Here is a 72,089-nt window from a genome sequence, read left to right as displayed (position 1 = left end):
TCCGATGCATCAGTGGTGGTTTACAGTAACCTTTGCAACTTCTCATTGACGATGGAACACAAAACATAGGTCGCGAAACAATACTACAGTGATCATGACGACTATAGACCAAGAGAGGAACACGGCTTGGTTACAACATGTAACTATTGCTGGTAGTCTTGAAGCTTCTATCCGACGCACCAGTGCTTATTTACTGTAACCACTGCACCCTCTCATTGTCTATGCAACACAAAAAATGCGTCGTGGTAGAGTACCAGCGGATACATTACGACTTTCGTCCAATAGAAGAATCCTGCTACTTTACAGCATGGAAACACTAAGGGCAGTCCAGTAGGTAGTATCCGATGCATCAGTGGTGGTTTACAGTAACCTTTGCAACTCCTCATTGACGATGGAACACAAAAAATACGTCGCGAAGCAATACTACAGTGTTCATGATGACTATAGACCAAGAGAGGAACACGGCGTGGTTACAACATGTAACAATTCTGGTAGTCCTCAAGCTTCTATCCGACGCACCAGTGCTTATTTACTGTAACCATTGCATCCTCTCATTGTCTATGCAACACAAAAAAGCGTCGTGGTACGGTACCAGCGGATACATGACGACTTTCGACCAATAGAGGAATCCCGCTACTTTACAGTTTTGAACTTCTAAAGGGAGTCCTGTAGCTACTATCCGATGCATCAGTGGTGGTTTACAATAACCTTTGCAACTTCTCACTGACGATGGAAGACAAAAAATACGTCGCGAAGCAATACTACAGTGTTCATGACGACTATAGACCAAGAGAGGAACACGGCTTGGTTACAAGATGTAACTATTACTGGTAATTCTGAAGCTTCTATCCGACGCACCAGTGCTTATTTACTGTAATCACTGCACCCTCTCATTGTCTATGCAACACAAAAAATGCGTCTTGGTACAGTACCAGCGGATACATGACGACTTTCGACCAATAGAGGAATCCTTCTACTTTACAGCATGGAAACTCTAAACGCAGTCCAGTAGCTAGCATCCGATGCATCTGTGGTGGTTTACAGTAACTTTTGCAACTTCTCATTGACGATGGCACACAAAAATTAGGTCGCGAAGCAATACTACCGTGTTCATTACGACTTTCTACCAATAGAGGAATCCTGCTACTTTACAGCTTTGAACTTCTAAAGGCAGTCCAGTAGCTACTATCCGATGCATCAGTGGTGGTTTACAGTAACCTTTGCAACTTCTCATTGACGATGGAACACAAAAAATAGGTCGCGAAGCAATACTACAGTGTTCATGACGACTACAGGCCAAGAGAGGAACACGGCTTCGTTACAAGATGTAACTATTGCTGGTAATTCTGAAGCTTCTATCCGACGCACCAGTGCTTATTTACTGTAATCACTGCACCCTCTCATTGTCTATGCAACACAAAAAATGCGTCTTGGTACAGTACCAGCGGATACATGACGACTTTCGACCAATAGAGGAATCCTTCTACTTTGCAGCATGGAAACTCTAAACGCAGTCCAGTAGCTAGCATCCGATGCATCTGTGGTGGTTTACAGTAACTTTTGCAACTTCTCATTGACGATGCAACACAAAAAATAGGTCGCGAAGCAATACTACAGTGTTCATGACGACTATAGACCAAGAGAGGAACATGGCTTGGTTACTACATGTAACTATTGCTTGTAGTCCTGAAGCTTCTATCCGACGCACCAGTGCTTATTTACTGTAACCACTGCACCCTCTCATTGTCTATGCAACACAAAAAATTCGTCGTGGTACAGTACCAGTGGATACATGGCGACTTTTAACGAATAGGGGAATCCTGCTACTTTACAGTTTTGAACTTCTAAAGGCAGTCCAGTAGCTACTATCCGATGCATCAGTGGTGGTTTATAGTAACCACTGCAACATCTCATTGACGATGGAACACAAAATGAAGGTCGCGAAGCAATACTACAGTGTTCATGACGACTATAGACCAAGAGAGGAACACGGCTTGGTTACAACATGTAACTATTGCTGGTAGTCCTGAAGCTTCTAACCGACGCACCAGTGCTTATTTACTGTAACCACTGCACCCTCTGATTGTCTATGCAACACAAAAAATGCGTCGTGGTACAGTACCAGCGGATACATGACGACTTTCGACCAATAGAGGAATCCTACTACTTTACAGCATGGAAACTCTAAAGGCAGTCCAGTAGCTACTATCCGATGCATCAGTGGTGGTTTACAGTAACCTTTGCTACTTCTCATTGACGATGGAACACAAAACATAGGTCGCGAAACAATACTACAGTGATCATGACGACTATAGACCAAGAGAGGAACACGGCTTGGTTACAACATGTAACTATTGCTGGTAGTCTTGAAGCTTCTATCCGACGCACCAGTGCTTATTTAGTGTAACCACTGCACCCTCTCATTGTCTATGCAACACAAAAAATGCGTCGTGGTAGAGTACCAGCGGATACATTACGACTTTCGTCCAATAGAAGAATCCTGCTACTTTACAGCATGGAAACACTAAGGGCAGTCCAGTAGGTAGTATCCGATGCATCAGTGGTGGTTTACAGTAACCTTTGCAACTCCTCATTGACGATGGAACACAAAAAATACGTCGCGAAGCAATACTACAGTGTTCATGATGACTATAGACCAAGAGAGGAACACGGCGTGGTTACAACATGTAACAATTCTGGTAGTCCTCAAGCTTCTATCCGACGCACCAGTGCTTATTTACTGTAACCATTGCATCCTCTCATTGTCTATGCAACACAAAAAAGCGTCGTGGTACGGTACCAGCGGATACATGACGACTTTCGACCAATAGAGGAATCCCGCTACTTTACAGTTTTGAACTTCTAAAGGGAGTCCTGTAGCTACTATCCGATGCATCAGTGGTGGTTTAAAATAACCCTTGCAACTTCTCACTGACGATGGAAGACAAAAAATACGTCGCGAAGCAATACTACAGTGTTCATGACGACTATAGACCAAGAGAGGAACACGGCTTGGTTACAAGATGTAACTATTACTGGTAATTCTGAAGCTTCTATCCGACGCACCAGTGCTTATTTACTGTAATCACTGCACCCTCTCATTGTCTATGCAACACAAAAAATGCGTCTTGGTACAGTACCAGCGGATACATGACGACTTTCGACCAATAGACGAATCCTTCTACTTTACAGCATGGAAACTCTAAACGCAGTCCAGTAGCTAGCATCCGATGCATCTGTGGTGGTTTACAGTAACTTTTGCAACTTCTCATTGACGATGGCACACAAAAATTAGGTCGCGAAGCAATACTACCGTGTTCATTACGACTTTCTACCAATAGAGGAATCCTGCTACTTTACAGCTTTGAACTTCTAAAGGCAGTCCAGTAGCTACTATCCGATGCATCAGTGGTGGTTTACAGTAACCTTTGCAACTTCTCATTGACGATGGAACACAAAAAATAGGTCGCGAAGCAATACTACAGTGTTCATGACGACTACAGGCCAAGAGAGGAACACGGCTTCGTTACAAGATGTAACTATTGCTGGTAATTCTGAAGCTTCTATCCGACGCACCAGTGCTTATTTACTGTAATCACTGCACCCTCTCATTGTCTATGCAACACAAAAAATGCGTCTTGGTACAGTACCAGCGGATACATGACGACTTTCGACCAATAGAGGAATCCTTCTACTTTGCAGCATGGAAACTCTAAACGCAGTCCAGTAGCTAGCATCCGATGCATCTGTGGTGGTTTACAGTAACTTTTGCAACTTCTCATTGACGATGCAACACAAAAAATAGGTCGCGAAGCAATACTACAGTGTTCATGACGACTATAGACCAAGAGAGGAACATGGCTTGGTTACTACATGTAACTATTGCTTGTAGTCCTGAAGCTTCTATCCGACGCACCAGTGCTTATTTACTGTAACCACTGCACCCTCTCATTGTCTATGCAACACAAAAAATTCGTCGTGGTACAGTACCAGTGGATACATGGCGACTTTTAACGAATAGGGGAATCCTGCTACTTTACAGTTTTGAACTTCTAAAGGCAGTCCAGTAGCTACTATCCGATGCATCAGTGGTGGTTTATAGTAACCACTGCAACATCTCATTGACGATGGAACACAAAATGAAGGTCGCGAAGCAATACTACAGTGTTCATGACGACTATAGACCAAGAGAGGAACACGGCTTGGTTACAACATGTAACTATTGCTGGTAGTCCTGAAGCTTCTAACCGACGCACCAGTGCTTATTTACTGTAACCACTGCACCCTCTCATTGTCTATGCAACACAAAAAATGCGTCGTGGTACAGTACCAGCGGATACATGACGACTTTCGACCAATAGAGGAATCCTACTACTTTACAGCATGGAAACTCTAAAGGCAGTCCAGTAGCTACTATCCGATGCATCAGTGGTGGTTTACAGTAACCTTTGCTACTTCTCATTGACGATGGAACACAAAAAATAGGTCGCGATGCAATACTACCGTGTTCATGACGACTATAGGCCAAGAGAGGAACACGGCTTGGTTACTACAATTAACTATTTCTGGTAGACCTGAAGCTTCTATCCGACGCACCAGTGCTTATTTACTGTAACCACTGCTCCCTCTCATTGTCTATGCAACACAAAATATGCGTCGTTGTACAGTACCAGAGGATACATGACGACTTTCGACCAATAGAGGAATGCTGCTAGTTTACAGCATGAAAAGTCTAAGGGCAGTCCAGTAGGTAGTATCCGATGCATCAGTGGTGGTTTACAGTAACCTTTGCAACTTCTCACTGATGATGGAACACAAAAAATACGTCGCGAAGCAATACTACAGTGTTCATGACGACTATAGACCAAGAGAGGAACACGGCTTGTTTATAAGGTGTAAGTATTGCTGGTAGTCCTGAAGCTTCTATCCAACGCACCAGTGCTTATTTACTGTAACCACTGCACGCTCTCATTGTCTATGCAACACAAAAAAAGCGTTGTGGTACATTACCAGCGGATACATGACGACTTTCAACCGATAGGGGAATCCCGCTACTTTACAGAATGGAAACTCTAAATGCCGTCCAGTAGCTGGTATTCGATGCATCAGTGGTGGTTTACAGTAACCTTTGCAACTTCTCATTGCCGATGGAACCCCAAAAAATTAGTCGCGAAGCAATACTACAGTGTTCATGACGACTATAGACCAAGAGAGGAACACGGCTTGGTTACAAGATGTAACTATTGCTGGTAGTCCTCAAGCTCCTATTCGACGCACCAGTGCTTATTTACTGTAACCACTGCACCCTCTGATTGTCTATGCAACACAAAATATGCGTCGTTGTACAGTACCAGAGGATACATGACGACTTTCGACCAATAGAGGAATCCTGCTACTTTACAGCATGTAACCTCTTAAGGCAGTCCAGTAGTTAGTATCCGATGCATCAGTGCTGGTTTAGAGTAGCCTTTGCACCTTCTCATTGACGATGGAACAGAAAAAATACGTCAGCGAAGCAATACTACAGTGTTCATGACGACTGTAGACCAAGAGAGGAACACGGCTTGTTTACAACATGTACTATTGCAGGTAGTTCAGTAGTTTGTATCCGACGCACTGGTGTTTATTTAGTGTCACCGCTGCACCCTCTCATTGTCGATGCTACACAACAAGTGCGAGATGGTACAGTACCAGAGGATACATGATGATATTCGACCAATAGAGGAATCCTGCTACATTACAGCATGTAACCCATAAGGCAGTCCAGTAGATAGTATCCGATGCATCAGTGGTGGTTTACAGTAACCTCTGCACCTTATCATTGACGATGGAACACAAAAAATACGTCGCGAAGCAATACTACAGTGTTCATGACAACTATAAACCATGAGAGGAACACGGCTTGGTTACAACATGTACTATTGCTGGTAGTCAAGTACCTTGTATCCGTTGCTCTGGCGATTATTTACTGTATTCCACTGCACCCTCTGATTGTCGATGCAACAGAGAAAATGCGTCGTGGTACAGTACCAGAGGATACATGACGACTTTCGACCAATAGAGGAATCCTGATACTTTACAGCTTTGAACTTCTAAAGGCAGTCCAGTAGCTACTATCCGATGCATCAGTGGTGGTTTACAGTAACCTTTGCAACTTCTCATTGACGATGGAACACAAAAAATAGGTCGCGAAGAAATACTACAGTGTTCATGACGACTATAGACCAAGAGAGGAACACGGCTTGGTTACAACATGTAACTATTGCTGGTAGTCCTCAAGCTCCTATCCGACGCACCAGTGCTTATTTACTGTAACCACTGCACCCTCTCATTGTCTATGCAACACAAAAAATGCGTCGTGGTACAGTACCAGCGGATACATGACCACTTTCGACCAATAGAGGAATCCTGCTACTTTACAGCATGGAAACTCTAAAGGCAGTCTAGTAGCTACTATCCGATGCATCAGTGGTGGTTTACAGTAACCTTTGCAACTTCTCATTGACGATGGAACACAAAAAATAGGTCGCGGAGCAATACTACAGTGTTCATGACGACTATACACCAAGAGAGGAACACGGCTTGGTTACAACATGTATCTATTGCTGGTAGTCCTGAAGCTTCTATCCGAGGCACCGGTGCTTATTTATTGTAACCACTGCACCCTCTCATTGTCAATGCAACACAAAAAGTGCGTCCTGCTACATTACCAGCGGATACATGACGACTTTCGACCAATAGAAGAATCCTGCTACTTTACAGCATGGTAACTCTAAAAGGCAGTCCAGTAGCTACTATACCATGCATCAGTGGTGGTTTACAGTAACCTTTGCAACTTCTCATTGACGATGGAACACAAAACATAGGTCGCGAAACAATACTACAGTGATCATGACGACTATAGACCAAGAGAGGAACACGGCTTGGTTACAACATGTAACTATTGCTGGTAGTCTTGAAGCTTCTATCCGACGCACCAGTGCTTATTTAGTGTAACCACTGCACCCTCTCATTGTCTATGCAACACAAAAAATGCGTCGTGGTAGAGTACCAGCGGATACATTACGACTTTCGTCCAATAGAAGAATCCTGCCACTTTACAGCATGGAAACACTAAGGGCAGTCCAGTAGGTAGTATCCGATGCATCAGTGGTGGTTTACAGTAACCTTTGCAACTCCTCATTGACGATGGAACACAAAAAATACGTCGCGAAGCAATACTACAGTGTTCATGATGACTATAGACCAAGAGAGGAACACGGCGTGGTTACAACATGTAACAATTCTGGTAGTCCTCAAGCTTCTATCCGACGCACCAGTGCTTATTTACTGTAACCATTGCATCCTCTCATTGTCTATGCAACACAAAAAAGCGTCGTGGTACGGTACCAGCGGATACATGACGACTTTCGACCAATAGAGGAATCCCGCTACTTTACAGTTTTGAACTTCTAAAGGGAGTCCTGTAGCTACTATCCGATGCATCAGTGGTGGTTTACAATAACCTTTGCAACTTCTCACTGACGATGGAAGACAAAAAATACGTCGCGAAGCAATACTACAGTGTTCATGACGACTATAGACCAAGAGAGGAACACGGCTTGTTTATAAGATTTAACTATTGCTGGTAGTCCTAAAGCTTCTATCCGACGCACCAGTGCTTATTTACTGTAACCACTGCACCCTCTCATTGTCTATGCAACACAAAAAATGCGTCGTGGTACAGTACCAGCGGATACATGACGACTTTCGACCAATAGAGGAATCCTGCTACTTTACAGCATGGAAACTCTAAGGCTAGTCTAGTAGCTAGTATCCGATGCATCAGTGGTGGTTTACAGTAACCTTTGCAACTTCTCATTGACGATGGCACACAAAAATTAGGTCGCGAAGCAATACTACCGTGTTCGTTACGACTTTCTACCAATAGAGGAATCCTGCTACTTTACAGCTTTGAACTTCTAAAGGCAGTCCTGTAGCTACTATCCGATGCATCAGTGGTGGTTTACAGTAACCTTTGCAACTTCTCATTGACGATGGAACACAAAAAATAGGTCGCGAAGCAATACTACAGTGTTCATGACGACTATAGTCCAAGAGAGGATCACGGCTTGGTTACAAGATGTAACTATTGCTGGTAGTCCTGAAGCTTCTATCCCACGCACCAGTGCTTATTTACTGTAACCACTGCACCTTCTCATTGTCTATGCAACACAAAAAATGCGTCGTGGTACATTACCAGCAGATACATGACGACTTTCGACCAATAGAGGAATCCTGCTTGTTTAAAGCATGAAAAGCCTAAGGGCAGTCCAGTAGGTAGTATCCGATGCATCAGTGGTGTTTTACAGTAACCTTTGCAACTTCTCATTGACGATGGAACACAGAAAATAGGTCGCGAAACAATACTACAGTGGTCATGACGTCTATAGACCAAGAGTGGAACACGGCTTGGTTACAACATGTAACTATTGCTGGTAGTGCTCAAGCTTCTATCCGACGCACCAGTGCTTATTTACTGTAACCACTGCACGCTCTCATTGTCTATGCAACACAAAAAAAGCGTCGTGGTACATTACCAGCGGATACATGACGACATTCGACCTATAGAGGATCCTGCTACTTTACAGCTTTGAACTTCTAAAGGCAGTCCAGTAGCTACTATCCGATGCATCAGTGGTGGTTTACAGTAACCTTTGCAACTTCTCATTGATGATGGAACACAAAAAATAGGTCGCGAAGCAATACTACAGTGTTCATGACGACTACAGGCCAAGAGAGGAACACGGATTCGTTACAAGATGTAACTATTGCTGGTAGTCCTGAAGCTTCTATCCGACGCACCAGTGCTTATTTACTGTAACCACTGCACCCTCTCATTGTCTATGCAACACAAAAAATGCGTCGTGGTACAGTACCAGCGGATACATGACGACTTTCGACCAATAGAGGAATCCTGCTACTTTACAGCTTTGAACTTCTAATGGCAGTCCAGTAGCTACTATCCGATGCATCAGTGGTGGTTTACAGTAACATTTGCAACTTCTCATTGACGATGGAACACAAAAAATAGGTCGCGAAAAAATACTACAGTGTTCATGACGACTATAGACCAAGAGAGGATCACGGCTTGGTTACAAGATGTAACTATTGCTGGTAGTGCTCAAGCTTCTATCCGACGCACCAGTGCTTATTTACTGTAACCACTGCACGCTCTCATTGTCTATGCAACACAAAAAAAGCGTCGTGGTACATTACCAGCGGATACATGACGACATTCGACCAATAGAGGAATCCTGCTACTTTACAGCTTTGAACTTCTAAAGGCAGTCCAGTAGCTACTATCCGATGCATCAGTGGTGGTTTACAGTAACCTTTGCAACTTCTCATTGATGATGGAACACAAAAAATAGGTCGCGAAGCAATACCACAGTGTTCATGACGACTAGAGGCCAAGAGAGGAACACGGCTTCGTTACAAGATGTAACTATTGCTGGTAATTCTGAAGCTTCTATCCGACGCACCAGTGCTTATTTACTGTAATCACTGCACCCTCTCATTGTCTATGCAACACAAAAAATGCGTCTTGGTACAGTACCAGCGGATACATGACGACTTTCGACCAATAGAGGAATCCTTCTACTTTACAGCATGGAAACTCTAAACGCAGTCCAGTAGCTAGTATCCGATGCATCTGTGGTGGTTTACAGTAACTTTTGCAACTTCTCATTGACGATGCAACACAAAAAATAGGTCGCGAAGCAATACTACAGTGTTCATGACGACTATAGACCAAGAGAGGAACATGGCTTGGTTACTACATGTAACTATTGCTTGTAATCCTGAAGCTTCTATCCGACGCACCAGTGCTTATTTACTGTAACCACTGCACCCTCTCATTGTCTATGCAACACAAAAAATTCTTCGTGGTACAGTACCAGTGGATACATGGCGACTTTTAACGAATAGGGGAATCCTGCTACTTTACAGTTTTGAACTTCTAAAGGCAGTCCAGTAGCTACTATCCGATGCATCAGTGGTGGTTTATAGTAACCACTGCAACATCTCATTGACGATGGAACACAAAATGAAGGTCGCGAAGCAATACTACAGTGTTCATGACGTCTATAGACCAAGAGAGGAACACGGCTTGGTTACAACATGTAACTATTGCTGGTAGTCCTGAAGCTTCTATCCAACGCACCAGTCTTATTTACTGTAACCACTGCACGCTCTCATTGTCTATGCAACACAAAAAAGCGTTGTGGTACATTACCAGCGGATACATGACGACTTTCGACCAATAGAGAAATCCCGTTACTTTACAGCTTTGAACTTCTAAAGGCAGTCCTGTAGCTACTCTCCTATGCATCAGTGGTGGTTTACAGTAACCTTTGCAACTTCTCACTGATGATGGAACACAAAAAATACGTCGCGAAGCAATACTACAGTGTTCATGATGACTATAGACCAAGAGAGGAACACGGCTTGTTTATAAGATGTAACTATTGCTGGTAGTCCTGAAGCTTCTATCCAACGCGCCAGTGCTTATTTACTGTAACCACTGCACGCTCTCATTGTCTATGCAACACAAAAAAAGCGTTGTGGTACATTACCAGCGGATACATGACGACTTTCGACCAATAGAGGAATCCTGCTACTTTACAGCTTTGAACTTCTAAAGGCAGTCCAGTAGCTACTATCCGATGCATCAGTGGTGGTTTACAGTAACCTTTGCAATTTCTCATTGACGATGGAACACAAAAAATAGGTCGCGAAGCAATACTACAGTGTTCATGACGACTACAGGCCAAGAGAGGAACACGGCTTCGTTACAAGATGTAACTATTGCTGGTAATTCTGAAGCTTCTATCCGACGCACCAGTGCTTATTTACTGTAATCACTGCACCCTCTCATTGTCTATGCAACACAAAAAATGCGTCGTGGTGCAGAACCAGCGGATAAATGACGACTTTCGACCAATTGAGGAATCCCGCTACTTTACAGCATGGAAACTCTAAAGGCAGTCCTGTAGCTACTCTCCGATGCATCAGTGGTGGTTTACAGTAACCTTTGCAACTTCTCACTGATGATGGAACACAAAAAATAGGTCGCGAAGCAATACTACAGTGTTCATGACGACTATAGACCAAGAGAGGAACACGGCTTGTTTATAAGATGTAACTATTGCTGGTAGTCCTGAAGCTTTTATCCGACGCACCAGTGCTTATTTACTGTAACCACTGCACCCTCTCATTGTCTATGCAACACAAAACAGGCGTGGTGGTACAGTACCAGCGGATACATGTCGACTTTCGACCAATAGAGAAATCCCATTACTTTACAGCTTTGAACTTCTAAAGGCAGTCCTGTAGCTACTCTCCGATGCATCAGTGGTGGTTTACAGTAACCTTTGCAACTTCTCACTGATAATGCAATACAAAAAATACGTCGCGAAGCAATACTACAGTGTTCATGACGACTATAGACCAAGATAGGAACACGGCTTGTTTATAAGATGTAACTATTGCTGGTAGTCCTGAAGCTTCTATCCGACGCACCAGTGCTTATTTACTGTAACCACTGCACCCTCTCATTTTCTATGCAACACAAAAAATGCGTCGTGGTACAGTACCAGCGGATACATGACGACTTTCGACCAATAGGGGTATCCTGCTACTTTACAGCATGGAAACTCTAAAGGCAGTCCAGTAGCTAGTATCCGATGCATCAGTGGTGGTTTACAGTAACCTTTGCAACTCCTCATTGACGATGGAACACAAAAAATAGGTCGCGAAGCAATACTACAGTGTTCATGACGACTACAGGCCAAGAGAGGAACACGGCTTCGTTACAAGATGTAACTATTGCTGGTAATTCTGAAGCTTCTATCCGACGCACCAGTGCTTATTTACTGTAATCACTGCACCCTCTCATTGTCTATGCAACACAAAAAATGCGTCGTGGTGCAGAACCAGCGGATAAATGACGACTTTCGACCAATTGAGGAATCCCGCTACTTTACAGCATGGAAACTCTAAAGGCAGTCCTGTAGCTACTCTCCGATGCATCAGTGGTGGTTTACAGTAACCTTTGCAACTTCTCACTGATGATGGAACACAAAAAATAGGTCGCGAAGCAATACTACAGTGTTCATGACGACTATAGACCAAGAGAGGAACACGGCTTGTTTATAAGATGTAACTATTGCTGGTAGTCCTGAAGCTTTTATCCGACGCACCAGTGCTTATTTACTGTAACCACTGCACCCTCTCATTGTCTATGCAACACAAAACAGGCGTGGTGGTACAGTACCAGCGGATACATGTCGACTTTCGACCAATAGAGAAATCCCATTACTTTACAGCTTTGAACTTCTAAAGGCAGTCCTGTAGCTACTCTCCGATGCATCAGTGGTGGTTTACAGTAACCTTTGCAACTTCTCACTGATAATGCAATACAAAAAATACGTCGCGAAGCAATACTACAGTGTTCATGACGACTATAGACCAAGATAGGAACACGGCTTGTTTATAAGATGTAACTATTGCTGGTAGTCCTGAAGCTTCTATCCGACGCACCAGTGCTTATTTACTGTAACCACTGCACCCTCTCATTTTCTATGCAACACAAAAAATGCGTCGTGGTACAGTACCAGCGGATACATGACGACTTTCGACCAATAGGGGTATCCTGCTACTTTACAGCATGGAAACTCTAAAGGCAGTCCAGTAGCTAGTATCCGATGCATCAGTGGTGGTTTACAGTAACCTTTGCAACTCCTCATTGACGATGGAACACAAAAAATACGTCGCGAAGCAATACTACAGTGTTCATGATGACTATGGACCAAGAGAGGAACACGGCGTGGTTACAACATGTAACAATTCTGGTAGTCCTCAAGCTTCTATCCGACGCACCAGTGCTTATTTACTGTAACCATTGCATCCTCTCATTGTCTATGCAACACAAAAAAGCGTCGTGGTACGGTACCAGCGGATACATGACGACTTTCGACCAATAGAGGAATCCCGCTACTTTACAGTTTTGAACTTCTAAAGGGAGTCCTGTAGCTACTATCCGATGCATCAGTGGTGGTTTACAATAACCTTTGCAACTTCTCACTGACGATGGAAGACAAAAAATACGTCGCGAAGCAATACTACAGTGTTCATGACGACTATAGACCAAGAGAGGAACACGGCTTGTTTATAAGATTTAACTATTGCTGGTAGTCCTAAAGCTTCTATCCGACGCACCAGTGCTTATTTACTGTAACCACTGCACCCTCTCATTGTCTATGCAACACAAAAAATGCGTCGTGGTACAATACCAGCGGATACATGACGACTTTCGACCAATAGAGGAATCCTGCTACTTTACAGCATGGAAACTCTAAGGCTAGTCTAGTAGCTAGTATCCGATGCATCAGTGGTGGTTTACAGTAACCTTTGCAACTTCTCATTGACGATGGCACACAAAAATTAGGTCGCGAAGCAATACTACCGTGTTCGTTACGACTTTCTACCAATAGAGGAATCCTGCTACTTTACAGCTTTGAACTTCTAAAGGCAGTCCTGTAGCTACTATCCGATGCATCAGTGGTGGTTTACAGTAACCTTTGCAACTTCTCATTGACGATGGAACACAAAAAATAGGTCGCGAAGCAATACTACAGTGTTCATGACGACTATAGTCCAAGAGAGGATCACGGCTTGGTTACAAGATGTAACTATTGCTGGTAGTCCTGAAGCTTCTATCCCACGCACCAGTGCTTATTTACTGTAACCACTGCACCTTCTCATTGTCTATGCAACACAAAAAATGCCTCGTGGTACAGTACCAGCAGATACATGACGACTTTCGACCAATAGAGGAATCCTGCTTGTTTACAGCATGAAAAGCCTAAGGGCAGTCCAGTAGGTAGTATCCGATGCATCAGTGGTGTTTTACAGTAACCTTTGCAACTTCTCATTGACGATGGAACACAGAAAATAGGTCGCGAAACAATACTACAGTGGTCATGACGTCTATAGACCAAGAGTGGAACACGGCTTGGTTACAACATGTAACTATTGCTGGTAGTGCTCAAGCTTCTATCCGACGCACCAGTGCTTATTTACTGTAACCACTGCACGCTCTCATTGTCTATGCAACACAAAAAAAGGGTCGTGGTACATTACCAGCGGATACATGACGACTTTCGACCAATAGAGGAATCCTGCTACTTTACAGCTTTGAACTTCTAAAGGCAGTCCAGTAGCTACTATCCGATGCATCAGTGGCGGTTTACAGTAACCTTTGCAACTTCTCATCGACGATGGAACACAAAAAATACGTCGCGAAGCAATACTACAGTGTTCATGACGACTATAGACCAAGAGAGGAACACGGCTTGGTTACAAGATGTAACTATTGCTGGTAGTCCTGAAGCTTTTATCCGACGCACCAGTGCCTATTTACTGTAACCACTGCACCGTCTCATTGTCTATGCAACACAAAAAATGCGTCGTCGTACAGTACCAGCGGATAAATGACGACTTTCGGCCAATAGAGGAATCCTGCTAGTTTACAGCATGAAAAGTGTAAGGGCAGTCCAGTAGGTAGTATCCGATGCATCAGTGGTGGTTTACAGTAACGTTTGCAACTTCTCATTGACGATGGAACACAAAAAATAGGTCGCGAAGCAATACTACAGTGTTCATGACGACTTTAGACCAAGAGATTAACACGGCTTGGTTACAAGATGTAACTATTGCTGGTAGTCCTGAAGTTCCTATCCGACGCACCAGTGCTTATTTACTGTAACCACTGCACCCTCTCATTGTCTATGCAACACAAAAAAGGCGTGGTGGTACAGTACCAGCGGATACATGACGACTTTCGACCCATAGAGAAATTCCGTTACTTTACAGCTTTGAACTTCTAAAGGCAGTCTTGTAGCTACACTCCGATGCATCAGTGGTGGTTTACAGTAACCTTTGCAACTTCTCACTGATGATGCAACACAAAAAATACGTCGCGAAGCAATACTACAGTGTTCATGACGACTTTAGACCAAGAGAGGAACACGGCTTGGTTACAAGATGTAACTATTGCTGGTAGTCCTGAAGTTTCTATCCGACGGACCAGTGCTTATTTACTGTAACCACTGCACCCTCTCATTGTCTATGCAACACAAAAAAGGCGTGGTTTTACAGAACCAGCGGATACATGACGACTTTCGACCCATAGAGAAATTCCGTTACTTTACAGCTTTGAACTTCTAAAGGCAGTCTTGTAGCTACTCTCCGATGCATCAGTGGTGGTTTACAGTAACCTTTGCAACTTCTCACTGATGATGCAACACAAAAAATAGGTCGCGAAGCAATACTACAGTGTTCATGACGACTATAAACCAAGAGAGGAACACGGCTTGTTTATAAGATGTAACTATTGCTGGTAGTCCTGAAGCTTCTATCCGACGCACCAGTGCTTATTTACTGTAACCACTGCACCCTCTCCTTGTCTATGCAACGCAAAAAATGCGTCGTTGTACAGTACCAGCGGATACATGACGACTTTCGACCAATAGAGGTATCCTGCTACTTTACAGCATGGAAACTCTAAAGGCAGTCCAGTAGATAGTATCCGATGCGTCAGTGGTGTTTTACAGTAACGTTTGCAACTTCTCATTGACGATAGAACATAAAAAATAGGTCGCGAAGCAATACTACAGTGTTCATGACGTCTATAGACCAAGAGAGGAACACGGCTTGGTTACAACATGTAACTATTGCTGGTAGCCCTGAAGCTTCTATCCGACGACCCAGTGCTTATTTACTGAAACCACTGCACCCTCTCACTGTCTATGCAACACAAAAAATGCGTCGTGGTACAGTACCAGCGGATACATGACCACTTTCGACCAATAGAGAAATCCTGCTACTTTACAGCTTTGAACTTCTAAAGGCAGTCCAGTAGCTACTATCCGATGCATCAGTGGTGGTTTACAGTAACCTTTGCAACTTCTCATTGACGATGGAACACAAAAAATAGGTCGCGAAGCAATACTACAGTGTTCATGACGACTATAGACCAAGAGAGGAACACGGCTTGGTTACAAGATGTAACTATTGCTGGTAGTCCTGAAGCTTCTATCCGACGCACCAGTGCCTATTTACTGTAACCACTGCACCGTCTTATTGTCTATGCAACACAAAAAATGCGTCGTCGTACAGTACCAGCGGATACATGACGACTTTCGACCAATAGAGGAATCCTGCTTGTTTACAGCATGAAAAGTCTAAGGGCAGTCCAGTAGGTAGTATCCGATGCATCAGTGGTGGTTTACAGTAACGTTTGCAACTTATCATTGACGATGGAACACAAAAAATAGGTCACGAAGCAATACTACAGTGTTCATAACGACTTTAGACCAAGAGAGGAACACGGCTTGGTTACTACATGTAACTATTGCTGGTAGACCTGAAGCTTCTATCCGACGCAACAGTGGTTATTTACTGTAACCACTGCACCCTCTCATTGTCTATGCAACACAAAAAAAGCGTCGTGGTACATTACCAGCGGATAAATGACGACTTTCGACCAATAGAGGAATCCTGCTACTTTACAGCTTTGAACTTCTAAAGGCAGTCCAGTACCTACTATCCGATGCATCAGTGGCGGTTTACAGTAACCTTTGCAACTTCTCATTGACGATGGAACACAAAAAATACGTCGCGAAGCAATACTACAGTGTTCATGACGACTTTAGGACAAGAGAGGAACACGGCTTGGTTACTACATGTAACTATTGCTGGTAGACCTGAAGCTTCTATCCGACGCACCAGTGCTTATTTACTGTAACCACTGCACCCTCTCATTGTCTATGCAACACAAAAAATGCGTCTGGGTACAGTTCCAGCGGATACATGACGGCTTTCGACCAATAGAGGAATCCTGCTACTTTACAGCATGGAAACTCTAAAGGCAGTCCAGTAGTTAGTATCCGATGCATCAGTGGTGGTTTACAGTAACCTTTGCAACTTCTCATTGACGATGCAACACAAAAAATAGGTCGCGAAACAATACTACAGTGTTCATGACGACTTTAGACCAAGAGAGGAACACGGCTTGGTTACTACATGTAACTATTGCTGGTAGTCCTGAAGCTTCTATCCGACGCACCAGTGCTTATTTACTGTAACCACTGCACCGTCTCATTGTCTATGCAACACAAAAAATGCGTCATCGTACAGTACCAGCGGATAAATGACGACTTTCGACCAATAGAGGAATCCTGCTAGTTTACAGCATAAAAAGTCTAAGGGCAGTCCAGTAGGTAGTATCCGATGCATCAGTGGTGGTGTACAGTAACCTTTGCAACTTCTCATTGACGATGGAACACAAAAAATAGGTCGCGAAACAATACTACAGTGTTCATGACGACTTTAGACCAAGAGAGGATCACGGCTTGGTTACAAGATGTAACTATTGCTGGTAGTCCTGAAGCTTCTATCCGACGCACCAGTGCTTATTTACTGTAACCACTGCACCCTCTCATTGTCTATGCAACACAAAAAAGGCGTGGTGGTACAGTACCAGCGGATACATGTCGACTTTCGACCCATAGAGAAATTCCGTTACTTTACAGCTTTGAACTTCTAAAGGCAGTCTTGTAGCTACTCTCCGATGCATCAGTGGTGGTTTACAGTAACCTTTGCAACTTCTCACTAATGATGCAACACAAAAAATACGTCGCGAAGGAATACTACAGTGTTCATGACGACTATAGACCAAGAGAGGAACACGGCTTGTTTATAAGATGATACTATTGCTGGTAGTCCTGAAGCTTCTATCCGATGCACCAGTGCTTATTTACTGTAACCACTGCACCCTCTCATTGTCTATGCAACACAAAAAATGCGTCTGGGTACAGTACCAGCGGATACATGACGACTTTCGACCAATAGAGGAATCCTGCTACTTTACAGCATAGAAACTCTAAAGGCAGTCCAGTAGTTAGTATCCGATGCATCAGTGGTGGTTTACAGTAACCTTTGCAACTTCTCATTGACGATGCAACACAAAAAATAGGTCGCGAAACAATACTACAGTGTTCATGACGACTTTAGACCAAGAGAGGAACACGGCTTGTTTACTACATGTAACTATTGCTGGTAGACCTGAAGCTTCTATCCGACATACCAGTGCTTATTTACTGTAACCACTGCACCCTCTCATTGTCTATGCAACACAAAAAAAGCGTCGTGGTACAGTACCAGCGGATACATGACGACTTTCGACCAATAGGGGAATCCTGCAAGTTTACAGCATGAAAAGTCTAAGGGCAGTCCAGTAGGTAGTATCCGATGCATCAGTGGTGGTTTACAGTAACCTTTGCAACTTCTCATTGACGATGGAACACAAAAAATAGGTTGCGAAGCAATACTACAGTGTTCATGACGACTATAGACCAAGAGAGGAACACGGCTTGGTTACAAGATGTAACTATTGCTGGTAGTCCTGAAGCTTCTATCCGACGCACCAGTGCCTATTTACTGTAACCACTGCACCGTCTCATTGTCTATGCAACACAAAAAATGCGTCGTCATACAATACCAGCGGATACATGACGACTTTCGACCAATAGAGGTATCCTGCTACTTTACAGCATGGAGACTCTAAAGGCAGTCCAGTTGCTAGTATCCGATGCATCAGTGGTGTTTTACAGTAACGTTTGCAACTTCTCATTGACGATGGAACATAAAAAATAGGTCGCGAAGCAATACTACAGTGTTCATGACGTCTATAGACCAAGAGAAGAACACGGCTTGGTTACAACATGTAACTATTCCTGGTAGTCCAAAAGCTTCTATCCAACGCACCAGTGCTTATTTACTGTAACCACTGCACGCTCTCATTGTCTATGCAACACAAAAGAAGCGTCGTGGTACATTACCAGCGGATACATGACGACTTTCGACCAATAGAGGAATCCTGCTACTTTACAGTTTGTACTTCTAAAGGCAGTCCTGTAGCTAATATCCGATGCATCAGTGGTGGTTTACAGTAACCTTTGCAACTTCTCATTGACGATGCAACACAAAAAATATGTCACGAAGCAATACTATAGTGTTCATGACGACTATAGACCAAGAGAGGAACACGGCTTGGTTACAACATGTAACTATTGCTGGTAGACCTGAAGCTTCTATCCGACGCACCAGTGCTTATTTACTGTAACCACTGCACCGTCTCATTGTCTATGCAACACAAAAAAAGCGTCGTGGTACAGTACCAGCGGATACATGACGACTTTCGACCAATAGGGGAATCCTGCTAGTTTACAGCATGAAAAGTCTAAGGGCAGTCCAGTAGGTAGTATCCGATGCATCAGTGGTGGTTTACAGTAACCTTTGCAACTTCTCATTGACGATGGAACACAAAAAATAGGTCGCGAAGCAATACTACAGTGTTCATGACGACTATAGACCAAGAGAGGAACACGGCTTGGTTACAAGATGTAACTATTGCTGGTAGTCCTGAAGCTTCTATCCGACGCACCAGTGCCTATTTACTGTAACCACTGCACCCTCTCATTGTCTATGCAACACAAAACATGCGTCGTCGTACAGTACCAGCGGATAAATGACGACTTTCGACCAATAGAGAAATCCTGCTACTTTACAGCTTTGAACTTCTAAAGGCAGTCCAGTAGCTACTATCCGATTCATCAGTGGTGGTTTACAGTAACCTTTGCAACTTCTCATTGACGATGGAACACAAAAAATAGGTCGCGAAGCAATACTACAGTGTTCATGACGACTATAGACTAAGAGAGGAACACGGCTTGGTTACGAGATGTAACTATTGCTGGTAGTCCTGAAGCTTCTATCCGACGCACCAGTGCCTATTTACTTTAACCACTGCACCCTCTCATTGTCTATGCAACACAAAAAATGCGTCGTGGTACTGTACCAGCGGATACACGACGACTTTCGACCAATAGAGGAATCCTGCTTGTTTACAGCAGGAAAAGTCTAAGGGCAGTCCAGTAGGTAGTATCCGATGCATCAGTGGTGGTTTACAGTAACGTTTGCAACTTCTCATTGACGATGGAACACAAAAAATAGGTCGCGAAGCAATACTACAGTGTTCATGACGACTTTAGACCAAGAGAGGAACACGGCTTGGTTACTACATGTAACTATTGCTGGTAGACCTGAAGCTTCTATCCGACATACCAGTGCTTATTTACTGTAACCACTGCACCCTCTCATTGTCTATGCAACACAAGAAAAGCGTCGTGGTACAGTGCCAGCGGATACATGACGACTTTCGACCAATAGAGGAATCCTGCTAGTTTACAGCATGAAAAGTCTAAGGGCAGTCCAGTAGGTAGTATCCGATGCATCAGTGGTGGTTTACAGTAACCTTTGCAACTTCTCACTGATGATGCAACACAAAAAATACGACGCGAAGCAATACTACAGTGTTCATGACGACTATAGACCAAGAGAGGAACACGGCTTGTTTATAAGATGTAACTATTGCTGGTAGTCCTGAAGCTTCTATCCGACGCACCAGTGCTTATTTACTGTAACCACTGCACCCTCTCATTGTCTATGCAACACAAAAAATGCGTCTTGGTACAGTACCAGCGGATACATGACGACTTTCGACCAATAGAGGTATCCTGCTACTTTACAGCATGGAGACTCTAAAGGCAGTCCAGTAGCTAGTATCCGATGCATCAGTGGTGTTTTACAGTAACGTTTGCAACTTCTCATTGACGATGGAACATAAAAAATAGGTCGCGAAGCAATACTACAGTGTTCATGACATCTATAGACCAAGAGAGGAACACGGCTTGGTTACAACATGTAACTATTCCTGGTAGTCCTGAAGCTTCTATCCAACGCACCAGTGCTTATTGACTGTAACCACTGCACGCTCTCATTGTCTATGCAACACAAAAAAAGCGTCGTGGTACATTACCAGCGGATACATGACGACTTTCGACCAATAGAGGAATCCCGCTACTTTACAGTTTGTACTTCTAAAGGCAGTCCAGTAGCTAATATCCGATGCATCAGTGGTGGTTTACAGTAACCTTTGCAACTTCTCATTGACGATGCAACACAAAAAATATGTCACGAAGCAATACTATAGTGTTCATGACGACTATAGACCAAGAGAGGAACACGGCTTGGTTACAAGATGTAACTATTGCTGGTAGCCCTGAAGCTTCTATCCGACTCACCAGTGCTTATTTACTGTAACCACTGCACCCTCTCATTGTCTATGCAACACAAAAGATGCGTCGTGGTACAGTACCAGCGGATACATGACGCCTTTCGGCCAATAGAGGAATCCTGCTACTTTACAGCATGGAAACTCTAAGGGGAGTCCAGTAGCTAGTATCCGATGCATCAGTGGTGGTTTACAGTAACCTTTGCAACTTCTCATTGACGATGGAACACAAAAAATAGGTTGCGAAGCAATATTACAGTGTTCATGACGACTTTAGACCAAGTGAGGAACAAGGCTTTGTTACTACATGTAAGTATTGCTGGTAGACCTGAAGCTTCTATCCGACGCTCCAGTGCTTATTTACTGTAAATACTGCACGCTCTCATTGTCTATGCAACACAAAAAAATCGTCGTGGTACATTACCAGCGGATAAATGACGACTTTCGACCAATAGAGGAATCCTGCTACTTTACAGCATTGAACTTCTAAAGGCAATCCAGTAGCTACTATCCGATGCATCAGTGGCGGTTTACAGTAACCTTTGCAACTTCTCATTGACGATGGAACACAAAAAATACGTCGCGAAGCAATACTACAGTGTTCATGACGACTATAGACCAAGAGAGGAACACGGCTTGGTTACTACATGTAACTATTGCTGGTAGACCTGAAGATTCTATCCGACGCACCAGTGCTTATTTACTGTAACCACTGCACCCTCTCATTGTCTATGCAACACAAAAAATGCGTCTGGGTACAGTACCAGCGGATACATGGCGACTTTCGACCAATAGAGGAATCCTGCTACTTTACAGCATGGAAACTCTAAAGGCAGTCCAGTAGTTAGTATCCGATGCATCAGTGGTGGTTTACAGTAACCTTTGCTACTTCTCATTGACCATGCAACACAAAAAATAGGTCGCGAAACAATACTACAGCGTTCATGACGACTTTAGACCAAGATAGGAACACGGCTTGTTTATAAGATGTAACTATTGCTGGTAGTCCTGAAGCTTCTATCCGACGCACCAGTGCTTATTTACTGTAACCACTGCACCCTCTCATTGTCTATGGAACACAAAAAATGCGTCTTGGTACAGTACCAGCGGATACATGACGACTTTCGACCAATAGAGGTATCCTGCTACTTTACAGCATGGAGACTCTAAAGGCAGTCCAGTAGCTAGTATCCGATGCATCAGTGGTGTTTTACAGTAACGTTTGCAACTTCTCATTGACGATGGAACATAAAAAATAGGTCGCGAAGCAATACTACAGTGTTCATGACGTCTATAGACCAAGAGAGGAACACGGCTTGGTTACAACATGTAACTATTCCTGGTAGTCCTGAAGCTTCTATCCAACGCACCAGTGCTTATTGACTGTAACCACTGCACGCTCTCATTGTCTATGCAACACAAAAAAAGCGTCGTGGTACATTACCAGCGGATACATGACGACTTTCGACCAATAGAGGAATCCTGCTACTTTACAGTTTGTACTTCTAAAGGCAGTCCAGTAGCTAATATCCGATGCATCAGTGGTGGTTTACAGTAACCTTTGCAACTTCTCATTGACGATGCAACACAAAAAATATGTCACGAAGCAATACTATAGTGTTCATGACGACTATAGACCAAGAGAGGAACACGGCTTGGTTACAAGATGTAACTATTGCTGGTAGCCCTGAAGCTTCTATCCGACTCACCAGTGCTTATTTACTGTAACCACTGCACCCTCTCATTGTCTATGCAACACAAAAGATGCGTCGTGGTACAGTACCAGCGGATACATGACGCCTTTCGGCCAATAGAGGAATCCTGCTACTTTACAGCATTGAAACTCTAAGGGGAGTCCAGTAGCTAGTATCCGATGCATCAGTGGTGGTTTACAGTAACCTTTGCAACTTCTCATTGACGATGGAACACAAAAAATAGGTTGCGAAGCAATATTACAGTGTTCATGACGACTTTAGACCAAGTGAGGAACAAGGCTTTGTTACTACATGTAAGTATTGCTGGTAGACCTGAAGTTTCTATCCGACGCTCCAGTGCTTATTTACTGTAAATACTGCACGCTCTCATTGTCTATGCAACACAAAAAAAGCGTCGTGGTACATTACCAGCGGATAAATGACGACTTTCGACCAATAGAGGAATCCTGCTACTTTACAGCATTGAACTTCTAAAGGCAATCCAGTAGCTACTATCCGATGCATCAGTGGCGGTTTACAGTAACCTTTGCAACTTCTCATTGACGATGGAACACAAAAAATACGTCGCGAAGCAATACTACAGTGTTCATGACGACTTTAGACCAAGAGAGGAACACGGCTTGGTTACTACATGTAACTATTGCTGGTAGACCTGAAGATTCTATCCGACGCACCAGTGCTTATTTACTGTAACCACTGCTCCCTCTCATTGTCTATGCAACACAAAAAATGCGTCTGGGTACAGTACCAGCGGATACATGACGACTTTCGACCAATAGAGGAATCCTGCTACTTTACAGCATGGAAACTCTAAAGGCAGTCCAGTAGTTAGTATCCGATGCATCAGTGGTGGTTTACAGTAACCTTTTCAACTTCTCATTGACGATGGAACACAAAAAATAGGTCGCGAAGCAATATAACAGTGTTCATGACGACTTTAGACCAAGTGAGGAACACGGCTTTGTTACTACATGTAAGTATTGCTGGTAGTCCTGAAGCTTCTATCCAACGCACCAGTGCTTATTTACTGTAACCACTGCACGCTCTCATTGTCTATGCAACACAAAAAAAGCGTCGTGGTACATTACCAGCGGATACATGACGACTTTCGACCAATAGAGGAATCCTGCTACTTTACAGTTTGTACTTCTGAAGGCAGTCCAGTAGCTAATATCCGATGCATCAGTGGTGTTTTACAGTAACCTTTGCAACTTCTCATTGACGATGGAACACAAAAAATAGGTCGCGAAGCAATACTACAGTGTTCATGACGAGTTTAGACCAAGAGAGGAACATGGCTTGGTTACTACATGTAAGTATTGCTGGTAGACCTGAAGCTTCTATCCGACGCACCAGTGCCTATTTACTGTAACCACTGCACCCTCTCATTGTCTATGCAACACAAAAAAAGCGTCGTGGTACAGTACCAGCGGATAAATGACGATTTTCGACCAATAGAGGAATCCTGCTAGTTTACAGCATGAAAAGTCTAAGGGCAGTCCAGTAGGTAGTATCCGATGCATCAGTGGTGGTTTACAGTAACCTTTGCAACTTCTCATTGACGATGGAACACAAAAAATAGGTCGCGAAGCAATACTACAGTGTTCATGATGACTTTAGACCAAGAGAGGAACACGGCTTGGTTACTACATGTAAGTATTGCTGGTAGACCTGAAGCTTCTATCCGACGCACCAGTGCATATTTACTGTAACCACTGCACCCTCTCATTGTCTATGCAACACAAAAAAAGCGTCGTGGTACATTACCAGCGGATACATGACGACTTTCGACCAATAGAGGAATCCTGCTACTTTACAGCTTTCAACTTCTAAAGGCAGTCCAGTAGCTACTATCCGATGCATCAGTGGCGGTTTACAGTAACCTTTGCAACTTCTCATTGACGATGGAACACAAAGAATAGGTCGCGAAGCAATACTACAGTGTTCATGACGACTTTAGACCAAGAGAGGAACACGGCTTGGTTACTACATGTAAGTATTGCTGGTAGACCTGAAGCTTCTATCCGACGCACCAGTGCTTATTTACTGTAACGGCAGCACCCTCTCATTGTCTATGCAAGACAAAAAATGCGTCGTGGTACAGTACCAGCGGATAGATGACCATTTTCGACCAATAGAGAAATCCTGCTACTTTACAGCTTTGAACTTCTAAAGGCAGTCCAGTAGCTACTATCCGATGCATCAGTGGTGGTTTACAGTAACCTTTGCAACTTCTCATTGACGATGGAACACAAAAAATAGGTCGCCAAGCAATACTACAGTGTTCATGAAGACTTTCGACCAATAGAGGAATCCTCTCTCATTACAGCTTTGAACTTCTAAAGGCAGTCCTGTAGCTACTCTCCGATGCATCAGTGGTGGTTTACAGTAACCTTTGCAACTTCTCATTGACGATGGAACACAAAAAATATGTCGCGAAGCAATACTACAGTTTTCATGACGACTATAGACCAAGAGAAGAACACGGCTTGTTTATAAGATGTAACTATTGCTGGTAGTCCTGAAGCTTCTATCCGACGCACCAGTGCTTATTTACTGTAACCACTGCACCCTCTCATTGTCTATGCAACACAAAAAATGCGTCGTTGTACAGTACCAGCGGATACATGACGACTTTCGACCAATAGAGGTATCCTGCTACTTTACAGCATGGAAACTCTAAAGGCAGTCCAGTAGCTAGTATCCGATGGATCAGTGGTGTTTCACAGTAACGTTTGCAACTTCTCATTGACGATGGAACATAAAAAATAGGTCGCGAAGCAATACTACAGTGTTCATGACGTCTATAGACCAAGAGAGGAACACGGCTGGGTTACAACATGTAACTATTCCTGGTAGTCCTGAAGCTTCTATCCAACGCACCAGTGCTTATTTACTGTAACCACTGCACGCTCTCATTGTCTATGCAACACAAAAAAAGCGTCGTGGTACATTACCAGCGGATACATGACGACTTTCGACCAATAGAGGAATCCTGCTACTTTACAGTTTGTACTTCTAAAGGCAGTCCAGTAGCTAATATCCGATCCATCAGTGGTGCTTTACAGTAACCTTTGCAACTTCTCATTGACGATGCAACACAAAAAATATGTCACGAAGCAATACTATAGTGTTCATGACGACTATAGACCAAGAGAGGAACACGGCTTGGTTACAAGATGTAACTATTGCTGGTAGCCCTGAAGCTTCTATCCGACGCACCAGTGCTTATTTACTGTAACCACTGCACCCTCTCATTGTCTATGCAACACAAAAGATGCGTCGTGGTACAGTACCAGCGGATAAATGACGACTTTCGGCCAATAGAGGAATCCTGCTACTTTGCAGCATGGAAACTCTAAGGGGAGTCCAGTAGCTAGTATCCGATGCATCAGTGGTGGTTTACAGTAACCTTTTCAACTTCTCATTGACGATGGAACACAAAAAATAGGTCGCGAAGCAATATAACAGTGTTCATGACGACTTTAGACCAAGTGAGGAACACGGCTTTGTTACTACATGTAAGTATTGCTGGTAGACCTGAAGCTTCTATCCGACGCTCCAGTGCTTATTTACTGTAAATACTGCACGCTCTCATTGTCTATGCAACACAAAAAAAGCGTCGTGGTACATTACCAGCGGATAAATGACGACTTTCGACCAATAGAGGAATCCTGCTACTTTACAGCATTGAACTTCTAAAGGCAATCCAGTAGCTACTATCCGATGCATCAGTGGCGGTTTACAGTAACCTTTGCAACTTCTCATTGACGATGGAACACAAAAAATACGTCGTGAAGCAATACTACAGTGTTCATGACGACTTTAGACCAAGAGAGGAACACGGCTTGGTTACAAGATGTAACTATTGCTGATAGTCCTGAAGTTTCTATCCGACGCACCAGTGCTTATTTACTGTAACCACTGCCCCCTCTCTTTGTCTATGCAACACAAAAAATGCGTCGTGGTACATTACCAGTGGATACATGGTGCCTTTCGACGAATAGAGTAATCCTGCTGCTTTACAGCGTTGAACTTGTAAAGGCAGTGCAGTAGCTACTATCATTTGCATCAGTGGTGGTTTACAGTAACCTTTGCAAATTCTCATTGACGATGGAACACAAAAAATACTTCGCGAAGCAATACTACAGTGTTCATGACGACTACAGACCAAGAGAGGATCACGGCTTGGTTACAAGTTGTAACTATTGCTGGTAGTCCTGAAGCTTCTATCCGACGCACCAGTGCTTATTTACTGTAACCACTGCACCCTCTCATTGTCTATGCAACACAAAAAATGCGTCGTGGTACAGTACCAGCGGATACATGACCACTTTCGACCAGCAGAGGAATCCTGCTACTTTACAGCATGGAAACTCTAAAGGCAGTCCAGTAGCTAGTATCCGATGCATCAGTGGTGTTTTACAGTAACCTTTGCAACTTCTCATTGACGATGGAACACAAAAAATAGGTCGCGAAGCAATACTACAGTGTTCATGACGAGTTTAGACCAAGAGAGGAACATGGCTTGGTTACTACATGTAAGTATTGCTGGTAGACCTGAAGCTTCTATCCGACGCACCAGTGCTTACTTACTGTAACCACTGCACCCTCTCATTGTCTATGCAACACAAAAAAAGCGTCGTGGTACAGTACCAGCGGATAAATGACGATTTTCGACCAATAGAGGAATCCTGCTAGTTTACAGCATGAAAAGTCTAAGGGCAGTCCAGTAGGTAGTATCCGATGCATCAGTGGTGGTTTACAGTAACCTTTGCAACTTCTCATTGACGATGGAACACAAAAAATAGGTCGCGAAGCAATACTACAGTGTTCATGACGACTATAGACCAAGAGAGGAACACGGCTTGGTTACTACATGTAAGTATTGCTGGTAGACCTGAAGCTTCTATCCGACGCACCAGTGCTTATTTACTGTAACGGCAGCACCCTCTCATTGTCTATGCAAGACAAAAAATGCGTCGTGGTACAGTACCAGCGGATATATGACCACTTTCGACCAATAGAGAAATCCTGCTACTTTACAGCTTTGAACTTCTAAAGGCAGTCCAGTAGCTACTATCCGATGCATCAGTGGTGGTTTACAGTAACCTTTGCAACTTCTCATTGACGATGGAACACAAAAAATAGGTCGCGAAGCAATACTACAGTGTTCATGACGACTATAGACCAAGAGAGGAACACGGCTTGGTTACAAGATGTAACTATTGCTGGTAGTCCTGAAGCTTCTATCCGACGCACCAGTGCCTATTTACTGTAACCACTGGACCCTCTCATTGTCTATGCAACACAAAAAATGCGTCGTGGTACAGTACCAGCGGATACATGGCGACTTTCGACCAATAGAGGAATCCTGCTAGTTTACAGCATGAAAAGTCTAAGGGCATTCCAGTAGGTAGTATCCGATGCATCAGTGGTGGTTTACAGTAACCTTTGCATCTTCTCATTGACGATGGAACATAAAAAATAGGTCGCGAAGCAATACTACAGTGTTCATGACGACTTTAGACCAAGAGAGGAACACGACTTGGTTACTACATGTAACTATTTCTGGTAGACCTGAAGCTTCTATCCGACGCACCAGTACTTATGTACTGTAACCACTGCACTCTCACATTGTCTATGCAACACAAAAAATGCGTCGTTTTACAGTACCAGCGGATACATGACGAATTTCGACCAATGGAGAAATCCTGCTACTTTACAGCATGGAAACTCTAAGGGGAGTCCAGTAGCTAGTATCCGATGCATCAGGGGTGGTTTACAGGAACCTTTGCAACTTCTCATTGACGATGGAACACAAAAAATAGGTCGCGAAGCAATACTACAGTGTTCATGAAGACTTTCGACCAATAGAGGAATCCTCTCTCATTACAGCTTTGAACTTCTAAAGGCAGTCCTGTAGCTACTCTCCGATGCATCAGTGGTGGTTTACAGTAACCTTTGCAACTTCTCATTGACGATGGAACACAAAAAATATGTCGCGAAGCAATACTACAGTTTTCATGACGACTATAGACCAAGAGAAGAACACGGCTTGTTTATAAGATGTAACTATTGCTGGTAGTCCTGAAGCTTCTATCCGACGCACCAGTGCTTATTTACTGTAACCACTGCACCCTCTCATTGTCTATGCAACACAAAAAATGCGTCGTTGTACAGTACCAGCGGATACATGACGACTTTCGACCAATAGAGGTATCCTGCTACTTTACAGCATGGAAATTCTAAAGGCAGTCCAGTAGCTAGTATCCGATGGATCAGTGGTGTTTCACAGTAACGTTTGCAACTTCTCATTGACGATGGAACATAAAAAATAGGTCGCGAAGCAATACTACAGTGTTCATGACGTCTATAGACCAAGAGAGGAACACGGCTGGGTTACAACATGTAACTATTCCTGGTAGTCCTGAAGCTTCTATCCAACGCACCAGTGCTTATTTACTGTAACCACTGCACGCTCTCATTGTCTATGCAACACAAAAAAAGCGTCGTGGTACATTACCAGCGGATACATGACGACTTTCGACCAATAGAGGAATCCTGCTACTTTACAGTTTGTACTTCTAAAGGCAGTCCAGTAGCTAATATCCGATCCATCAGTGGTGCTTTACAGTACCCTTTGCAACTTCTCATTGACGATGCAACACAAAAAATATGTCACGAAGCAATACTATAGTGTTCATGACGACTATAGACCAAGAGAGGGACACGGCTTGGTTACAAGATGTAACTATTGCTGGTAGCCCTGAAGCTTCTATCCGACGCACCAGTGCTTATTTACTGTAACCACTGCACCCTCTCATTGTCTATGCAACACAAAAGATGCGTCGTGGTACAGTACCAGCGGATAAATGACGACTTTCGGCCAATAGAGGAATCCTGCTACTTTACAGCATGGAAACTCTAAGGGGAGTCCAGTAGCTAGTATCCGATGCATCAGTGGTGGTTTACAGTAACCTTTTCAACTTCTCATTGACGATGGAACACAAAAAATAGGTCGCGAAGCAATATAACAGTGTTCATGACGACTTTAGACCAAGTGAGGAACACGGCTTTGTTACTACATGTAAGTATTGCTGGTAGACCTGAAGCTTCTATCCGACGCTCCTGTGCTTATTTACTGTAAATACTGCACGCTCTCATTGTCTATGCAACACAAAAAAAGCGTCGTGGTACATTACCAGTGGATAAATGACGACTTTCGACCAATAGAGGTATCCTGCTACTTTACAGCATTGGACTTCTAAAGGCAATTCAGTAGCTACTATCCGATGCATCAGTGGCGGTTTACAGTAACCTTTGCAACTTCTCATTGACGATGGAACACAAAAAATACGTCGCGAAGCAATACTACAGTGTTCATGACGACTTTAGACCAAGAGAGGAACACGGCTTGGTTACTACATGTAACTATTGCTGGTAGACCTGAAGCTTCTATCCGACGCACCAGTGCTTATTTACTGTAACCACTGCACCCTCTCATTGTCTATCAACACAATAAAAGCTTCGTGGTACAGTACCAGCGGATACATGACGACTTTCGACCAATTGAGGAATCCTGCTAGTTTACAGCATGAAAAGTCTAAGGGCAGTCCAGTAGGTAGTATCCGATGCATCAGTGGTGGTTTACAGTAACCTTTGCAACTTCTCATTGACGATGGAACACAAAAAATAGGTCGCGAAGCAATACTACAGTGTTCATGACGACTTTAGACCAAGAGAGGAACACGGCTTGGTTACAAGATGTAACTATTGCTGATAGTCCTGAAGTTTCTATCCGACGCACCAGTGCTTATTTACTGTAACCACTGCACCCTCTCATTGTCTATGCAACACAAAAAATGCGTCGTGGTACATTACCAGTGGATACATGGTGCCTTTCGACGAATAGAGTAAACCTGCTGCTTTACAGCGTTGAACTTGTAAAGGCAGTGCAGTAGCTACTATCATTTGCATCAGTGGTGGTTTACAGTAACCTTTGCAACTTCTCATTGACGATGGAACACAAAAAATACTTCGCGAAGCAATACTACAGTGTTCATGACGACTACAGACTAAGAGAGGATCACGGCTTGGTTACAAGTTGTAACTATTGCTGGTAGTCCTGAAGCTTCTATCCGACGCACCAGTGCTTATTTACTGTAACCACTGCACCCTCTCATTGTCTATGCAACACAAAAAATGCGTCGTGGTACAGTACCAGCGGATACATGACCACTTTCGACCAGCAGAGGAATCCTGCTACTTTACAGCATGGAAACTCTAAAGGCAGTCCAGTAGCTAGTATCCGATGCATCAGTGGTGTTTTACAGTAACCTTTGCAACTTCTCATTGACGATGGAACACAAAAAATAGGTCGCGAAGCAATACTACAGTGTTCATGACGAGTTTAGACCAAGAGAGGAACATGGCTTGGTTACTACATGTAAGTATTGCTGGTAGACCTGAAGCTTCTATCCGACGCACCAGTGCTTACTTACTGTAACCACTGCACCCTCTCATTGTCTATGCAACACAAAAAAAGCGTCGTGGTACAGTACCAGCGGATAAATGACGATTTTCGACCAATAGAGGAATCCTGCTAGTTTACAGCATGAAAAGTATAAGGGCAGTCCAGTAGGTAGTATCCGATGCATCAGTGGTGGTTTACAGTAACCTTTGCAACTTCTCATTGACGATGGAACACAAAAAATAGGTCGCGAAGCAATACTACAGTGTTCATGACGACTATAGACCAAGAGAGGAACACGGCTTGGTTACTACATGTAAGTATTGCTGGTAGACCTGAAGCTTCTATCCGACGCACCAGTGCTTATTTACTGTAACGGCAGCACCCTCTCATTGTCTATGCAAGACAAAAAATGCGTCGTGGTACAGTACCAGCGGATATATGACCACTTTCGACCAATAGAGAAATCCTGCTACTTTACAGCTTTGAACTTCTAAAGGCAGTCCAGTAGCTACTATCCGATGCATCAGTGGTGGTTTACAGTAACCTTTGCAACTTCTCATTGACGATGGAACACAAAAAATAGGTCGCGAAGCAATACTACAGTGTTCATGACGACTATAGACCAAGAGAGGAACACGGCTTGGTTACAAGATGTAACTATTGCTGGTAGTCCTGAATCTTCTATCCGACGCACCAGTGCTTATTTACTGTAACCACTGCACCCTCTCATTGTCTATGCAACACAAAAAATGCGTCTGGGTACAGTACCAGTGGATACATGACGACTTTCGACCAATAGAGGAATCCTGCTACTATACAGCATGGAAACTCTAAAGGCAGTCCAGTAGTTAGTATTCGATGCATCAGTGGTGGTTTACAGTAGCCTTTGCAACTTATCATTGACGATGCAACACAAAAAATAGGTCGCGAAACAATACTACAGTGTTCATGACGACTTTAGACCAAGAGAGGAACACGGCTTGTTTACTACATGTAACTATTGCTGGTAGACCTGAAGCTTCTATCCGACGCACCAGTGCTTATTTACTGTAACCACTGCACGCTCTCATTGTCTATGCAACACAAAAAAAGCGTCGTGGTACAGTACCAGCGGATAAATGACGACTTTCGACCAATAGAGGAATCCTGCTAGTTTACAGCATGAAAAGTCTAAGGGCAGTCCAGTAGGTAGTATCCGATGCATCAGTGGTGGTTTACAGTAACGTTTGCAACTTCTCATTGACGATGGAACACAAAAAAAAGGTCGCGAAGCAATACTACATTGTTCATGACGACTTCAGACCAAGAGAGGAACATGGCTTGGTTACTACATGAAACTATTGCTGGTAGACCTGAAGCTTCTATCCGACGCACCAGTGCTTATTTACTGTAAATACTGCACGCTCTCATTGTCTATGCAACACAAAAAAAGCGTCGTGGTACATTACCAGCGGATAAATGACGACTTTCGACCAATAGACGAATCCTGCTACTTTACAGCTTTGAACTTCTAAAGGCAGTCCTGTAGCTACTATCCGATCCATCAGTGGCGGTTTACAGTAACCTTTGCAACTTCTCATTGACGATGGAACACAAAAAATACGTCGCGAAGCAATACTACAGTGTTCATGACGACTTTAGACCAAGAGAGGAACACGGCTTGGTTACTACATGTAAGTATTGCTGGTAGACCTGAAGCTTCTATCCGACGCACCAGTGCTTATTTACTGTAACGGCTGCACCCTCTCATTGACTATGCAACACAAAAAATGCGTCGTGGTACAGTACCAGCGGATACATGACCACTTTCGACCAATAGAGAAATCCTGCTACTTTACAGCTTTGAACTTCTAAAGGCAGTCCAGTAGCTACTATCCGATACATCAGTGGTGGTTTACAGTAACCTTTGCAACTTCTCATTGACGATGGAACACAAAAAATAGGTCGCGAAGCAATACTACAGTGTTCATGACGACCTTAGGCCAAGAGAGGAACACGGCTTCGTTACTACATGTAACTATTGCTGGTAGACCTGAAGCTTCTATCCGACGCACCAGTGCTTATTTACTGTAAATACTGCTCGCTCTCATTGTCTATGCAACACAAAAAAAGCGTCGTGGTACATTACCAGCGGATAAATGACGACTTTCGACCAATAGAGGAATCCTGCTACTTTACAGCTTTGAACTTCTAAAGGCAGTCCAGTAGCTACTATCCGATGCATCAGTGGCGGTTTACAGTAACCTTTGCAACTTCTCATTGACGATGGAACACAAAAAATAGGTCGCGACGCAATACTACAGTGTTCATGACGACTTTAGACCAAGAGAGGAACACGGCTTGGTTACTACATGTAACTATTGCTGGTAGACCTGAAGCTTCTATCCGACGCACCAGTGCTTATTTACTGTAACCAGAGCACCCTCTCATTGTCTATGCAACACAAAAAATTCGTCTGGGTACAGTACCAGCGGATACATGACGACTTTCGACCAAAAGAGGAATCCTGCTACTTTACAGCATGGAAACTCTAAAGGCAGTCCAGTAGTTAGTATCCGATGCATCAGTGGTGGTTTACAGTAACCTTTGCAACTTCTCATTGACGATGCAACACAAAAAATAGGTCGCGAAAAAATACTACAGTGTTCTTGACGACTTTAGACCAAGAGAGGAACACGGCTTGGTTACTACATGTAACTATTGCTGGTAGACCTGAAGCTTCTATCCGACGCACCAGTGCTTATTTACTGTAACCACTGCACCCTCTCATTGTCTATGCAACAGAAAAAAGGGTCATGGTACAGGACCAGCGGATACATGACGACTTACGACCAATAGAAGACTCCTGCTACTTTACAGGTTTGAACTTCTAAAGGCAGTCCAGTAACTACTATCCGATGCATCAGTGGTTGTTTACAGTAACCTTTGCAACTTCTTATTGACGATGGAACAAAAAAATAGGTCGCGAAGCAATACTACAGTGTTCATGTCGACTATAGACTAAGAGAGGAACACGGCTTGGTTACAACATGTAACTATTGCTGGTAGACCTGAAGCTTCTATCCGACGGACCAGTACTTATTTACTGTAACCACTGCACTCTCACATTGTCTATGCAACACAAAAAATGCGTCGTTTTACAGTACCAGCGGATACATGACGAATTTCGACCAATGGAGAAATCCTGCTACTTTACAGCATGGAAACTCTAAGGAGAGTCCAGTAGCTAGTATCCGATGCATCAGTGGTGGTTTACAGTAACCTTTGCAACTTCTCATTGACGATGGAACACAAAAAATAGGTCGCGAAGCAATACTACAGTGTTCATGACGACTTTCGACCAATAGAGGAATCCTCTTACATTACAGCTTTGAACTTCTAAAGGCAGTCCAGTAGCTACTATCCGATGCATCAGTGGCGGTTTACAGTAACCTTTGCAACTTCTCATTGACGATGGAACACAAAAAATAGGTCGCGAAGCAATACTACAGTGTTCATGACGACTTTAGACCAAGAGAGGAACACGGCTTGGTTACTACATGTAACTATTGCTGGTAGACCTGAAGCTTCTATCCGACGCACCAGTGCTTATTTACTGTAACCACTGCACCCTCTCATTGTCTATGCAACACCAAAAATGCGTCTGGGTACAGTACCAGCGGATACATGACGACTTTCGACCAATAGAGGAATCCTGCTACTTTACAGCATGGAAACTCTAAAGGCAGTCCAATAGTTAGTATCCGATGCATCAGTGGTGGTTTACAGTAACCTTTACAACTTCTCATTGACGATGCAACACATAAAATAGGTCGCGAAACAATAGTACAGTGTTCATGACGACTTTAGGCCAAGATAGGAACACGGCTTGGTTACTACATGTAACTATTGCTGGTAGACCTGAAGCTTCTATCCGACGCACCAGTGCTTATTTACTGTAAATACTGCACGCTCTCATTGTCTATGCAACACAAAAAAAGCGTCGTGGTACATTACCAGCGGATAAATGACGACTTTCGACCAATAGAGGAATCCTGCTACTTTACAGATTTGAACTTCTAAAGGCAGTCCTGTAGCTACTATCCGATGCATCAGTGGCGGTTTACAGTAACCTTTGCAACTTCTCATTGACGATGGAACACAAAAAATGCGTCGCGAAGCAATACTACAGTGTTCATGACGACTTTAGACCAAGAGAGGAACACGGCTTGGTTACCACATGTAAGTATTGCTGGTAGACCTGAAGCTTCTATCCGACGCACCAGTGCTTATTTACTGTAACGGCTGCACCCTCTCATTGTCTATGCAACACAAAAAATGCGTCGTGGTACAGTACCAGCAGATACATGATCACTTTCGACCAATAGAGAAATCCTGCTACTTAACAGCTTTGAACTTCTAAAGGCAGTCCAGTAGCTACTATCCGATGCATCAGTGGTGGTTTACAGTAACCTTTGCAACTTCTCGTTGACGATGGAACACAAATAATAGGTCGCGAAGCAATACTACAGTGTTCATGACGACTTTAGACCAAGAGAGGAACACGGCTTCGTTACTACATGTAACTATTGCTGGTAGACCTGAAGCTTCTATCCGACGCACCAGTGCTTATTTACTGTAAATACTGCACGCTCTCATTGTCTATGCAACACAAAAAAAGCGTCGTGGTACATTACCAGCGGATAAATGACGACTTTCGACCAATAGAGGAATCCTGCTACTTTACAGCATGGAAACTCTAAAGGAAGTCCAGTAGATAGTATCCGATACATCAGTGGTGTTTTACAGTAACCTTTGCAACTTCTCATTGACGATGGAACACAAAAAATAGGACTCGAAGCAATACTACAGTGTTCATGGCGTTTATACACCAAGAGAGGAACACGGCTTGGTTACAACATGTAACTATTGCTGGTAGTCCTGAAGCTACTATCCGACACACCAGTGCTATTTACTGTAACCACTGCACGCTCTCATTGTCTATGCAACACAAAAAATTCGTCGTGGTACAGTACCAGGGGATACATGACGACTTTCGACCACTAGAGGAATCCTGCAACTTTACAGCATGGAAACTCTAAAGGCAGTCCAGTAGATAGTATCCGATGCATCAGTGGTGGTTTACAGTAGCCTTTGCAACTTCTCATTGACGATGGAACACAAAAAATAGGTCGCGAAGCAATACTACAGTGTTCACGACGTCTTTCGTCCAATAGAGGAATCCTGCTACATTACAGCTTTGAACTTCTAAAGGCAGTCCAGTAGGTAGTATCCGATGCATCAGTGGTGGTTTACAGTAACCTTTGCAACTTCTCATTGACGATGGATCACAAAAAATACGTCGCGAAGCAATACTACAGTTTTCATGACGACTATAGACCAAGAGAGGAACACGGCTTGGTTACAACATGTAACTATTGCTGGTAGTCCTGAAACTTCTATCCGACGCACCAGTGCTTATTTACTGTAACCACTGCACCCTCTCATTGTCTATGCAACACAAAAAATTCGTCGTGGTACAGTACCAGAGGATACATGGCGACTTTCGACCAATGGAGGAATCCTGCTACTTTACAGCATTGAAACTCTAAAGGCAGTCCTGTAGCTACTCTCCGATGCATCAGTGGTGGTTTACAGTAACCTTTGCAACTTCTCATTGACGATGGAACACAAAAAATACGTCGCGAAGCAATACTACGGTGTTCATGACGACTATAGACCAAGAGATGATCACGGCTTGGTTACAAGATGTAAACATTGCTGGTAGTCCTGAAGCTTGTATCCGACGCACCAGTGCTTATTTACTGTAACCACTGCACCTTCTCATTGTCTATGCAACACAAAAAATGCGTCGTGGTACAGTACCAGCGGATACATGACGACTTTGGACCAATAGAGGAATCCTGCTACTTTACAACTTTGAACTTCTAAAGGCAGTCCTGTTGCTACTCTTTGATGCATCAGTGGTGGTTTACAGTAACCTTTGCAATTTCTCATTTACGATGCTACACAAAAAATAGGTCGCGAAGCAATACTACAGTGTTCATGACGACTTTAGACCAAGAGAGTAACACGGCTTGGTTACAACATGTAACTATTGGTGGTAGTCCTCATACTTCTATCCGACGCACCAGTGCTTATTTACTGTAACCACTGCACCCTCTCATTGTCTATGCAACACAAAAAATTCGTCGTGGTACAGTACCAGCGGATACATGACGACTTTCGACCAATAGAGGAATCCTGCTACTTTACAGCATGGAAACTCTAAAGGAAGTCCAGTAGATAGTATCCGATGCATCAGTGGTGTTTTACAGTAACCTTTGCAAATTCTCATTGATGATGGAACACAAAAAATAGGTCGTGAAGCAATACTACAGTGTTCATGACGTTTATACACCAAGAGAGGAACATGGCTTGGTTACAACATGTAACTATTGCTGGTAGTCCTGAAGCTTCTATCCGACACACCAGTGCCAATTTACTGTAACCACTGCACGCTTTCATTGTCTATGCAACACAAAAAAAGCGTCGTGGTACATTACCAGCGGATAAATGACGACTTTCGACCAACAGAGGAATCTTGCTACTTTACAGCTTTGAACCTCTAAAGGCAGTCCAGTAGCTAGTATCCGATGCATCAGTGGTGGTTTACAGTAACCTTTGCAACTTCTCATCGACGATGCAATACAAAAAATACGTCGCGAAGCAATACTACAGTGTTCATGACGACTATAGACCAAGAGAGGACCACGGCTTGGTTACAAGATGTAACTATTGCTGGTAGACCTGAAGCTTCTATCCGACGCACCAGTGCTTATTTACTGTAACCACTGCACCCTCTCATTGTGTATGCAACACAAAAAATGCGTCGTGGTACAGTACCAGCGGATACATGACCACTTTCGACCAATAGAGGAATCCTTCTACTTTACAACTTTGAACTTCTAAAGGCAGTCCAGTAGGTAGTATCCGATGCATCAGTGGTGGTTTACAGTAACCTTTGCAATTTCTCATTTACGATGCTACACAAAAAATAGGTCGCGAAGCAATACTACAGTGTTCATGACGACTTTAGACCAAGAGAGTAACACGGCTTGGTTACAACATGTAACTATTGCTGGTAGTCCTCAAACTTCTATCCGACGCACCAGTGCTTATTTACTGTAACCACTGCACCCTCTCATTGTCTATGCAACACAAAAAATTCGTCGTGGTATAGTACCAGCGGATACATGACGACTTTCGACCAATGGAAAAATCCTGCTACTTTACAGGATGGAAACTCTAAAGGAAGTCCAGTAGATAGTATCCGATGCATCGGTGGTGTTTTACAGTAACCTTTGCAACTTCTCATTGACGATGGAACACAAAAAATAGGTCGCGAAGCAATACAACAGTGTTCATGACGTTTATACACCAAGAGAGGAACACGGCTTGGTTACAACATGTAACTATTGCTGGTAGTCCTGAAGCTTCTATCCGACACACCAGTGCCTATTTACTGTAACCACTGCACGCTCTCATTGTCTATGCAACACAAAAAAAGCGTTGTGGTACATTAACAGCGGTTAAATGACGACTTTCGACCAATAGAGGAATCTTGCTACTTTACAGCTTTGAACTTCTAAAGGCAGTCCAGTAGCTACTATGCGATGCATCAGTGGTGGTTTACAGTAACCTTTGCAACTTCTCAGTGACGATGGAACACAAAAAATACGTCGCGAAGCAATACTATAGTGTTCGTGACGACTATAGACCAAGAGAGGACCACGGCTTGGTTACAAGATGTAACTATTGCTGGTAGTCCTCAAACTTCTATCCGACGCACCAGTGCTTATTTACTGTAACCACTGCACCCTCTCATTGTCTATGCAACACAAAAAATGCGTCGTGGTACAGTACCAGCGGATACATGACCACTTTCGACCAATAGAGGAATCCTTCTACTTTACAACTTTGAACTTCTAAAGGCAGTCCAGTAGGTAGTATCCGATGCATCAGTGGTGGTTTACAGTAACCTTTGCAATTTCTCATTTACGATGCTACACAAAAAATAGGTCGCGAAGCAATACTACAGTGTTCATGACGACTTTAGACCAAGAGAGTAACACGGCTTGGTTACAACATGTAACTATTGCTGGTAGTCCTCAAACTTCTATCCGACGCACCAGTGCTTATTTACTGTAACCACTGCACCCTCTCATTGTGTATGCAACACAAAAAATGCGTCGTGGTACAGTACCAGCGGATACATGACCACTTTCGACCAATAGAGGAATCCTTCTACTTTACAACTTTGAACTTCTAAAGGCAGTCCAGTAGGTAGTATCCGATGCATCAGTGGTGGTTTACAGTAACCTTTGCAATTTCTCATTTACCATGCTACACAAAAAATAGGTCGCGAAGCAATACTACAGTGTTCATGACGACTTTAGACCAAGAGAGTAACACGGCTTGGTTACAACATGTAAGTATTGCTGGTAGTCCTCAAACTTCTATCCGACGCACCAGTGCTTATTTACTGTAACCACTGCACCCTCTCATTGTCTATGCAACACAAAAAATTCGTCGTGGTACAGTACCAGCGGATACATGACGACTTTCGACCAATGGAAAAATCCTGCTACTTTACAGGATGGAAACTCTAAAGGAAGTCCAGTAGATAGTATCCGATGCATCAGTGGTGTTTTACAGTAACCTTTGCAACTTCTCATTGACGATGGAACACAAAAAATAGGTCGCGAAGCAATACTACAGTGTTCATGACGTTTATACACCAAGAGAGGAACACGGCTTGGTTACAACATGTAACTATTGCTGGTAGTCCTGAAGCTTCTATCCGACACACCAGTGCTTATTTACTGTAACCACTGCACCCTCTCATTGTGTATGCAACACAAAAAATGCGTCGTGGTACAGTACCAGCGGATACATGACGACTTTCGACCAATAGAAGAATCCTGCTACTTTACAGGTTTGAACTTCTAAAGGCAGTCCAGTAACTACTATCCGATGCATCAGTGGTTGTTTACAGTAACCTCTGCAACTTCTTATTGACGATGGAACAAAAGAACAGGTCGCGAAGCAATACTACAGTGTTCATGACGACTATAGACCAAGAAAGGAACACGGCTTGGTTACAACATGTAACTATTGATGGTAGAGCTGAAGCTTCTATCCGACGCACCAGTACTTATTTACTGTAACCACTGCACTCTCATATTGTCTATGCAACACAAAAAATGCGTCGTGGTACAGTACCAGCGGATACATGACGAATTTCGACCAATAGAGAAATCCTGCTACTTTACAGCATGGAAACTCTAACGGGAGTCCAGTAGCTAGTATCCGATGCATCAGTGGTGGTTTACAGTAACCTTTGCAACTTCTCATTGACGATTGAACACAAAAATAGGTCGCGAAGCAATACTACAGTGTTCATGACGACTTTCGACCAATAGAGGAATCCTGCTACATTACAGCTTTGAACTTCTGAAGGCAGTCCTGTAGCTACTCTCCGATGCATCAGTGGTGGTTTACAGTAACCTTTGCAACTTCTCATTGACCATGGAACACAAAAAATAGGTCGCGAAGCAATACTACAGTGTTCATGACGTTTATACACCAAGAGAGGAACACGGCTTGGTTACAACATGTAACTATTGCTGGTAGTCCTCAAGCTTCTATCCGACGCACCAGTGCTTATTTACTGTAACCACTGCACCCTCTCATTGTCTATGCAACACAAAAAATTCGTCGTGGTACAGTACCAGCTGATACATGACCACTTTCGACCAATAGAGGAATCCTGCTACTTTACAGCATGGAAACTATAAAGGCAGTCCAGTAGCTAGTATCCGATGCATCAGTGGTGTTTTACAGTAACCTTTGCAACTTCCCATTGACGATGGAACACAAAAAATAGGTTGCGAAGCAATACTACACTGTTCATGACGTGTATAGACCAAGAGAGGAACACGGCTTAGTTACAACATGTAATTATTGCTGGTAGTCCTGAAGCTTGTATCCGTCGCACCAGTGCTTATTTACTGTAACCACCTCACCCTCTCATTGTCTATGCAACACAAAAAATGCCTCGTGGTACAGTAAAAGCGGATACATGACGACTTTCGATCAATAGAGGAATCCTGCTACTTTACAGCTTTGAACTTCTAAAGGCAGTCCTGTAGCTACTCTCCGATGCATCAGTGGTGGTTTACAGTAACCTTTGCAACTTCTCATTGACGATGGAGCACAAAAAATAGGTCGCGAAGCAATACTACAGTGTTCATGTCGTTTATAGACCAAGAGAGGAACACGGCTTGGTTACAACATGTAACTATTGCTGGTAGTCCTGAAGCTTCTATCCGACACACCAGTGCTTATTTACTGTAACCACTGCACGCTTTCATTGTCTATGCAACACAAAAAAAAAGTCGTGGTACATTAACATCGGATACATGACGACTTTCGACCAACAGAGGAATCCTGCTACTTTACAGCTTTGAACTTCTAAAGGCAGTCCTGTAGCTACCCTCCGATGCATGAGTGGTGGTTTACAGTAACCTTTGCAACTTCTCATTGACCATGGAACACAAAAAATACGTCGCGAAGCAATACTACAGTGTTCATGACGACTATAGACCAAGAGAGGAACACGGCTTGGTTACAACATGTAACTATTGCTGGTAGTCCTGAAGCTTGTATCCGACGCACCAGTGCTTATTTACTGTAACCACCTCACCCTCTCATTGTCTATGCAACACAAAAAATGCCTCGTGGTACAGTAAAAGCGGATACATGACTACTTTCGATCAATAGAAGAATCCTGCTACTTTACAGCTTTGAACTTCTAAAGGCAGTCCTGTAGCTACTCTCCGATGCATCAGTGGTGGTTTACAGTAACCTTTGCAACTTCTCATTGACGATGGAACACAAAAAATACGTCGCGAAGCAATACTACAGTTTTCATAACGACTATAGCCCAAGAGAGGAACACGGCTTGGTTACAACATGTAACTATTGCTGGTAGTCCTGAACCTTCTATCCGACGCACGAGAGCTTATTTACTGTAACCACTGCACCCTCTCATTGTCTATGCAACACAAAATATGCGTCGTGGTACAGTACCAGCGGATACATGACGACTTTCGACCAATAGAGGAATCCTGCAACTTTACAGCATGGAAACTCTAAAGGCAGTCCAGTAGCTAGTATCCGATGCATCAGTGGTGGTTTACAGTAACCTTTGCAACTTCTCCTTGACGATGAAACACAAAAAATAGGTCGCGAAGCAATACTACAGTGTTAATGACGACTTTCGACCAATAGAGGAATCCCGCTACATTACAGCTTTGAACTTCTAAAGGCAGTCCTGTAGCTACTCTCCGATGCATCAGTGGTGGTTTACAGTAACCTTTGCAACTTCTCATTGGCGATGGAACACAAAAAATAGGTCGCGAAAAAATACTACAGTGTTCATGACGACTATAGACCAAGAGAGGAACACGGCTTGGTTACAAGATGTAACTATTGCTGGTAGTCCTGAAGCTTCTATCCGACGCACCAGTTCTTGTTTACTGTAACCACTGCACCCTCTCATTGTCTATGCAACACAAAAATGCGTCGTGTACAGTACCAGCGGATACATGACGACTTTCGACCAATAGAGGAATCCTGCTACTTTACAGCTTTGAACTTCTAAAGGCAGTCCAGTAGCTAGTATCCGATGCATCAGTGGTGGTTTACAGTAACCTTTGCAACTTCTCATTGACGATGGAACAAAAAAATAGGTCGCGAAGCAATACTACAGTGTTCATGACAACTATATACCAAGAGAGGAACACGGCTTGTTTACAAGTCGTAACTATTGCTGGTAGTCCTGAAGCTTCTATCCGACGCACCAGTGCTTATTCACTGTAACCACTTCACCCTCTCATTGACAATGCAACACAAAAAATGCGTCGTGGTACAGTACCAGTGGATACATGGTGACTTTCGATGAATAGAGGAATCCTGCTGCTTTACAGCATTGAACTTGTAAAGGCAGTCCAGTAGCTACTATCCGATGCATCAGTGGTGGTTTACAGTAACCTTTGCAACATCTCATTGACGATGGAACACAAAAAATACGTCGCGAAGCAATACTATAGTGTTCATGACGACTATAGACCGAGAGAGGAACACGGCTTGGTTACTACATGTAACTTTTGCTGGTAGACCTGAAGCTTCTATCCGACGCACCAGTGCTTATTTACTGTAACCACTGCACCCTCTCATTGTCTATGCAACACAAAAAATGCGTCGTGTTACAGTACCAGCGGGTACATGACGACTTTCGACCAATAGAGCAATCCTTCTACTTTACAGCTTTGTACTTTTAAAGGCAGTCCAGTAGCTAGTATCCGATGCATCAGTGGTGGTTTACAGTAACCTTTGCAACTTCTCATTGACAATGGAACAAAAAAATAGGTCGCGAAGCAATACTACAGTGTTCATGACGACTATAGACCAAGAGAGGAACACGGCTTGGTTACAACATGTAACTATTGCTGGTAGTCCTGAAGCTCCTATCCGACGCACCAGTGCTTATTTACTGTAACCACTTCACCCTCTCATTGTCTATGCAACACAAAAAATGCGTCGTGGTACAGTACCAGCGGATACATGACGACTTTCGATCAATAGAGGAATCCTGCTACTTTACAGCATGGAAACTCTAAAGGCGTCCAGTTGCTAGTATCCGAAGCATCAGTGGTGGTTTACAGTAACCTTTGCAACTTCTCATTGACGATGGAACACAAAAAATACGTCGCGAAGCAATACTACAGTGTTAATGACGACTATAAAACAAGAGAGGACCACGGCTTTGTTACAACATGTAATTATTGCTGGTAGTCCTGAAACTTGTATCCGACGCACCAGTGCTTATTTACTGTAACCACTGCACCCTCTCATTGTCTATGCAACACAAAAATGCGTCGTGGTACAGTACCAGCGGATACATGACAACTTTCGATCAATAGAGGAATCGTGCTACTTTACAGCTTTGAACTCCTAAAGGCAGTCCAGTAGATACTATCCGATGCATCAGTGGTGGTTTACAGTAACCTTTGCAACTTCTCATTGACGATGGAACACAAAAAATAGGTCGCGAAAAAATACTACAGTGTTCATGACGACTATAGACCAAGAGAGGAACACGGCTTGGTTACAAGATGTAACTATTGCTGGTAGTCCTGAAGCTTCTATCCGACGCACCAGTGCTTATTCACTGTAACCACTTCACCCTCTCATTGTCTATGCAACACAAAAAATGCGTCGTGGTACAGTACCAGTGGATACATGGTGACTTTCGATGAATAGAGGAATCCTGCTGCTTCACAGCATTGAACTTGTAAAGGCAGTCCAGTAGCTAGTATCCGATGCATCAGTGGTGGTTTACAGTAACCTTTGCAACTTCTCATTGACGATGGAACACAAAAAATACGTCGCGAAGCAATACTACAGTGTTCATGACGACTATAGACCAAGAGAGGAACACGGCTTGGTTACTACATGTAACTTTTGCTGGTAGACCTGAAGCTTCTATCCGACGCACCAGTGCTTATTTACTGTAACAACTGCACCCTCTCATTGTCTATGCAACACAAAAAATGCGTCGTGTTACAGTACCAGCGGATACATGACGACTTTCGACCAATAGAGCAATCCTTCTACTTTACAGCTTTGTACTTCTAAAGGCAGTCCAGTAGCTAGTATCCGATGCATCAGTGGTGGTTTACAGTAACCTTTGCAACTTCTCATTGACGATGGAACAAAAAAATAGGTCGCGAAGCAATACTACAGTGTTCATGACGACTATAGACCAAGAGAGGAACACGGCTTGGTTACAACATGTAACTATTGCTGGTAGTCCTGAAGCTCCTATCCGACGCACCAGTGCTTTTTTACTGTAACCACTTCACCCTCTCATTGTCTATGCAACACAAAAAATGCGTCGTGGTACAGTACCAGCGGATACATGACGACTTTCGACCAATAGAGGAATCCTGCTACGTTACAGATTTGAACTTCTAAAGGCAGTACAGTAGCTACTATCCGATGCATCAGTGGTGGTTTACAGTAACCTTTGCAACTTCTCATTGACGATGGAACACAAAAAAAAGGTCGCGAAGCAATACTACAGTGTTCATGACGACTATAGACCAAGAGAGGAACACGGCTTGGTTACAAGAAGTAACTATAGCTGGTAGTCCTGAAGCTTGTATCCGACGCACCAGTGCTTATTTACTGTAACCACTACACCCTCTCATTGTCTATGCAACACTAAAAATGCGTCGTGTTACAGTACCAGACGATACATAACGACTTTCGACCAATAGAGGAATCCTGCTATTTGACAGCACGGAAACTCTAAAGGCAGTCCAGTAGCTAGTATCTGATGCATCAGTGGTGGTTTACAGTAACCTTTGCAACTTCTCATTGACGATGGAACCCAAAAAATAGGTCGCGAAGCAATACTACAGTGTTCATGACGACTTTCGACCAATAGAGGAATCCTGCTATTTTACAGCTTTGAACTTCTAAAGGCATCTCAGTAGCTACTCTCCGATGCATCAGTGGTGGTTTACAGTAACCTTTGCAACTTCTCATTGACGATGGAACACAAAAAATAGGTCGCGAAGCAATACTACAGTGTTCATGACGATTATAGACAAAGAGAGGAACACGGCTTGTTTACAAGATGTAACTATTGCAGGTAGTCCTGAAGCTTCTATCCGACGCGCCAGTGCTTATTTACTGTAACCACTGCACCCTCTCATTGTCTCTGCAACACAAAAAATGCGTCGTGGTACAGTACCAGCGGATACATGACGACTTTCGACCAATAGAGGAATCCTGCTACTTTACAGCATGGAAACTCTAAAGGCGTCCAGTAGCTAGTATCCGATGCATCAGTGGTGGTTTACAGTAACCTTTGCAACTTCTCATTGATGATGGAACACAAAATACGTCGCGAAGCAATACTACAGTGTTAATGACGACTATAGAACAAGAGAGGACCACGGCTTTGTTACAACATGTAACTATTGCTGGTAGTCCTGAAGCTTGTATCCGACGCACCAGTGCTTATTTACTGTAACCACTGCACCCTCTCATTGTCTATGCAACACAAAAAATGCGTCGTGGTATATTACCAGCGGATACATGACGACTTTCGACCAATAGAGGAATCCTGCTACTTTACAGCTTTGTACTTCTAAAGGAAGTCCAGTAGCTACTATCCGATGCATCAGTGGTGGTTTACAGTAACCTTTGCAACTTCTCATTGACGATGGAACACAAAAAATAGGTCGCGAAAAAATACTATAGTGTTCATGACGACTATAGACTAAGAGAGGAACACGGCTTGGTTACAAGATGTAACTATTGCTGGTAGTCCTGAAGCCTCTATCCGACGCACCAGTGCTTATTTACTGTAACCACTTCACCCTCTCATTGTCTATGCAACACAAAAAATGCGTCGTGGTACAGTACCAGTGGATACATGGTGACTTTCGATGAATAGAGGAATCCTGCTGCTTTACAGCTTTGAACTTGTAAAGGCAGTCCAGTAGCTACTATCCGATGCATCAGTGGTGGTTTACAGTAACCTTTGCAACTTCTCATTGACGATGGAACACAAAAAATACGTCGCGAAGCAATACTACAGTGTTCATGACGACTGTAGACCAAGAGCGGAACATAGCTTGGTTACAACATGTACTATTTCTGGTAGTCCAGTAGCTTGTATCCGATGGTCCGGTGCATATTTACTGTAACCACTGCACCCTCTTATTGTTTATGCAACACAAAAAAAGCGTCGGGGAACAATACCAGAGGATACATGACGACATTCGACCAATAGAGGAATCCTGGTTCTTTACAGTATTGACCTTCTAAAGGCAGTCCAGTAGCTAGTATCCGATGCATCAGTGGTGGTTTACAGTAACCTTTGCAACTTCTCATTGACGATGGAACACAAAAAATAGGTCGCGAAAAAATACTATAGTGTTCATGACGACTATAGACTAAGAGAGGAACACGGCTTGGTTACAAGATGTAACTATTGCTGGTAGTCCTGAAGCTTCTATCCGACGCACCAGTGCTTATTTACTGTAACCACTGCACCCTCTCATTGTCTATGCAACACAAAAAATGCGTCGTGGTACAGTACCAGTGGATACATGACGACTTTCGACCAATAGAGGAATCCTGCTACGTTACAGATTTGATCTTCTAAAGGCAGTCCATTAGCTACTATCCGATGCATCAGTGGTGGTTTACAGTAACCTTTGCAACTTCTCATTGGCGATGGAACACAAAAAATAGGTCGCGAAGCAATACTACAGTGTTCATGACGACTATAGACCAAGAGAGGAACACGGCTTGGTTACAAGATGTAACTATTACTGGTAGTCCTGAAGCTTCTATCCGACGCACCAGTGCTTATTTACTGTAACCATTACACCCTCTCATTGTCTATGCAACACTAAATATGCGTCGTGTTACAGTACCAGAGGATACATAACGACTTTCGACCAATAGAGGAATCCTGCTATTTTACAGCATGGAAACTCTAAAGGCAGTCCAGTAGCTAGTATCCGATGCATCAGTGGTGGTTTACAGTAACCTTTGCAACATCTCATTGACGATAGAACACAAAAAATAGGTCGCGAAGCAATACTACAGTGTTCATGACGATTATAGACAAAGAGAGGAACACGGCTTGGTTACAAGATGTAACTATTGCAGGTAGTCCTGAAGCTTCTATCCGACGCACCAGTGCTTATTTACTGTAACCACTGCACCCTCTCATTGTCTATGCAACACAAAAAATGCGTCGTGGTACAGTACCAGAGGACACATGACGACTTTCGACCAATAGAGGAATCCTGCTACTTTACAGCTTTGTTTTTCTAAAGGAAGTCCAGTAGCTACTATCCGATGCATCAGTGGTGGTTTACAGTAACCTTTGCAACTTCTCATTGACGATGGAACACAAAAAATAGGTCGCGAAGCAATACTACAGTGTTCATGACGACTATAGACCAAGAGAGGAACACGGCTTGGTTACAAGATGTAACTATTGCTGGTAGTCCTGAAGCTTCTATCCGACGCACCAGTGCTTATTTACTGTAACCACTGCACCCTCTCATTGTCTATGCAACACAAAAAATGCGTCGTGGTACAGTACCAGCGGATACATGACGACTTTCGACCAATAGAGGAATCCTGCTACTTTACAGCTTTGAACTACTAATGGCAGTCCAGTAGCTACTATCCGATGCATCAGTGGTGGTTTACAGTAACATTTGCAACTTCTCATTGACGATGGAACACAAAAAATAGGTCGCGAAAAAATACTACAGTGTTCATGACGACTATAGACCAAGAGAGGAGCACGGCTTGGTTACAAGATGTAACTATTGCTGGGTGTCCTGAAGCTTCTATCCGACGCACCAGTGCTTATTTACTGTAACCACTACACCCTATCATTGTCTATGCAACCCAAAAAAATGCGTCGTGTTACAGTACCAGAGGATACATGTCGACTTTCGACCAATAGAGGAATCCTGCTACTTTACAGCATTGGAAACTCTAAAGGCAGTCCAGTAGCTAGTATCTGATGCATCAGTGGTGGTTTACAGTAACCTTTGCAACTTCTCATTGACGATAGAACCCCAAAAATAGGCCGCGAAGCAATACTACAGTGTTCATGACGACTTTCGTCTAATAGAGGAATCCTGCTACTTTACAGCTTTGAACTTCTAAAGGCAGTTCAGTAGCTACTCTCCGATGCATCAGTGGTGGTTTACAGTAACCTTTGCAACTTCTCATTGACGATGGAACACAAAAAATACATCGCGAAGCAATACTACAGTGTTCCTGACGACTATAGCAAAGAGAGGAACACGGCTTGGTTACAAGATGTAACTATTGCAGGTAGTTCTGAAGCTTCTATCCGACGCACCAGTGCTTATTTACTGTAACCACTGCACCCTCTGATTGTCTCTGCAACACAAAAAATGCGTCGTGGTACAGTACCAGCGGATACATGACGTCTTTCGACCAATAGAGGAATCTTGCTACTTTACAGCTCTGTACTTCTAAAGGCAGTCCAGTAGCTAGTATCCGATGCATCAGTGGTGGTTTACAGTAACCTTTGCATTTTCTCATTGATGATGGAACAAAAAAATAGGTCGCAAAGCAATACTACAGTGTTCATGACGACTATAGACCAAGAGAGGAACACGGCTTGGTTACAACATGTAACTATTGCTGGTAGTCCTCAAGCTTGTATCCGACGCACCAGTGCTTATTTACTGTAACCACTGCACCCTCTCATTGTCTATGCAACACAAAAATGCGTCGTGGTACAGTACCAGCGGATACATGACGACTTTCGACCAATAGAGGAATCCTGCTTCTTTACAGCATGGAAACTCTAAAGGCTGTCCAGTAGCTACTATCCGATGCATCAGTGGAGTTTTACAGTAACCTTTGCAACTTCTCATTGACGATGGACACAAAAAATAAGTCGCGAAGCAATACTACAGTGTTCATGACGACTATAGACCAAGAGAGGAACACGGCTTGGTTACAAGTAGTAACTATTGCTGGTAGTCCTGAAGCTTCTATCCGACGCACCAGTGCTTATTTACTGTAACCACTGCACCCTCTCATTGTCTCTGCAACACAAAAAATGCGTCGTGGTACAGTACCAGTGGATACATGGTGACTTTCGACGAATAGAGGAATCCTGCTGCTTTACAGCTTTGAACTTGTAAAGGCAATCCAGTAGCAACTATCCGATGCATCAGTGGTGGTTTACAGTAACCTTTGCAACTTCTCATTGACGGTGGAACACAAAAAATACGTCGCGAAGCAATACTACAGTGTTCATGATGACTATAGACCAAGAGAGGAACACGGCTTGGTTACAAGAAGTAACTATAGCTGGTAGTCCTGAAGCTTGTATCCGACGCACCAGTGCTTATTTACTGTAACCACTGCACCCTCTCATTGTCTATGCAACACAAAAAATGCGTCGTGGTACAGTACCAACGGATACATGACGACTTTCGACCAATAGAGGAATCTTGCTACTTTACAGCTTTGTACTTCTAAAGGCAGTCCGGTAGCTAGTATCCGATGCATCAGTGGTGGTTTACAGTAACCTTTGCATTTCCTCATCGACGACGGAACAAAAAAATAGGTCGCAAAGCAATACTACAGTGCTTATTTACTGTAACCACTGCACCCTCTCATTGTCTATGCAACACAAAAATGCGTCGTGGTACAGTACCAGCGGATACATGACGACTTTCGACCAATAGAGGAATCCTGCTTCTTTACAGCACGGAAACTCTAAAGGCTGTCCAGTAGCTACTATCCGATGCATCAGTGGAGTTTTACAGTAACCTTTGCAACTTCTCATTGACGATGGAACACAAAAAATAAGTCGCGAAGCAATACTACAGTGTTCATGACGACTATAGACCAAGAGAGGAACACGGCTTGGTTACAACATGTAACTATTGCTGGTAGTCCTGAAGCTTCTATCCGACGCACCAGTGCTTATTTACTGTAACCACTGCACCCTCTCATTGTCTCTGCAACACAAAAAATGCGTCGTGGTACAGTACCAGCGGATACATGACGACTTTCGACCAATAGAGGAATCCTGCTACTTTACAGCTTTGAACTTCAAAAGGCAGTTCAGTAGCTACTCTCCGATGCATCAGTGGTGGTTTACAGTAACCTTTGCAACTGCTCATTGATGATGGAACACAAAATACGTCGCGAAGCAATACTACAGTGTTAATGACGACTATAGAACAAGAGAGGACCACGGCTTTGTTACAACATGTAACTATTGCTGGTAGCCCTGAAGCTTGTATCCGACGCACCAGTGTTTATTTACTGTAACCACTGCACCCTCTCATTGTCTATGCAACACAAAAAATGCGTCGTGGTACAGTACCAGCGGATACATGACGACTTTCGACCAATAGAGGAATCCTGCTACTTTACAGCATGGAAACTCTAAAGGCAGTCCAGTAGCTACTATCCGATGCATCAGTGGTGGTTGACAGTAACCTTTGCAACTTCTCATTGACGATGGAACACAAAAAATAGGTCGGAAGCAATACTAAAGTGTTCATGACGACTATAGACCAAGAGAGGAACACGGCTTGGTTACAAGATGTAACTATTGCTGGGTGTCCTGAAGCTTCTATCCGACGCACCAGTGCTTATTTACTGTAACCACTGCACCCTCTCATTGTCTATGCAACACAAAAAATGGGTCGTGGTACAGTACCAGAGGATACATGACGACTTTCGACCAATAGAGGAATCCTGCTACTTTACAGCTTTGTACCTCTAAAGGAAGTCCAGTAGCTACTATCCGATGCATCAGTGGTTGTTTACAGTAACCTTAGCAACTTCTCATTGACGATGGAACACAAAAAATATTTCGCGAAGCAATACTACAGTGTTCATGAAGACTATAGACCAAGAGAGGAACACGGCTTGGCTACAACATGTAACTATTGCTGGTAGTCCTGAAGCTTCTATCCGACGCACCAGTGCTTATTTACTGTAACCACTGCACCCTCTCATTGTCTACGCAATACAAAATATGCGTCGTGGTACAGTACCAGCGGATACATGACGACTTTCGACCAATAAAGGAATCCTGCTACTTAACAGCATGGAAACTCTAAAGGCAGTAGAGTAGCTACTATGCGATGCATCAGTGGTGGTTTACAGTAACCTTTGCAACTTCTCATTGACGATGGAACACAAAAAATAGGTCGCGAAGCTATACTACACTGTTCATGACGACTTTCGTCTAATAGAGGAATCCTTCTACTTTACAGCATTGAACTTCTAAAGGCAGTCCAGTAGCTACTATCCGATGCATCAGTGGTGGTTTACAGTAACCTTTGCAACTTCTCATTGACGATGGAACTCAAAAAATAGGTCGCGAAAAAATACTACAGTGTTTATGACGACTATAGACCAAGAGAGGAACACAGCTTGGTTACAAGATGTAACTATTGCTGGTAGTCCTGAAGCTTCTATCAGACGCACCAGTGCTTACTTACTGTAACCACTGCACCCTCTCATTGTCTATGCAACACAAGAAATGCGTCGTGGTACAGTACCAGCGGATACATGACGACTTTTGACCAATAGAGGAATACTGCTACTTTACAGCATTGAAACTCTAAAGGCGTCCAGTAGCTAGTATCCGATGCATCAGTGGTGGTTTACAGTAAGCTTTGCAACTTCTCATTGACGATGGAACACAAAAAATAAGTCGTGAAGCAATACTACAGTGTTCATGAGGACTATAGACCAAGAGAAGAATACGGCTTGGTTACAACATGTAACTATTGCTGGTAGTCCTGAAGCTTGTATCCGACGCACCAGTGCTTATTAACTGTAACCACTACACCCTCTCATTGTCTATGTAACACAAAAAATGCGTCGTGTTACAGTACCAGAGGATACATGACGATTTTCGACCAATAGAGGAATTCTGCTACTTTACAGCATGGAAACTCTAAAGGCAGTCCAGTAGCTAGTATCCGATGCATCAGTGGTGGTTTACAGTAACCTTTGCAACATCTCATTGACGATGGAACACAAAAAATAGGTCGGAAGTAATACTACAGTGTTCATGACGACTATAGACCAAGAGAGGAACACGGATTGGTTAGAAGAAGTAACTATTGCTGGTAGTCCTGAAGCTTCTATCCGACGCACCAGTGCTTATATACTGTAACCACTGCACCCTCTCATTGTCTATGCAACACAAAAAATGCGTCGAGGTACAGTACCAGCGGATACATGACGACTTTCGACCAATAGAGGAATCCTGCTACTTTACAGCTTTGTACTTCTAAAGGAAGTGCAGTAGCTACTATCCGATGCATCAGTGGTTGTTTACAGTAACCTTTGCAACTTCTCATTGACGATGGAACACAAAAAATATTTCGCGAAGCAATACTACAGTGTTCATGAAGACTATAGACCAAGAGAGGAACACGGCTTGGCTACGAGATGAAACTATTGCTGGTAGTCCTGAAGCTTGTATCCGACGCACCAGTGCTTATTTACTGTAACCACTGCACCCTCTCATTGTCTATGCAACACAAAAAATGTGTCGTGGTACAGTACCAGCGGATACATGACGACTTTCGACCAATAGAGGAATCCTGCTACTTTACAGCATGGAAACTCTAAAGGCGTCCAGTAGCTACTATCCGATGCATCAGTGGTGGTTTACAGTAACCTTTGCAACTTCTCATTGACGATGGAACACAAAAAATAGGTCGTGAAAAAATACTACAGTGTTCATGACGACTATAGATCAAGAGAGGAACACGGCTTGGTTACAAGATGTAACTATTGCTGGGTGTCCTGAAGCTTCTATCCGACGCACCAGTGCTTATTTACTGTAACCACTGCACCCTCTCATTGTCTATGCAACACAAAAAATGGGTCGTGGTACAGTACCAGAGGATACATGACGACATTCGACCAATAGAGGAATCCTGCTACTTTACAGCTTTGTACCTCTAAAGGAAGTCCAGTAGCTACTATCCGATGCATCAGTGGTTGTTTACAGTAACCTTAGCAACTTCTCATTGACGATGGAACACAAAAAATATTTCGCGAAGCAATACTACAGTGTTCATGAAGACTATAGACCAAGAGAGGAACACGGCTTGGCTACAACATGTAACTATTGCTGGTAGTCCTGAAGCTTGTATCCGACGCACCAGTGCTTATTTACTGTAACCACTGCACCCTCTCATTGTCTATGCAACACAAAAAATGCGTCGTGGTACAGTACCAGCGGATACATGACGACTTTCGACCAATAGAGGAATCCTGCTACTTTACAGCATGGAAACTCTAAAGGCGTCCAGTAGCTACTATCCGATGCATCAGTGGTGGTTTACAGCAACCTTTGCAACATCTCATTGACGATGGAACACAAAAAATAGGTCGGAAGCAATACTACAGTGTTCATGACGACTATAGACCAAGAGAGGAACACGGCTTGGTTACAAGTAGTAACTATTGCTGGTAGTCCTGAAGCTTCTATCCGACGCACCAGTGCTTATTTACTGTAACCACTGCACCCTCTCATTGTCTATGCAACACAAAAAATGCGTCGTGGTACAGTACCAGAGTACACATGACGACTTTCGACCAATAGAGGAATCCTGCTACTTTACAGCTTTGTACTTCTAAAGGAAGTCCAGTAGCTACTATCCGATGCATCAGTGGTGGTTTACAGTAACCTTTGCAACTTCTCATTGACGATGGAACACAAAAAATAGGTCGCGAAGCCATACTACAGTGTTCATGACGTCTATAGACCAAGAGAGGAACACGGCTTGGTTACAAGATGTAACTATTGCTGGTAGTCCTGAAGCTTCTATCCGACGCACCAGTGCTTATTTACTGTATCCACTGCACCCTCTCATTGTCTATGCAACACAAAAATGCGTCGTGGTACAGTACCAGCGGATACATGACGACTTTCGACCAATAGAGGAATCCTGCTACGTTACAGCTTTGAACTTCTAATGGCAGTCCAGTAGCTACTATCCGATGCATCAGTGGTGGTTTACAGTAACCTTTGCAACTTCTCATTGACGATGGAACACAAAAAATAGGTCGCGAAAAAATACTACAGTGTTCATGACGACTATAGACCAAGAGAGGAGCACGGCTTGGTTACAAGATGTAACTATTGCTGGGTGTCCTGAAGCTTCTATCCGACGCACCAGTGCTTATTTACTGTAACCACTACACCCTATCATTGTCTATGCAACACAAAAAAATGCGTCGTGTTACAGTACCAGAGGATACATGTCGACTTTCGACCAATAGAGGAATCCTGCTACTTTACATAATGCAAACTCTAAAGGCGTCCAGTAGCTACTATCCGATGCATCAGTGGTGGTTTACAGTAACCTTTGCAACATCTCATTGACGATGGAACACAAAAAATAGGTCGCGACGCAATACTACAGTGTTCATGACGACTTTAGACCAAGAGAGGAACACGGCTTGGTTACAAGTAGTAACTATTGCTGGTAGTCCTGAAGCTTCTATCCGACGCACCAGTGCTTATTTACTGTAACCACTGCACACTCTCATTGTCTATGCATCACAAAAAATGCGTCGTGGTACGGTACCAGAGTACACATGACGACTTTCGACCAATAGAGGAATCCTGCTACTTTACAGCTTTGTACTTCTAAAGGAAGTCCAGTAGCTACTATCCGATGCATCAGTGGTGGTTTACAGTAACCTTTGCAACTTCTCATTGACGATGGAACACAAAAAATAGGTCGCGAAGCAATACTACTGTGTTCATGACGACTATAGACCAAGAGAGGAACACGGCTTGGTTACAAGATGTAGCTATTGCTGGTAGTCCTGAAGCTTCTATCCGACGCACCAGTGCTTATTTACTGTAACCACTGCACCCTCTCATTGTCTATGCAACACAAAAAATGCGTCGTGGTACAGTACCAGCGGATACATGACGACTTTCGACCAATAGAGGAATCCTGCTACTTTACAGCTTTGAACTTCTAATGGCAGTCCAGTAGCTACTATCCGATGCATCAGTGGTGGTTTACAGTAACCTTTGCAACTTCTCATTGACGATGGAACACAAAAAATAAGTCGCGAAGCAATACTACAGTGTTCATGACGACTATAGACCAAGAGAAGAACACGGCTTGGTTACAACATGTAACTATTGCTGGTAGTCCTGAAGCTTGTATCCGACGCACCAGTGCTTATTAACTGTAACCACTACACCCTCTCATTGTCTATGTAACACAAAAAATGCGTCGTGTTACAGTACCAGAGGATACATGACGACTTTCGACCAATAGAGGAATCCTGCTACTTTACAGCATGGAAACTCTAAAGGCAGTCCAGTAGCTAGTATCCGATGCATCAGTGGTGGTTTACAGTAACCTTTGCAACTTCTCATTGATGATGGAACACAAAATACGTCGCGAAGCAATACTACAGTGTTAATGACGACTATAGAACAAGAGAGGACCACGGCTTTGTTACAACATGTAACTATTGCTGGTAGCCCTGAAGCTTGTATCCGACGCACCAGTGTTTATTTACTGTAACCACTGCACCCTCTCATTGTCTATGCAACACAAAAAATGCGTCGTGGTATAGTACCAGCGGATACATGACGACTTTCGACCAATAGAGGAATCCTGCTACTTTACAGCATGGAAACCCTAAAGGCACTCCAGTAGCTACTATCCGATGCATCAGTGGTGGTTTACAGTAACCTTTGCAACATCTCATTGACGATGGAACACAAAAAATAGGTCGGAAGTAATACTACAGTGTTCATGACGACTATAGACCAAGAGAGGAACACGGCTTGGTTAGAAGAAGTAACTATTGCTGGTAGTCCTGAAGCTTCTATCCGACGCACCAGTGCTTATTTACTGTAACCACTGCACCCTCTCATTGTCTATGCAACACAAAAAATGCGTCGTGGTACAGTACCAGCGGATACATGACGACTTTCGACCAATAGAGGAATCCTGCTACTTTACAGCTTTGTACTTCTAAACGAAGTCCAGTAGCTACTATCCGATGCATCAGTGGTTGTTTACAGTAACCCTTGCAACTTCTCATTCACGATGGAACACAAAAAATATTTCGCGAAGCAATACTACAGTGTTCATGAAGACTATAGACCAAGAGAGGAACACGGCTTGGCTACGAGATGTAACTATTGCTGGTAGTCCTGAAGCTTGTATCCGACGCACCAGTGCTTATTTACTGTAACCACTGCACCCTGTCATTGTCTATGCAACACAAAAAATGCGTCGTGGTACAGTACCAGCGGATACATGACGACTTTCGACCAATAGAGGAATCCTGCTACTTTACAGCATTGAAACTCTAAAGGCAGTAGAGTAGCTACTAACCGATGCATCAGTGGTGGTTTACAGTAACCTTTGCAACTTCTCATTGACGATGGAAAACAAAAAATAGGTCGCGAAACTATACTACACTGTTCATGACGACTTTCGTCTAATAGAGGAATCCTTCTACTTTACAGCTTCGAACTTCTAAAGGCAGTCCAGTAGCTACTATCCGATGCATCAGTGGTGGTTTACAGTAACCTTTGCAACTTCTCATTGACGATGGAACACAAAAAATAGGTCGTGAAAAAATACTACAGTGTTCATGACGACTATAGATCAAGAGAGGAACACGGCTTGGTTACAAGATGTAACTATTGCTGGGTGTCCTGAAGCTTCTATCCGACGCACCAGTGCTTATTTACTGTAACCACTGCACCCTCTCATTGTCTATGCAACACAAAAAATGGGTCGTGGTACAGTACCAGAGGATACATGACGACTTTCGACCAATAGAGGAATCCTGCTACTTTACAGCATGGAAACTCTAAAGGCAGTCCAGGAGCTAGTATCCGATGCATCAGTGGTGGTTTACAGTAACCTTTGCAACTTCTCACTGACGATGGAACACAAAAAATACGTCGCGAATCAATACTACAGTGTTCATGACGACTATAGTCCAAGAGAGGAACACGGCTTGTTTATAAGATGTAACTATTGCTGGCAGTCCTGAAGCTTCTATCCGACGCACCAGTGCTTATTTACTGTAACCACTGCACCCTCTCATTGTCTATGCAACACAAAAAATGCGTCGTGGTACAGTACCAGCGGATACATGACGACTTTCGACCAATAGAGGAATCCTGCTACTTTACAGCATGGAAACTCTAAAGGCGTCCAGTAGCTACTATCCGATGCATCAGTGGTGGTTTACAGTAACCTTTGCAACATCTCATTGACGATGGAACACAAAAAATAGGTCGGAAGCAATACTACAGTGTTCATGACGACTATAGACCAAGAGAGGAACACGGCTTGGTTACAAGTAGTAACTATTGCTGGTAGTCCTGAAGCTTCTATCCGACGCACCAGTGCTTATTTACTGTAACCACTGCACCCTCTCATTGTCTATGCAACACAAAAAATGCGTCATGGTACAGTACCAGAGTACACATGACGACTTTCGACCAATAGAGGAATCCTGCTACTTTACAGCTTTGTACTTCTAAAGGAAGTCCAGTAGCTACTATCCGATGCATCAGTGGTGGTTTACAGTAACCTTTGCAACTTCTCATTGACGATGGAACACAAAAAATAGGTCGCGAAGCCATACTACAGTGTTCATGACGTCTATAGACCAAGAGAGGAACACGGCTTGGTTACAAGATGTAACTATTGCTGGTAGTCCTGAAGCTTCTATCCGACGCACCAGTGCTTATTTACTGTAACCACTGCACACTCTCATTGTCTATGCAACACAAAAATGCGTCGTGGTACAGTACCAGCGGATACATGACGACTTTCGACCAATAGAGGAATCCTGCTACTTTACAGCTTAAACTTCTAATGGCAGTCCAGTAGCTACTATCCGATGCATCAGTGGTGGTTTACAGTAACCTTTGCAACTTGTCATTGACGATGGAACACAAAAAATAGGTCGCGAAAAAATACTACAGTGTTCATGACGACTATAGACCAAGAGAGGAGCACGGCTTGGTTACAAGATGTAACTATTGCTGGGTGTCCTGAAGCTTCTATCCGACGCACCAGTGCTTATTTACTGTAACCAATACACCCTATCATTGTCTATGCAACACAAAAAAATGCGTCGTGTTACAGTACCAGAGGATACATGTCGACTTTCGACCAATAGAGGAAACCTGCTACTTTACAGCATGCAAACTCTAAAGGCGTCCAGTAGCTACTATCCGATGCATCAGTGGTGGTTTACAGTAACCTTTGCAACATCTCATTGACGATGGAACACAAAAAATAGGTCGGAAGCAATACTACAGTGTTCATGACGACTATAGACCAAGAGAGGAACACGGCTTGGTTACAAGTAGTAACTATTGCTAGTAGTCCTGAAGCTTCTATCCGACGCACCAGTGCTTATTTACTGTAACCACTGCACCCTCTCATTGTCAATGCAACACAAAAAATGCGTCGTGGTACGGTACCAGAGTACACATGACGACTTTCGACCAATAGAGGAATCCTGCTACTTTACAGCTTTGTACTTCTAAAGGAAGTCCAGTAGCTACTATCCGACGCATCAGTGGTGGTTTACAGTAACCTTTGCAACTTCTCATTGACGATGGAACACAAAAAATAGGTCGCGAAGCAATACTACAGTGTTCATGACGACTATAGACCAAGAGAGGAACACGGCTTGGTTACAAGATGTAACTATTGCTGGTAGTCCTGAAGCTTCTATCCGACGCACCAGTGCTTATTTACTGTAACCACTGCACCCTCTCATTGTCTATGCAACACAAAAAATGCGTCGTGGTACAGTACCAGCGGATACATGACGACTTTCGACCAATAGAGGAATCCTGCTACTTTACAGCTTTGAACTTCTAATGGCAGTCCAGTAGCTACTATCCGATGCATCAGTGGTGGTTTACAGTAACCTTTGCAACTTCTCATTGACGATGGAACACAAAAAATAGGTCGCGAAAAAATACTACAGTGTTCATGACGACTATAGACCAAGAGAGGAGCACGGCTTGGTTACAAGATGTCACTATTGCTGGGTGTCCTGAAGCTTCTATCCGACGCACCAGTGCTTATTTACTGTAACCACTACACCCTATCATTGTCTATGCAACACAAAAAAATGCGTCGTGTTACATTACCAGAGGATACATGTCGACTTTCGACCAATAGAGGAATCCTGCTACTTTACAGCATGGAAACTCTAAAGGCAGTCCAGTAGCTAGTATCTGATGCATCAGTGGTGGTTTACAGTAACCTTTGCAACTTCTCATTGACGATAGAACCCCAAAAATAGGCCGCGAAGCAATACTACAGTGTTCATGACGACTTTCGACCAATAGAGGAATCCTGCTACTTTACAGCTTTGAACTTCTAAAGGCAGTTCAGTAGCTACTCTCCGATGCATCAGTGGTGGTTTTCAGTAACCTTTGCAACTTCTCATTGACGATGGAACACAAAAAATACATCGCGAAGCAATACTACAGTGTTCATGACGACTATAGCAAAGAGAGGAACACGGCTTGGTTACAAGATGTAACTATTGCAGGTAGTTCTGAAGCTTCTATCCGACGCACCAGTGCTTATTTACTGTAACCACTGCACCCTCTTATTGTCTCTGCAACACAAAAAATGCGTCGTGGTACAGTACCAGCGGTTTCTTGACGACTTTCGACCAATAGAGGAATCCTGCTACTTTACAGCTTTGAACTTCTAAAGGCAGTCCAGTAGCTACTATCCGATACATCAGTTGTGGTTTACAGTAACCTTTGCAACTTCTCATTGACGATGGAACACAAAAAATAGGTCGCGAAGCAATACTACAGTGTTCATGACCACTATAGACCAAGAGAGGAACACGGCTTGGTTACAAGATGTAACTATTGCTGGTAGTCCTGAAGCTTCTATCCGACGCAACAGTGCTAATTTACTGTAACCACTGCACCCTCTCATTGTCTATGCAACACAAAAATGCGTCGTGGTACAGTACCAGCGGATACATGACGACTTTCGACCAATAGAGGAATCCTGCTACTTTACAGCTTTGAGCTTCTAAAGGCAGTCCAGTAGCTACTATCCGATGCATCAGTGGTGGTTTACAGTAACCTTTGTAACTTCTCATTGACGATGGAATACAAAAAATACGTCGCGAAGCAATACTACAGTGTTCATGACGACTGTAGACCAAGAGAGGAACACGGCTTGGTTACAAGAAGTAACTATAGCTGGTAGTCCTGAAGCTTGTATCCGACGCACCAGTGCTTATTTACTGTAACCACTGCACTCTCTCATTGTCTATGCAACACAAAAAATGCGTCGTGGTACAGTACCAGCGGATACATGACGACTTTCGACCAATAGAGGAATCTTGCTACTTTACAGCTTTGTACTTCTAAATGCAGTCCAGTAGCTAGTATCAGATGCATCAGTGGTGGTTTACTGTAACCTTTGCAACTTCTCATTGACGATGGAACCCAAAAAATAGGTCGCGAAACAATACTACAGTGTTCATGACGACTTTCGACCAATAGAGGAATCCTGCTACTTTACAGCTTTGAACTTCAAAAGGCAATTCAGTAGCTACTCTCCGATGCATCAGTGGTGGTTTACAGTAACCTTTGCAAATTCTCATTGACGATGGAACACAAAAAATACATCGCGAAGCAATACTACAGTGTTCATGACGACTATAGACAAAGAGAGGAACACGGCTTGGTTACAACATGTAACTATTGCTAGGTGTCCTGAAGCTTCTATCCGACGCACCAGTGCTTATTTACTGTAACCACTGCACCCTCTCATTGTCTCTGCAACACAAAAAATGCGTCGTGGTACAGTACCTGCAGATACATGACGACTTTCGACCAATAGAGGAATCCTGCTACTTTACAGCTTTGAACTTCTAAAGGCAGTCCAGTAGCTACTATCCGATGCATCAGTGGTGGTTTACAGTAACCTTTGCAACTTCTCATTGACGATGGAACACAAAAAATAGGTCGCGAAAAAATACTACAATGTTCATGACGACTATAGACCAAGAGAGGAACATGGCTTGGTTACAAGATGTAACTATTGCTGGTAGTCCTGAAGCTTCTATCCGACGCAACAGTGCTTATTTACTGTAACCACTACACCCTCTCATTGTCTATGCAACACAAAAAATGCGTCGTGGTACAGTACCAGCGGATACATGACGACTTTCGACCAATAGAGGAATCCTGCTACTTTACAGCATTGAAACTCTAAAGGCGTCCAGTAGCTAGTATCCGATGCATCAGTGGTGGTTTATAGTAAGCTTTGCAACTTCTCATTGACGATGGAACAAAAAAAATAAGTCGCGAAGCAATACTACAGTGTTCATGACGACTATAGACCAAGAGAGGAACACGGCTTGGTTACAACATGTAACTATTGCTGGTAGTCCTGAAGCTTCAATCCGACGCACCAGTGCTTATTTACTGTAACCACTACACCCTCTCATTGTCTATGCAACACAAAAAATGCGTCGTGTTACAGTACCAGAGGATACATGACGACTTTCGACCAATAGAGGAATCCTGCTACTTTACAGCATGGAAACTCTAAAGGCAGTCCAGTAGCTACTATCCGATGCATCAGTGGTGGTTTACAGTAACCTTTGCAACATCTCATTGACGATGGAACACAAAAAATAGGTCGGAAGCAATACTACAGTGTTCATGACGACTATAGACCAAGAGAGGAACACGGCTTGGTTACAAGAAGTAACTATTGCCGGTAGTCCTGAAGCTTCTATCCGACGCACCAGTGCTTATTTACTGTAACCACTGCACCCTCTCATTGTCTATGCAACACAAAAAATGCGTCGTGGTACAGTACCCTCGGATACATGACGACTTTCGACCAATAGAGGATTCCTGCTACTTTACAGCTTTGTACTTCTAAAGGAAGTCCAGTAGCTACTATCCGATGCATCAGTGGTCGTTTACAGTAACCTTTGTAACTTCTCATTGACGATGGAACACAAAAAATAGGTCGCGAAAAAATACTACAGTGTTCATGACGACTATAGACCAAGAGAGGAACACGGCTTGGTTACAAGATGTAACTATTGCTGGTAGTCCTGAAGCTTCTATCCGACGCACCAGTGCTTATTTACTGTAACCACTGCACCCTCTCATTGTCTATGCAACACAAAAAATTCGTCGTGGTACAGTACCAGCGGATACATGACGACTTTCAACCAATAGAGGAATCCTGCTACTTTACAGCATTGAAACTCTAAAGGCGTCCAGTAGCTAGTATCCGATGCATCAGTGGTGGTTTACAGTAAGCTTTGCAACTTCTCATTGACGATGGAACACAAAAAATAAGTCGCGAAGCAATACTACAGTGTTCATGACGACTATAGACCAAGAGAGGAGCACGGCTTGGTTACAAGATGTAACTATTGCTGGGTGTCCTGAAGCTTCTATCCGACGCACCAGTGCTTATTTACTGTAACCACTACACCCTATCATTGTCTATGTAACACAAAAAAATGCGTCGTGTTACAGTACCAGAGGATACATGTCGACTTTTGACCAATAGAGGAATCCTGCTACTTTACAGCATTGATACTCTAAAGGCGTCCAGTAGCTAGTATCCGATGCATCAGTGGTGGTTTACAGTAAGCTCTGCAACTTCTCATTGACGATGGAACACAAAAAATAAGTCGCGAAGCAATACTACAGTGTTCATGACGACTACAGACCAAGAGAAGAACACAGCTTGGTTACAACATGTAACTATTGCTGGTAGTCCTGAAGCTTGTATCCGACGCACCAGTGCTTATTAACTGTAACCACTACACCCTCTCATTGTCTATGTAACACAAAAAATGCGTCGTGTTACAGTACCAGAGGATACATGACGACTTTCGACCAATAGAGGAATCCTGCTACTTTACAGCATGGAAACTCTAAAGGCAGTCCAGTAGCTAGTATCCGATGCATCAGTGGTGGTTTACAGTAACCTTTGCAACTTCTCATTGATGATGGAACACAAAATACGTCGCGAAGCAATACTACAGTGTTAATGACGACTATAGAACAAGAGAGGAATACGGCTTTGTTACAACATGTAACTATTGCTGGTAGCCCTGAAGCTTGTATCCGACGCACCAGTGTTTATTTACTGTAACCACTGCACCCTCTCATTGTCTATGCAGCACAAAAAATGCGTCGTGGTAAGGTACCAGCGGATACATGACGACTTTCGACCAATAGAGGAATCCTGCTACTTTACAGCATGGAAACTCTAAAGGCAGTCCAGTAGCTACTATCCGATGCATCAGTGGTGGTTTACAGTAACCTTTGCAACATCTCATTGACGATGGAACACAAAAAATAGGTCGGAAGCAATACTACAGTGTTCATGACGACCATAGACCAAGAGAGGAACACGGCTTGGTTACAAGAAGTAACTTGTGCTGGTAGTCCTGAAGCTTGTATCCGACGCACCAGTGTTTATTTACTGTAACCACTGCACCCTCTCATTGTCTATGCAACACAAAAAATGCGTCGTGGTACAGTACCAGCGGATACATGACGACTTTCGACCAATAGAGGAATCCTGGTACTTTACAGCTTTGTACTTCTAAACGAAGTCCAGTAGCTACTATCCGATGCATCAGTGGTGGTTTACAGTAACCTTTGCAACTTCTCATTGACGATGGAACACAAAAAATATTTCGCGAAGCAATACTACAGTGTTCATGAAGACTATAGACCAAGAGAGGAACACGGTTTGGCTACAACATGTAACTATTGCTGGTAGCCCTGAAGCTTGTATCCGACGCACCAGTGCTTATTTACTGTAACCATTGCACCCTCTCATTGTCTATGCAACACAAAAAATGCGTCGTGTTACAGTACCAGCGGATACATGACGACTTTCGACCAATAGAGGAATCCTGCTACTTTACAGCATTGAAACTCTAAAGGCGTCCAGTAGCTAGTATCCGATGCATCAGTGGTGGTTTACAGTAAGCTTTGCAACTTCTCATTGACGATGGAACACAAAAAATAAGTCGCGAAGCAATACTACAGTGTTCATGACGACTATAGACCAAGAGAGGAACACGGCTTGGTTACAACATGTAACTATAGCTGGTAGTCCTGAAGCTTGTATCCGACGCAACAGTGCTTATTTACTGTGACCACTACACCCTCTCATTGTCTATGTAACACAAAAAATGCGTCGTGTTACAGTACCAGTGGATACATGACGACTTTCGACCAATAGAGGAATCCTGCTACTTTACAGCATGGAATTTCTAAAGGCAGTCCAGTAGCTAGTATCCGATGCATCAGTGGTGGTTTACAGTAACCTTTGCAACTTGTCATTGATGATGGAACACAAAATACGTCGCGAAGCAATACTACAGTGTTAATGACGACTATAGAACAAGAGAGGACCACGGCTTTGTTACAACATGTATCTATTGCTGGTAGCCCTGAAGCTTGTATCCGACGCACCAGTGTTTATTTACTGTAACCACTGCACCCTCTCATTGTCTATGCAACACAAAAAATGCGTCGTGGTATAGTACCAGCGGATACATGACGACTTTCGACCAATAGAGGAATCCTGCTACTTTACAGCATGGAAACTCTAAAGGCAGTCCAGTAGCTACTATCCGATGCATCAGTGGTGGTTTACAGTAACCTTTGCAACTTCTCATTGACGATGGAACACAAAAAATAGGTCGCGAAGCTATACTACGCTGTTCATGACGACTTTCGTCTAATAGAGGAATCCTTCTACTTTACAGCTTTGAACTTCTAAAGGCAGTCCAGTAGCTACTATCCGATGCATCAGTGGTGGTTTACAGTAACCTTTGCAACTTCTCATTGACGATGGAACACAAAAAATACATCGCGAAGCAATACTACAGTGTTCATGACGACTATAGACAAAGAGAGGAACACGGCTTGGTTACAAGATGTAACTATTGCAGGTAGTTCTGAAGCTTCTATCCGACGCACCAGTGCTTATTTACTGTAACCACTGCACCCTCTCATTGTCTCTGCAACACAAAAAATGCGTCGTGGTACGGTACCAGCGGATACATGACGACTTTCGACCAATAGAGGAATCCTGCTACTTTACAGCATGGGAACTCTAAAGGCAGTCCAGTAGCTAGTATCCGATGCAGCAGTGGTGGTTTACAGTAAGCTATGCAACTTCTCATTGACGATGGAACACAAAAAATAGGTCGCGAAGCTATACTACGCTGTTCATGACGACTTTCGTCTAATAGAGGAATCCTTCTACTTTACAGCTTTGAACTTCTAAAGGCAGTCCAGTAGCTACTATCCGATGCATCAGTGGTGGTTTACAGTAACCTTTGCAACTTCTCATTGACGATGGAACACAAAAAATACATCGCGAAGCAATACTACAGTGTTCATGACGACTATAGACAAAGAGAGGAACACGGCTTGGTTACAAGATGTAACTATTGCAGGTAGTTCTGAAGCTTCTATCCGACGCACCAGTGCTTATTTACTGTAACCACTGCACCCTCTCATTGTCTCTGCAACACAAAAAATGCGTCGTGGTACAGTACCAGCGGATACATGACGACTTTCGACCAATAGAGGAATCCTGCTACTTTACAGCATGGGAACTCTAAAGGCAGTCCAGTAGCTAGTATCCGATGCAGCAGTGGTGGTTTACAGTAAGCTTTGCAACTTCTCATTGACGATGGTACACAAAAAATAGGTCGCGAAACAATACTACAGTGTTCATGACGACTTTCGACCAATAGAGGAATCATGCTACTTTACAGCTTTCAACTTCTAAAGGCAGTCCAGTAGCTACTATCCGATGCATCAGTGGTGGTTTACAGTAACGGTTGCAACTTCTCATTGACGATGGAACACGAAAAATAGGTCGCGAAGCAATACTACAGTGTTCATGACGACTATAGACCAAGAGAGGAACACGGCCTGGTTACAACATATAACTATTGCTGGTAGTCCTGAAGCTTCTATCCGACGCACCAGCGCTTATTTACTGTAACCACTGCACACTCTCATTGTCTATGCAACACAAAGAATGCGAGGTGGTACAGTACCAGCGGATACATGACGACTTTCGAGCAATAGAGGAATCCTGCTACTTTACAGCATCTAACCTCTAACGGCAGTCCAGTAGCTAGTATCCGATGCATCAGTGCTGGTTTACAGTAACCTTTGTACCTTCTCATTGACGATAGAACACAAAAAATACGTCGCGAAATAATACTAAAGTGTTCATGACGACTGTAGTCCAAGACAGTAACACGGCTTGGTTACAACATGTACTACTGCTGGTGGTCCTGTAGCTTCTATCCGACGCACCAGTGCTTATTTACTGTAACCACTGTACCCTCTCATTGTCGATGCAACACAAAAAATGCGTCGTGGGACAGTACCAGAGGATACATTACGACTTTTTACCAAGAGAGGAATCCTGCAACGTTACAGCATGGATCCTCATTAGGCTGTCCAGTAGCTTGCATCCGATGCATCAGTGATGGTTTGCTGTAACCCTTGCACCTTATCACTGACGATGCAACGCAAAAAATACGTCGCGAAACAATACCGCAGGGTTCAAGACGACTATAAACCAAAGGATGGACACGGCTTGTATACAACATGTACTATTGCTGGTAGTCCAGTAGCTTGTATCTGATCCACCGGTGCGTATTTACTGTAACCACTGTAACTCTCATTGTCGATGCAACACAAAAAATGCGTCGTGGTACAGTACCAGAGGATACATGATGACTCTCGACCAATAGAGGAATCCAACTACTTTACAGTATGGAACCTTTAAAGGCTGTCCAGTAGCTAGTATCCGATTGATCAGTGCTGGTTTACAGTAACTTTTGCACCTTCTCATTGACGATGCAGCACAAAAAATGCGAGGTGCTACAGCAGCAGAGGATACATGAGGACTTTCGAGCAATAGAGGAATCCTGCTACTTGACAGCATCTAACCTCTAAAGGCAGTCCAGTAGCTAGTATCCGATGCATCAGTGGTGGTTTACAGTAACCTTTGCAACTTCTCATTGATGATGGAACACAAAATACGTCGCGAAGCAATACTACAGTGTTAATGACGACTATAGAACAAGAGAGGAATACGGCTTTGTTACAACATGTAACTATTGCTGGTAGCCCTGAAGCTTGTATCCGACGCACCAGTGTTTATTTACTGTAACCACTGCACCCTCTCATTGTCTATGCAACACAAAAAATGCGTCGTGGTAAGGTACCAGCGGATACATGACGACTTTCGACCAATAGAGGAATCCTGCTACTTTACAGCATTGAAACTCTAAAGGCAGTCCAGTAGCTACTATCCGATGCATCAGTGGTGGTTTACAGTAACCTTTGCAACATCTCATTGACGATGGAACACAAAAAATAGGTCGGAAGCAATACTACAGTGTTCATGACGACCATAGACCAAGAGAGGAACACGGCTTGGTTACAAGAAGTAACTAGTGCTGGTAGTCCTGAAGCTTGTATCCGACGCACCAGTGTTTATTTACTGTAACCACTGCACCCTCTCATTGTCTATGCAACACAAAAAATGCGTCGTGGTACAGTACCAGCGGATACATGACGACTTTCGACCAATAGAGGAATCCTGGTACTTTACAGCTTTGTACTTCTAAACGAAGTCCAGTAGCTACTATCCGATGCATCAGTGGTGGTTTACAGTAACCTTTGCAACTTCTCATTGACGATGGAACACAAAAAATATTTCGCGAAGCAATACTACAGTGTTCATGAAGACTATAGACCAAGAGAGGAACACGGCTTGGCTACAACATGTAACTATTGCTGGTAGCCCTGAAGCTTGTATCCGACGCACCAGTGCTTATTTACTGTAACCATTGCACCCTCTCATTGTCTATGCAACACAAAAAATGCGTCGTGTTACAGTACCAGCGGATACATGACGACTTTCGACCAATAGAGGAATCCTGCTACTTTACAGCATTGAAACTCTAAAGGCGTCCAGTAGCTAGTATCCGATGCATCAGTGGTGGTTTACAGTAAGCTTTGCAACTTCTCATTGACGATGGAACACAAAAAATAAGTCGCGAAGCAATACTACAGTGTTCATGACGACTATAGACCAAGAGAGGAACACGGCTTGGTTACAACATGTAACTATTGCTGGTAGTCCTGAAGCTTGTATCCGACGCAACAGTGCTTATTTACTGTGACCACTACACCCTCTCATTGTCTATGTAACACAAAAAATGCGTCGTGTTACAGTACCAGTGGATACATGACGACTTTCGACCAATAGAGGAATCCTGCTACTTTACAGCATGGAATTTCTAAAGGCAGTCCAGTAGCTAGTATCCGATGCATCAGTGGTGGTTTACAGTAACCTTTGCAACTTGTCATTGATGATGGAACACAAAATACGTCGCGAAGCAATACTACAGTGTTAATGACGACTATAGAACAAGAGAGGACCACGGCTTTGTTACAACATGTATCTATTGCTGGTAGCCCTGAAGCTTGTATCCGACGCACCAGTGTTTATTTACTGTAACCACTGCACCCTCTCATTGTCTATGCAACACAAAAAATGCGTCGTGGTATAGTACCAGCGGATACATGACGACTTTCGACCAATAGAGGAATCCTGCTACTTTACAGCATGGAAACTCTAAAGGCAGTCCAGTAGCTACTATCCGATGCATCAGTGGTGGTTAACAGTAACCTTTGCAACTTCTCATTGACGATGGAACACAAAAAATAGGTCGCGAAGCTATACTACGCTGTTCATGACGACTTTCGTCTAATAGAGGAATCCTTCTACTTTACAGCTTTGAACTTCTAAAGGCAGTCCAGTAGCTACTATCCGATGCATCAGTGGTGGTTTACAGTAACCTTTGCAACTTCTCATTGACGATGGAACACAAAAAATACATCGCGAAGCAATACTACAGTGTTCATGACGACTATAGACAAAGAGAGGAACACGGCTTGGTTACAAGATGTAACTATTGCAGGTAGTTCTGAAGCTTCTATCCGACGCACCAGTGCTTATTTACTGTAACCACTGCACCCTCTTATTGTCTCTGCAACACAAAAAATGCGTCGTGGTACGGTACCAGCGGATACATGACGACTTTCGACCAATAGAGGAATCCTGCTACTTTACAGCATGGGAACTCTAAAGGCAGTCCAGTAGCTAGTATCCGATGCAGCAGTGGTGGTTTACAGTAAGCTTTGCAACTTCTCATTGACGATGGAACACAAAAAATAGGTCGCGAAGCTATACTACGCTGTTCATGACGACTTTCGTCTAATAGAGGAATCCTTCTACTTTACAGCTTTGAACTTCTAAAGGCAGTCCAGTAGCTACTATCCGATGCATCAGTGGTGGTTTACAGTAACCTTTGCAACTTCTCATTGACGATGGAACACAAAAAATACATCGCGAAGCAATACTACAGTGTTCATGACGACTATAGACAAAGAGAGGAACACGGCTTGGTTACAAGATGTAACTATTGCAGGTAGTTCTGAAGCTTCTATCCGACGCACCAGTGCTTATTTACTGTAACCACTGCACCCTCTCATTGTCTCTGCAACACAAAAAATGCGTCGTGGTACAGTACCAGCGGATACATGACGACTTTCGACCAATAGAGGAATCCTGCTACTTTACAGCATGGGAACTCTAAAGGCAGTCCAGTAGCTAGTATCCGATGCAGCAGTGGTGGTTTACAGTAAGCTTTGCAACTTCTCATTGACGATGGTACACAAAAAATAGGTCGCGAAACAATACTACAGTGTTCATGACGACTTTCGACCAATAGAGGAATCATGCTACTTTACAGCTTTCAACTTCTAAAGGCAGTCCAGTAGCTACTATCCGATGCATCAGTGGTGGTTTACAGTAACGGTTGCAACTTCTCATTGACGATGGAACACGAAAAATAGGTCGCGAAGCAATACTACAGTGTTCATGACGACTATAGACCAAGAGAGGAACACGGCCTGGTTACAACATATAACTATTGCTGGTAGTCCTGAAGCTTCTATCCGACGCACCAGCGCTTATTTACTGTAACCACTGCACACTCTCATTGTCTATGCAACACAAAGAATGCGAGGTGGTACAGTACCAGCGGATACATGACGACTTTCGAGCAATAGAGGAATCCTGCTACTTTACAGCATCTAACCTCTAACGGCAGTCCAGTAGCTAGTATCCGATGCATCAGTGCTGGTTTACAGTAACCTTTGTACCTTCTCATTGACGATAGAACACAAAAAATACGTCGCGAAATAATACTAAAGTGTTCATGACGACTGTAGTCCAAGACAGTAACACGGCTTGGTTACAACATGTACTACTGCTGGTGGTCCTGTAGCTTCTATCCGACGCACCAGTGCTTATTTACTGTAACCACTGTACCCTCTCATTGTCGATGCAACACAAAAAATGCGTCGTGGGACAGTACCAGAGGATACATTACGACTTTTTACCAAGAGAGGAATCCTGCAACGTTACAGCATGGATCCTCATTAGGCTGTCCAGTAGCTTGCATCCGATGCATCAGTGATGGTTTGCTGTAACCCTTGCACCTTATCACTGACGATGCAACGCAAAAAATACGTCGCGAAACAATACCGCAGGGTTCAAGACGACTATAAACCAAAGGATGGACACGGCTTGGTTACAACATGTACTATTGCTGGTAGTCCAGTAGCTTGTATCTGATCCACCGGTGCGTATTTACTGTAACCACTGTAACTCTCATTGTCGATGCAACACAAAAAATGCGTCGTGGTACAGTACCAGAGGATACATGATGACTCTCGACCAATAGAGGAATCCAACTACTTTACAGTATGGAACCTTTAAAGGCTGTCCAGTAGCTAGTATCCGATTGA

Source organism: Schistocerca gregaria, chromosome 4 (assembly GCF_023897955.1).
Source record: "Schistocerca gregaria isolate iqSchGreg1 chromosome 4, iqSchGreg1.2, whole genome shotgun sequence".
Taxonomy (NCBI): domain Eukaryota; kingdom Metazoa; phylum Arthropoda; class Insecta; order Orthoptera; family Acrididae; genus Schistocerca; species Schistocerca gregaria.
This window is presented reverse-complemented; position numbering follows the sequence as displayed.